Source organism: Staurois parvus, unplaced genomic scaffold (assembly GCF_062004578.1).
Source record: "Staurois parvus isolate SC_StPar_1 unplaced genomic scaffold, SC_StPar_1.0 ptg000068l, whole genome shotgun sequence".
Classification (NCBI taxonomy): Eukaryota; Metazoa; Chordata; class Amphibia; order Anura; family Ranidae; genus Staurois; species Staurois parvus.
The window spans coordinates 1,625,258-1,697,346 of NW_028317864.1; the positions used below are offsets into that span (position 1 = coordinate 1,625,258).

A 72,089-nucleotide genomic window follows, 5' to 3' on the forward strand; every position below is an offset into this window, starting at 1 on the left:
CTTGCCCGTTCCAGGCTACTGCGCTTGGTCTTTGCCAATGTGGGCAGCCACTGGCTTCCAAGCAATCACGGGGGGTGCTGTTCTAAAAGGCTCGTAGATTGTTTACTTTCTTTTAGCAATGCATCCACACACTAGCAGCTGGACCCCCCCCCCCCCCCCGCATTCTCATAGTGCAGTGGTCTCCAAACTGTGGCCCTTTGCTTGCCTTTATCCGGCCCTTGAGGCATTATTCCTGCCACTGACACCAACAATAGGTCACTGTTCCTCCCATTGACACCAACAATGGAACATATTTCCTTTCACTGACACCAACAGTCGGGCAAAATTCCTCCCACTGATACCAATGATGGGGCATTATTCCTCCCACTGATACCAATGATGGGGCACTATTCCTCCCACTGATACCAATGATGGGGCATTATTCCTCCCACTGATACCAATGATGGAGCACTATTCCTCCCACTGATACCAATGATGGGGCACTATTCCTCCCACTGATACCAATGATGGGTCACTATTCCTCCCACTGACACCAATGATGGGGCACTATTCCTCCCACTGACACCAATGATGGGGCACTATTCCTCCCACTGATACCAATGATGGGGCACTATTCCTCCCACTAATACCGATGATGGGGCACTATTCCTCCCACTGATACCGATGGGGCACTATTCCTCCCACTGATACCGATGGGGCACTATTCCTCCCACTGATACCGATGATGGGGCACTATTCCTCCCACTGATACCGATGATGGGGCACTATTCCTCCCACTGATACCGATGATGGAGCACTATTCCTCCCACTGATACCGATGATGGAGCACTATTCCTCCCACTGACACCAATGATGGAGCACTATTCCTCCCACTGATACCGATGATGGAGCACTATTCCTCCCACTGACACCGATGATGGGGCATTATTCCTCCCACTGACACCAATGATGGAGCACTATTCCTACCACTGATACCAATGATGGGGCACTATTCTTTTCACTGATACCAATGATGGTGCACTATTCCTACCACTGACACCGATGATGGGGCACTATTCCTACCACTGACACCGATGATGGGGCACTATTCCTCCCACTGACAGCAATGATAGGGCACTATTCCTACCACTGATATCGATGATGGGGCACTATTCCTCCCACTGACACCAATGATGGGGCACTATTCCTCCTACTGACACCAATGATGGGGCACTATTCCTCCCACTGACACCAATGATAGGGCACTATTCATCCAACTAATACCAAATATGGGAAATTGTTTCTGCACCTTGGCCTTTTTCAGGGCTCTCACCACCTCTCAGCCTCGATTCTCACTGATGTGGTCCGGAATTTGCACTGGTTTCTGTGCGACTTCCACACTGCATAACAATCGCACCCAGTTCATGTGAACCGCTGCAGTTGTGTATTTTAAGTTAACACCCCAAAATCGGTTTGCAAAATGCGGTGCGATGTACAGATTCAGATCGCATGGGTGTGAACACCCATACAATCCAGTTCTGGTGCGGACAAAAAAGGGTCCTGCACTATTTTGGTGTGTATGTGGTGCAACTTGAGCCATACAAAGTGTAAAGTGCACCGCACAGAAATCGCATGTGATTTGCATAGAAGTGCAGTTCCTGTGCAAACCACATGTGATATGCCACACTGCATTAGTGTGAACCAGGGCTAAGCAAGCAGCCAGCCAAGTCTTCCATATCCATTCTGTGGCTTCCACTGCCATCTGCCCAGGTTCTATACCTGGTTCTGGCCTGCCACTCTGCCCCTGGTGGGAGCAAATTCTTACGTCGTGACTCTGCAAGATCCTGATACCAAGTCAAACTCGCTGCTTGAATAAAAAAATGGCAGCGCTGCATCCATGCGTTTATTTTATATCTGGCCAGAGTAGTAGTTCCAGCCATTTACAACCTCTACAGGGATCACAGCACTTTCCATAACAATGCCTTCATCTACCCTTCCCTCTGCAAAAATGGAGCCATGTTTGTTTAGGTATCATCCAGGGTCAACATCTACTTCTTTTCTGGAGATGCTGATATAGGAATGACAGAAGAGAACAAGAAGGTGCTTCTAAGAGCAATACATCCACATATTTATTGGAGAAAATGGTTAAAACCACTTACAGGAGGAGATAAGGTTCAGGCATATGAAAACGTCAATGTAGGGCTCCTGTCTCTGGAGCTCACCGTGCCAGCTAGCAGCAGGGGGAGCTCACGTGCAGTTCCAAGATGGCTACCGCTTTCCCTGGCCCGCTGTGGAACACACATCCCGAAATTGACATCAATGGTGGGCGGTGATGCGTTTCAGAGCATGTGCAATCACTCCTTCATCAAGACCAGTTTTGATGAAGGAGCAATTGCACATGTTCCGTAATGTGTCACCGCCAACCACTGACGTCACTGCTGCTTCAGGCTGGCACAATGCGCTCCAGAACTCAGTGGCAGGAGCCCTGCATTGATGTTTTCATATGCCTGAGCCTGATCACCTTCTGTAAATGGTATAACCGTTTTTACCAATAAATATGTGGATGTATTGCACTTAGAAGTGGCTTCTTGTTCTCTTCTGTCCTGCGCAGAGTCTGCTTCTACTCCTGGAAGTGCTGCTCTAGTGCCTATTCCCATTGTCTCCCTCCATTGGTCTCCAAGGCAGATGCTCCCTAAGAACTCCTCTTCTCTTCTGATATAGGAATGACACAATCATGTAAATCCTGATAGAACATCTTGGTTACAGGGGCAGACTGACCATTTGGAAACTCAGGCACTGCCCGAGGTCAGTAGGGGGCCCCATGAGATGCCTCTGGTACCTTTTTCATAGGCTTTTTTGAGTTTGGGCAAGGACACAGGGGCCCCATGATCCCCTATTGCCCGGGGGCCCCATGAGTTGTCAGTCCGCCCCTGCTTGGTTGTGTTCATAAATGTCTTACACAGATCAGCCCATGTTACATCCTCTTCATACTTACACAATCACGTACCTGTATGTCCTGGCTTTCTTTCGGGTCCGTCCGGGCAGACTGACAACTCATGGGGCCCCCGGGCAATAGGGGATCATGGGGCCCCTGTATCTTTGCCCAAACTGAAAAAAGCCTATGAAAAAGGTACCAGGGGCATCTCATGGGGCCCCCTACTGACACCGGGCCCTCGGGCAATGCCCAAGTTTCCAAATGGTCAGCCCACCCCTGAGTCTGATTAGTGGGGGAGAGGAGACTAATAACATGCTTCTCTTGCCTGCAGCAAACTGATGACATCATTTCAGCCTAGGCAGAGTCACTGGACTTTAGTTCAAGGACTTTTTTTTAAATAGAGCTCCATCTTTTTTCTTTAAAAAGCAATCTACTGATATTGTATATTGGGACATATAAAAATTGTCTCCAGGTGGACCTGCAAGCTGTGGCAGATTATAATCAGGACAAAGTGGAGGGCTGCTCAGGGCCCAGACTCCTAGGGGGTGCATAGAGAAGCTGAAAAAAGGATTGCCCATTAGTTGAGTTTATACGAAATGAATTTAGGTTTTGCAAGTCTCAGGTTTCCTTTAAGATCAGCAAATATTCCTGTATAATCCAAGTGCCTTTCTTGTACCTGGAAACATAATTTTTTCTTTTAGTATCTGCTATTATTTGCAATGCAAGACACAAATTCCTGTGTACACTCACCTTCATGAATGATCCAACCCAGCTGCTGGAGAGCTTGTGAATTAAAAACAGCCTGGGGCCAATTGTACAATGAAGTCACTGCCTCCGGTAATGTTACCAAAAGGTCCACTTTGAAGGAAAGATCTAGGCTGCCTGTGCTGACCTCTATGAAGAATTCTGGTTTCCTGGCTCTCAGCAGGATCCTGTAACTACAGTACTTTGTAAATTCTGGATTTGCAGGAGATGTGCAGATTAGAAACACTGACTTCACTGTCTGCATGCTTCTTCCAGGTTAGTGTCTCAAAATATTGAAGACAGAGACCATTTTCAGGGAACCTCATGGGTAGCGTCCCTGTGTTTATAGGTACCAGCTCTACCTTAAATTAGAACTAGGGCCAAACTTTTAATTTTTTTTATTTAGGATAGATTAAGGGAGGGTTATAACCAAGATTCAGTGTCCCAATGGGGAGATTCTCACTTCCTGTCCCATAACCATCAAGTAAGAGGAAATCCCTCCAAAGTAAGGGAAAATCCCTGGTTGTCACCAGAACTAGTGTCCCCATTGAAGGATACCACTCCATTCTTGTTCTTGTGGCCATGGCCACTCAAAATTAGGGATTTTCTTTCACTTTCCACGTGAATGGTCACCAGGATAAACAGAGAGGGTGATTCTCCCTAATGGGGGTACAAACAATAGAATTTTGACAGGGATTCTAATCCCTCTCTACTCTAAGAAAAAGTTTTGCCTTCAGTTATACTTTAAAGCTGCCCTTGTGGACCCCTTCCTCTAAAATGCTAGGTGCCTGGCTTGTGTGCTGATCCACTGCTTGTCACCAACCTGAATCAAGTATGGAAATCAGGAATTCCTTCTTTACTGAACGCATACTTACTCTGGTAGTAGAAAAACAAAAACAAAAAATGTAAGCTGTCCCATCTGATATGTAGCAATCAAGTAATATATATGGTATAACAGCCAATACAGAATTATGAATAAGTTCCCCATGAAGTCTGTAAAATCTCCAGTGAAAAGAATGTAGAGAATTTATTCCACTTTATTTCTAAAAGAAAAAAATAGATTTTCTCCTTAAAGAAAACCTAAGGGTTGCCCATGCGGGGCAAGGTAAGAGGTTTCATTTAAAGCCGGCCCCCGCGGTATCTAATATTTGCCTTTCTCTCCATTTCCACTGGGTGTAAGGTGAAGCCCTGTGTGTGCTCCAAGTAGATTCCAATCGGAGCTTGCACAGAGATGTTAATGTTTCTACCCCCATGTGACAACTCTGAGCCAATCACCAGGGAGGGAGGGCAGTGAAGCACATAACTGCACTATACCTAGAAGTAGTGGGATTTGTCTTCTGTCCTGGTGGCTGAATGGAATAGTGGGAGGATGAAGGAACGGGAACCAAATAAAGGGAAATGGGCTATGTAAGAGAACCTGTCATTAGAGAAATAAAAAAGCTTCCACTGCTGATTTTAGTTGCTTACAATACAGACTTTTGCTTACTTGAAACAAGAAAACAGACAGCAATATTTTTCTGGGTCAAAGATTTCAAGCAGTGAAGCCAGGGGGTCAGCATGACAACCAGGAAACTAGTATTTTCAGAAGCAGTTAACAATGGCAGTCTGCATATTTCTTCTTAGGAAAGGTTGACTTTTTCAAGTTTGTCAGCTAGTTTTCACTTAGTAAAACCATTATTCTTAATGTGCATGTTTTGCCATCTTTTTTTTTTTTTTTTTTTTTTTTTTTTTATAGAAGAGGGGGAATCTTACAGAGTGAAGGGAGCTCCCTTCTTATGCACTTGTCACTGAACTAGTGTCAGAGCTACCCACATCTCTTGTTTTGGTGGCAGCTTTCAAGTTTTGCAATTCCCATCACTTTTCTCATTGAACATGGTCACTGGGATGGATAGAGAGGATGGATCACCCCAGTGGGGACATAAGACAACAATAAAAACCTGACAGAGGGTCAGTTCTTCCCCTCCCCATCCAAAACTTTAAAGCTGAACTCCAGGATAAGCTATCATTTCCGAGTCACATGTATTCTTCCTTGAATCTTAGTGTGCTTTGTGTATTTCTTCTAAATCTGTGCAGTAATCCAGTGTGAAACTTTGTTCAGGAGCTTCCCGTTGTAAAGACCGGTTACTGGTATTTTCTCTCCTTGTTCAAGGTGACTGGTCTTGTCTCCGCCTCCTCCTGTAGTTTTCTGCAGGCACCTTGTAGTTGGTGGGCTTGCTGGGCCCCTCCTACATCTCTGCTGTCTGCACAGGTTATGTAAGGCACAGTGTTGATGTCACTGCTACTTTTACAGGGTAACGTCAGGGTTTGCAATGCATTTGGTGCACATAAAGTAGAATTCTATCCTTTGTGGCTATTGTAGAATTATAATTATATATAGAATTATAAATGAAAGTTTTGGGCCCGCCGTTGAACTTAAAAAAATAAGGTAGACTTTAAAAGAAAGAAATCCTGCAATTGTTTGGTCTTTTGACTATTTTTTCAAGTTTTATGTCTCTTATGCTATTTAGATGCCATTTTAAATATTTCATGTCAGGGCTACGAAAATTGGTGTGAAAAAACTGGAAAGTACAAAGTCAGGGTTTTCCTTCTAAATCGGCCTTTGGACACCCAAGATATCTGTGCAACAGAGTCTACATAGAACCAAACCAGAACCATATTAGTAAAACATCCAATCACTTTATTGCAAAGTAAAAGTGACACAAAAATGTTTGCATTGTCCACAGGTAAAAAAAGGCACATTCATTTCCATCACTTCTCTAATACTGTGATCTGAGCGACCAATAAGCACATATAAAAAATGAAGAGAAACCTAACAAATACAAAAAACAACTCAAAACCTTTAAATACTTAAAAAAGATAAACTAGCAGTATACCCCAAATTGGTATTTCAGGTTTACGTGGATGTGAGCTGGTTGATTCATCTACTTTTTGAAGGTTTCAGGGACTTTTCACCTGAACTCCCAGCTCCCTGGATGGCTTGGTGAAGAGGATCGAGCTGGAAAATCCAGAAAAGGGAAACCACCTCTGGAGTTCCAGAGGTATAGAAGCCATTGGGCGACCAGAACCACTGGCATCCATCTATAACTGAAATAACAGAACCTGGTGAGCTGACCCTATTAATACTGGAATCTCCAACCAGCCTCCAGCATAAAAGGGGACAAAAAGTAATTTTAAATCTTGGGAAATAACACTGTAGATAATACTGTAAGCGGGCTATTTGTAAAGGGTCAGCTAACGGTGTACTGTTTTCCCAGGGCCCCAGTTACTTCGATCCTTTATAAATGGATTATTATGGATATCTATATACTGTAACACTGACAATTTACACCAGGGGTGGGCAACTACAGCCCTCCAGCTATTGTGGAACTACGTGTCCCATGAGGCATTGCAAGACTGGCAGTTACAAGCATGACTCCCAGAGACACAAGCATGATGGGAAGACTGACAGTTACTCACAGAGGCATGATGGGACTTGTAGTTTGGCAACAGCTGGACAACCGAAGTTGCCCACCCCTGATTTACACAGTGCTTTCCGTACTGTACATTTTACATCCCTGCCCTCGAGGAGCTTACAATCTAAGGCCCTACCTCACATGCATACATACACATACTAGGGCCAATTTTGACAGGAGCCAAATAATCTACCAGGATATCTTTAGGGTACGGGAAAGCAAAGCAGCACAAGGAGAACATACAGACTCCATGCAGCTAGTGTCCTGTTTGGAATTCAAACCAAGGACCCCAGTGTGGCAAGGTAGAATTGCTAACCCTTAAGCCATTGTGCTGCTAAAACAGGTGAATACGCTCCCATGTTGAGCATACAGGGCAATGGAGTATGAATTACAGACCACTGCTACTTTACATATAGCCTCCTATGTGTATGGAGGGGAAGAGATTCAGGAGGATAATAAGCACCTACAGAAAGGCTTCTGGGAGTCGCATCAAAGGTCTGGCTGGATAAGATGGCTTTAAAGGGTTGTCACCTTCCAATGATAATCAGTCTTGACAGAAATGTACCAGTACAGCTTTTAATGATGCCGTACCTTTGGGGTAATGCTAATACATAACTTTGATACTATAAAGACACTAATGCAAAGCACAGAAAAAAAGCCAGATAGCCAAAACAATAGGAGTAATGATGGTCATAGATATGGCGTAATCATTATGTGCATGGGCACCTAGATATACAGCCGGCTGAAAAATATCAGGAGGACCAGTGATCAGACAAGGGAAGTTCCGCTTTAACGACTGGTTCCTGCTCCCCATTAAGGGTTGGCACCTTTGGGGAGCGGGTACCCCCCTGTTGTCCTCCCCCCCCCCCCCCCCCCCCATATGACAGGTCCCAGAAGACTACGGGACCATTAAGAAGGTGCAGCGCTACTCGCGCATGCACAGTGGGCACCTGGCTTTGAGGCCACAAGTTGTCACAGTCGGGTGCTCACACACTGAAGATGCCGGCACCAGGAACACAGGACGGCCAGTGAAACGGGCTGCGGGGAGGACACCGCAGGATCGAAGGACAAGTCAGTGGCTGTGTTTTGAAAGTCAGCAGCTACAGTTTTTGTAGCTGCTGACTTTTATTTTTTTACAGATATCACTGGAACTCCACTTCAAGTTTACAAGTTTATAAACCAATGTTTCATACCCTTTTTATTGCTTGAGTAAAATAATTTATCATGGGGTTCATTGCTGAACTCCATTTTCAAAGAATTCTAGGCTTTCTGATAAGAAAGCCCAGCATTGCCTTTATGCTTCCTGGCAGAGAATGTTAACTCACTAATTCAAGTGAACTTATAGCCAGACTGTGGACATTCAAGTATTCAACAAATAGTATCTGACATGTAAAATAAGCCCTCTGTAGCTGCAGGCAACATTCAGCAACCCATCTTCAAAGATTACGGCACTGATACTGAAGTGTTTGGAGTGATTACAGTAGTCCAGCTCCCCCTGTTTGCCCTCCCAGAGTCCTGTGTTTACATTACCATGTAAAGTCATGTTAAAAATGGAAGTATTTCAGCGTTTTTGCATTAGCGCTTAGCTGTGTTTTTGCCACGTTTGCATTTTTTTTTTTTAACCAAAAAAGGCAATACAGCGTTTTTACAGCTAAGAAACTCCTCTAGAAACCCACTAGTTCTGGGGGGTTTTTCCAGCCAAAAAGAGCCCCTACCAAAAAATGCTGATTAAAGCCTATGTGTGCATTGAAAACATAGGATAACATGGTGGAGAGTTTACTGGCTGTAGAAAAAAAACGCCAAAATCCAAAAACAGCTGCTATAAAAACGCCCCGTGTGCATGAGCATAGAGATTAGAAGCCTGGACAGCTAGTTGAGCACCACTGAGAGGGGGAAGCAGGAGAGCTAAGCTGGTAAGCCACTACTATAAGCAAGGGTGGGATGCTCAGCAGAGTCAATGCAGAAAGAAAGTGCGGTGGGGTGGGTGAGCTTTGTAGTCACTTCTGAGAGGGGGGGAGCAAGGGGTGCTGAGCTGCTGAAACTACTGGGAAGGGAAGTAGGGAGCAGATCTGCTGAGTCAATGCTGGGAGGGGGATCAGGGGGGCTGAGCTGCAGAATTACTGCTAGGATGGGAAGCAGGGGGGCACTGATCTGCTGAGTCACTGCTGGGAGGAGGAGCAGGGGGGGGCTGAGCTGCAGAATCACTGCTAGGATGGGAAGCAGGGGGGCACTGATCTGCTGAGTCACTGCTGGGAGGAGGAGCGGGGGGGGCTGAGCTGCAGAATCACTGCTAGGACAGGAAGCAGGGGAGCACTGATCTCCTGAGTCACTGCTGGGAGGTGGATCAGGGGGGCTGAGCTGCAGAATCACTGCTAGGACGGGAAGCAGGGGGGCACTGATCTGCTGGGAGGAGGAGCAGGGGGGGCTGAGCTGCAGAATCACTGCTAGGATGGGAAGCAGGGGGACACTGATCTTCTGAGTAACTGCTGGGAGGGGGATTGGGGGGGCTGAGCTGCAGAATCACTGCTAGGGCGGGAAGCAGGGGGACACTGATCTGCTGAGTCACTGCTGGGAGGAGGAGCAGGGGGCTGAGCTGCAGAATCACTGCTAGGACGAGAAGCAGAGGGGAACTGATTTCCTGAGTCACAGCTGAGAGAGGGATCAGGGGGGCTGAGCTGCAGAATCACTGCTAGGACGGGAAGCGGGGGGCACTGATCTTCTGAGTAACTGCTGGGAGGGGGAGCAGGGTTGCTGAGCTGCCTTAAATATGGCCTTTAGTGCTTCTTCTGTGAAGTTTAAGGATGTATTGTTTCACACTGCCTGCAGCTACAGGTGTCAGTTATGACTTGTTTTAAAGCAAATTTACTGCTTGTTAAGAAGAAAGTGAACTAATGACCAGGCTATACACTTTCGAAGATACTGCCATGTATGCTAATAGAGAATGGGGGATTTTTCCCCTCCTCTGGGCCATTCAGGTCTACTTTTAACACATTATATCTGTAAGGGAATTTTTATGTAACATTTCATTTTACCTAAAATGTACCAAATTAAAAAAAAGTAAATTAAAAAGGTGTATTTTTAGAATTCAGTAAAATAAAGGTAATACATAAAAAAACCCTACAGATTCCCTTTCAGGTACTTAAACTTGATGTTCATAAGCAATCAGCTGTGCAAACTGTTGGCGCTATATAAATCCTGTATAATAATAATAATCAGGGTGTCCATCAAACAAATCTGCTGCATATACATTAATGTTTCGCTTGCCTGACAATGTTTCTGCCTACAGAGGAGGAGAAAATTGGACTGTCCCGACATTGCTCATGGTCAGACAAGATTTTCAGATTTGTCCCATAGAATGTCCTGCCTGAACATGGCCAGCCGGGGGGGGGGGGAGGGGTATCTGCTAGATCCACAAACATGAAATATTGACCTGTTTCGCGTCTACAAAAAAGTAGCATTTCACTGGAAAAAATCCAAAAACTTTGCTGGAGTTGTTTGCCTGCCTACATGGCATTCAGGATTAGCCCAGACCTGCTGCTGGGTAATAAGGATTGTAATGAGTAAATCTAAGTTCTAAGAACTGACTTTCTAAAAAAAAAAAGTGTAAAAGAAAAGCTGATGAAAAGATGAATAATGATGAGCTGCTATAAAGGAGATCTCCACCCAGGGAATCTAATCATAACAGCCGTTATGTGACCGAAGTGAGAGAGAATGACCAGGTTGTGACATTGTGTTGAGATGTTCCACCAAGCTGAGCCACCAAGCTCATTCTGTAGTTGGCGGCCATGTGAGGACAATGACCCATGCCAGTCACCAGGAAGGGGGGAGGGGGCCTGGCAGGGAAAACCAGGCACAGAGCTTCAATACAGTAAAACAAGGATGTAAGCTCCTTCATACTCTTTGCCAAGACCTTGGTTGGGGGGAAGTACTCTAAGACCAAGTGTTGCATTGTCCTGTATTGAATAAATATGTGACAGATGTATAGTACCTGAATGGATTTCCTTCTGTATATAAATGGAAGTAATATAAAAATATATATATACACAATTGCACATTGACACATGCACACCCATGTCAATTTAAAGGGAGAGGAAACTGAAAACCGTCATTGTACAAAATAGACTCTAATTTCATAAACTGCTAAGTATGTAATCAGAAGCTTATTAGAATTGAATTAAAGTGTTACTAAACCCTGGACCCTGCATTTGCTATATCTGGTCTCCCCGGACCCTGCATTCGCTATATCTGGTCTCCCTGGACCCTGCATTCGCTATATCTGGTCTCCCCGGACCATGCATTCGCTATATCTGGTCTCCCCGGACCCTGCATTCGCTATATCTGGTCTCCCTGGACCCTGCATTCGCTATATCTGGTCTCCCTGGACCCTGCATTCGCTATATCTGGTCTCCCTGGACCCTGCATTCGCTATATCTGGTCTCCCTGGACCCTGCATTCGCTATATCTGGTCTCCCTGGACCCTGCATTCGCTATATCTGGTCTCCCTGGACCCTGCATTCGCTATATCTGGTCTCCCCGGACCCTGCATTCGCTATATCTGGTCTCCCCGGACCCTGCGTTCGCTATATCTGGTCTCCCCGGACCCTGCATTCGCTATATCCGGTCTCCCTGGACCCTGCATTCACTATATCCGCTCTCCCCGGACCCTGCATTCACTATATCCGGTCTCCCTGGACCCTGCATTCACTATATCTGGTCTCCCCGGTCCCTGCATTCGCTATATCTAGTCTCCCCGGTCCCTGCATTCGCTATATCTAGTCTCCCCGGTCCCTGCATTCGCTATATCTGGTCTCCCCGGACCCTGCATTCGCTATATCTGGTCTCCCCGGACCCTGCATTCACTATATCTGGTCTCCCCGGACCCTGCATTCACTATATCTGGTCTCTCCGGACCCTGTATTCACTATATCTGGTCTCCACAGACCCTGCATTCACTATATCTGGTCTCCCCAGACCCTGCTTGCACTATATCTGGTCTCCCACAGTACAGAGCATGGAAATGCAATTATTTTTAGTAAATATTAACTGCTAAATCTCTTTTCTCATCAGCAGTATATAGCAGTCTTGTTACTTCTATCAGTGTCCAGCTGAGCACTGGTTAAAGCTTGTAGGAGGAATTTTCATTCTCCTATGACTGTCCTATGAGGCTGCATTACCCCTGACCCTCTGTCTGGACAGTGCTGATTGGCCCTGTGTTGATTACATGCACTCTCCCAAAGGAAGAAAAAACTCTTTAGCGATACACACTAAACTGAGCATGTACAGAGTGACTCCAAAGACTCTGTGTTATCAGGAGATTGGTCAGGACAATGGAAGAAGGGGAGGATCAGAGAAGGCAGGATCAAACAGCCTTTTTCCACAATGCAGAGGATTAACTCCTTGGGTTTCACAGTGAGTATAACAAGCATGCTTTACTGCATATACAGACTGATTGTACTGTTGTGGGTTTAGTAACACTTTAAAAGAGAACCTGTAAGAACAACAAAAGCTGGGTCCGACTCATAGGCTGAGTAACTATTAAAACAAAATGTCTGTAAGAATACAACCTGGCCCATACTGGACAGATGATGTCACCAGCAACATAAACACTGGAATTCACCCTACATTATCCAATGCCGTCCCCTCTTACTAGTGACTTCCATAATGATGATGAAGATTCAATTTCAGACATTTTGCTGCTAGTGATTGTTCACCAGTAACAGGATTGAAGTCTGATGACCCTTATTGAAGCCCAACTCCAGCCAAAACCTTCTAGTTCACATGGGACTTGACATTAAAAAAAGAGCCTTCAGGAGTATTTAGAACACATTAGTGGCGCTTCCATTGACTGGAAAGAAGGCGTTGTGCAAACTGCAATGGCTGCAAGCAAGATCAAAATCAGCACAAAATGGCAGAAATACACTGCATGTCCTTTATTATTCGCTATTTATGGCTCACCAAAGATGGATTTTTTTTCTTCGGTCAGCCTGCAGTCTAAATGGAAAAAATGCAAACTGATTCCTCCACCCAGACAATCCAAGGGGATGAAGGAATCCTGTCTGCTGAGAAATTGTATCTGGACAGGATGGACTATCTGTTGTCAGAATATGCTGATCGGCAGCTGCAGCCACTGCTCAAAAAAAAATTTCCAACAAGCCTGTTCATCAGAAGTTGATCGTTAGATAAACTCCTGTTGAGTGGGAGCGACCACACATTGATCGAAATTCAGCCAGTCCCTGCTGAACCAGCCGAATTTCATTCTGTCTATGGCCAGCTTAGAACAAAACAAACACCTTTTCCTTACTCCCATGCAAACGAGTGTGAAAAGGTATACTGATGTCCCTGTTAGGGAGATTTCTCCTCACTTCCTGTCTATTTGACTAATGTCAGAAACAACAGGAAGTGAAAGAAAATCATATTGTCCAATGATGGGTACAAGCTCAAAAAATAGGATGAACACCCGTTTTTCAGTAATGAAGACTACAATAAAACACATTTCTAGCATAGTGAAGAAGGTTTAGAAGCTCTATCAGGATTGTGTTTGTTTTCTGGATTCCATGAGGGAGATTTCTCCTCACTTCCTGTCTATATGACTGTCAGACATAACAGGAAGTGAAAGAAAATCGTATTGTCCAATGATGGGGACGAGCACAGAAAATAGGATGAACACCCTTTTTTCAGCAATGAAGACCACAATAAAACACATTTCTAGCATAGTGAAGAAGATTTAGACGCTCTATCAGGATCGTGTTGTCTGGGTCCCATGGGGGAGATTTATCCTCACTTCCTGTCCAGTTAATGGGCATGAGAAATAAAAGAAACAAATCGTCAGTAGGGATCCGCACAGTATTTAAAGCTTATCTCAAGGTTCTCCCCCTCTACCCCAAATCTCCCTCAGCCCCTGCACAGGAACAAAAATGATTGAATGGCCCGATTTGTGCAGCTGCCAGGAGTGAGGTTCTGCTGGGTGGGGACAGGAATTGTCAATCATTCTCGTTTCATTGTTGTCGTTTTTCAGCCACACTAACTATGTAACTATTAGTGAACTCAGTGTGGAGTTATTCACCCTGAGGTCATCACAGAGGACAAGGGGGCACTCATGTCTGGAGGAAAAGAGATTTAATCTCCAAACACGGAAAGGTTTCTTCACAGTGAGAGCTGTGAATCTGTGGAATAGACTCCCTCAAGAGTTGGTTCTGGCCAGCTCAGTGGATTGCTTCAAAAAATGCCTGGATTGTTTCTTAGATACACAGAATATAACTGGATACTAACATTTATAGGTAAAGTTGATCCAGGGAATATACAATTGCCTCTCGGGGGATCAGGAAGAAATTTTTTCCCCTGCAGGAGAAAATTGGATCATGCTTTGCTGTTTTTTTTGCCTTCCTCTGGATCAACTGTGGGTATGGGATTTAAATTTTTTTTTTTTTGGCTGAACTAGGTGGACTTTTGTCTTTTTTTCAGCCAGACTAACTATGTAACTATTCTCACTCTGCATTTCCACTTAATCAGACAGTGCTGCTTGATAATGTCAGGGCTTTTTGAGCTGAAAGTATTAGGCCCCTTTCACACTGCCGCGCATTTCCAGGGTGACAAAAGTTCATGAACACTATTCCCTATTAAATCCTATGTAACTGTTCATACTGCAGGTGTGCTGTGCTTTGAAAAGTCCTACATGCTGCATCTTTGGCGCAGTTTTTCAAAAGCGCACCAAAAAGGCACTGCTCATTGTAAGTCCATTGGAGTGCATCAGTGTGAAAGGAACCTTAAGGTGCACAAAAGTGCATCAGTAAAAAAGGGCCCTTCGTGGGCATTGAGGAGACTGGTCACCCTGTACACAGAGTGCAGGCAAGGATGACTGGTCTGCTCCACAGGAAGTGCTGACATTCCATTGTGTGCAATTGGACTTTGAAAAAAGACTGAGGATGATGGAGGAGCATAAAGTGCCTTGAAAAAGTATTCATAGCCCTTGAAGTTTTTGACATGTTACAACCAAAAACGTAAATGTAATTTATTGGGATTTTATGTGATAGATCAACACAAAGTGGCACATATTTGTGAAGTGCAAGGAAAATGATAAATGGTTTTCAACATTTTCTACAAATAAATATGTGAAAAGTGTGGTGTGCATTTGTATTCAGCCCCCCCAAGTCAATAGTTTGTATGACCACCTTTTGCTGCAATTACAGCTGCAAGTCTTTTTGGGGAGGTCTCTACCGGCTTTGCACATCTAGAGAAGGACATTTTTTCCCATTCTTCTTTGCAGAATAGCTCAAGCTCTGTCAGATTGGATGGGGAATGTCTGTGAACAGCAATTTTCAAGTCTTGCCACAGATTCTCAATGGGATTTAGGTCTGGACTTTGACTGGGCCATTCTAACACATGAATATGCTTTGATTTAAACCATTCCATTGTACCTCTGGCTGAATGTTTAGGATCGTTGTCCTGCTGGAAGGTAAACCTCCACCCAAGTCTCAAGTCTTTTGCAGACTCGAACAGGTTTTTTTCTAAGATTGCCCTGTATTTGGCTCCATCCGTCTTCCCATCGACCACCTTCCCTGTCCCTGCTGAAGAAAAGCATCCCCACAACATGATGCTGCCACCATCTTTCACGGTGGGGATGGTGATTTGTGTTAGTTTTCTGCCACACACAGCGTTTTTGCTTTTAGGCCAAAAAAGTTACATTTTGGTCTCATCTGACCAGAGCACCTTCTTCCACATGTTTGCTGTGTCCCCCACATGGTTTCTCGCAAACTGCAAACGGGACTCCTTATGGCTTTCTTCCAACAATTCTCCTTGCGACTCTTCCATAAAGGCCAGATTTGTGGAGTGCACGACTAATAGTTGTCCTGTGGACAGATTCTCCCACCTGAGCTGTGAATCTCTGCAGCTCCTCCAGAGTTACCATGGGCCTCTTGGCTGCTTCTCTGATTAATGTTCTCCTTGCCCGGTCTGTCAGTTTAGGTGGACTGCCATGTCTTGGTAGGTTTGCAGTTGTGCCATACTCTTTCCATTTTTGGATGATAGATTGAACAGTGCTCTGTGAGATGTTCAAAGCTTGGGATATTTTTTATAACCTAACCCTGCTTTAAACTTCTCCACAACTTTATCCCTGACCTGCTGGTGTGTTCCTTGGCCTTCACAATTCTTTTTGTTCACTAATGTTCCCTAACAAACCTCTGGGGGCTTCACAGAACATCTGTATTTATACTGAGATTAAATTACACACAGGAGGACTCTATTTACTAATTAGGTGATTTCTGAAGGCAATTGGTTCCACTAGATTTTACTTAGGGGTATCAGAGTAAAGGGGGCTGAATACATATGCATGCCACACTTTTCAGATATTTATTTGAACAAAATGTGAAAACCATTTTTTTATTTTTCCTTCCACTTCACAATTATGTGCCACTTTGTGTTGGTCTATCACATAAAATCCCAATAAAATACATTTACGTTTTTAGTTGTAACATAACAAAATGTGGAACATTTCAAGGGTTAGGAATACTCTTTCAAGGCACTGTACCTGCAAACTAAAGGCACTACTTTAAAGTGGAATTAAACTTAAAAAAGAGAAAAAAAAACCCTATTGATTTCCTCTGTCATAAACCCTTCTCCCTGCCTGTCAGTGTTTGTATACACCGAGCCATGCATGCACAGCTCAGCATATAGTTAGAGCCTATTCACACTTGTGCGACTTGTCATTCAACTTTGTGGTCCAAAGTCGCATGACAAGTCACTCCCCACATTTCCCAATGGGTACCATTCATATATGTGCGACTTCAAAGTAGTTCATGCACTACTTTGGTACGACTTTCATGCAACTTGAGTGCCAAAGGCTGCAATGAAAACCCTCAAGCGTTGTATGAAAATTGCACCTGTATGTTTCACATGCAACAGTCGTATTCAAGTTGCACCCATCCAAAAGTTGCACCAAAGTTGCACCCCAAAGTCATGCAAGTGTGAACAGAGCCTTATGGCACTGCTCTGTCCCATGATGATATGACTCCTATTCACATGCATGGGAGTGATATCATCAAGAGCTGGCAACCACGCACCCAAAAAAGTCAGAACCTGGAAGGAAGACTGGGAGATGGCAACAACCATGACCAATGGGATCATTATCCAGGTAAGCCTACCATATAGTGCGAAAAAGCTGTGCATACCAGCACATTGTGGCTGAAAGATCCTGGGCCCCAAATGTTTATATATTTCTATTTTTTTTTAAATTCTTCCCCAAGATGAGTTTTAAAACTTGGGAAAGACTCAAGGCCCAATTCACTCGGATGACTCCGGCATACAGCGAAATCCTGCAGCAGAAATCACAGGAATATGCAAACAGCTGCAGTCATGCACCCTGTACAAATCAATGACAGGCTGATTGTGGCTGCAGCCTTTCATATGTAGTTGCACATCGGAGACAGATGATGGCCTCTGGATGCAGACGGATTGTGTCCAAGGATGATCATCTGTCATTAATAGCAGGCATTTACAGTGGCTACTGGACAGCACAGTGGCTAAATGGCTAGCACTTCCACCTGGCAGTACTAGGGTCGTTGGTTCAAATCCCAACCACAGCACCACCTGCCTGGAATTTGCATGTTCTCCCTGTGCCTGCGTGGGTTTCCTCCGGGTACTCCAGTTTCCTCCTACACTCCTAAGACATGCTGGTAGGTTAATTGGCTCCTTTCTAAATTGGCCCTAGTATGTGTATGTATGAATGTGAGTTAGGGACCTTAGATTGTACACCCCTTGAGAGTTAGGGACTGATGTGAATGTACAATATATATGTAAAGCACTGCGTAAATTGACAGTGCTATATGCTGGAAGTACCTGTAATAATAATAATTACTCTATGTGCGTTTACATGCATACAGCCGTGTCTGCTGTCGGCCTGTCATTCTTTTGTACAGGCTGCATGGCAGAAGCTGTTCACAGATGCCTGTAATTCCTGTTTTTTGCTGCAGGTTTCGGCTATGTCCCCCTAATCACCCGTATGAATGGGGTCTAACCTGCTCTGCTCTATTTAGAATTTAAAAAATCGTTTTAGCCGGAGTTGGGCTGCAGAGATTGCAATGCAAATTCTAATACTGATCAATGCAAATTCTAATACTGACAATTTCTGATTGGCTCATCCATTGTGCATTTTGAACTGTAACTTTTTATAAGTCAATTTATTTGCTGCTTGGCCTTTCTGAATGAGCCGGGGTGTGGACTAAAGAGAGAGAATCCTTTGCTGGGAGCCCGAGCTCTGCTACAGTACTAAATGTTGGCCAACCAGGCTGAAATACTGCATCCACAATACTTAATACTGTCAGATAAAATGATTGGCCCTTCCACCAAACCTGCGGTCACGTCGGTGTGCTTCCAACTAGTCCACCTGATCCTCATCCAGGCATTGTCAGACAGCGAACCTCACAAAGCGCTCCAGAACACCATGAATGTAGGTGGACATGATACAGAATGGCTCATTCCTTGAAGTGTCAGGATTGTCAGATTTTTCAGGTTCTTTCTGGCCAACTGTGCAATCCCACCAGAAAGTTGTCAAGGTCCTATGTACGTGGGGTACAATGGCTGTACACAATGGGGGGGGGCTGTCAAGTAGCCCATGAGTGGTGCATAAAATGGATGTGTTTCTTGAGGGCCCAGCGGGAGAAGACGGCTTTCTCTGTGATGAAACGGTGCGCTCCTCGCGTGGCCCTTTCGTGCATCAAGTACGTGGTACATTCATCCAGCCTGCCCTTCTCATAGTAGTGGTAAGGCACCGGAGGGTGGGAGCGATCCCTGCAAGAACACCACAATCATTACCTTTCTTAACATGCAGCTAAAACCAAAAACCAATATATCATATATTGCAGCTAACAAATCTTTAGATGTGGTGGCTGCATTCGTTTTAGTTGTGTTACTAAACCCACAACAGCAGGTTCTCCCTGTGCCTGTGTGGGTTTCCTCCAGGTACTCTGGTTTCCTCCCACACGCCAAAGACATGCTGGTAGGTTAATTGGCTCCTGTCTAAATTGGCCCTAGTATGTGTATGTATGAATGTGAGTTAGGGACCTTAGATTGTACACCCCTTGAGGGTTAGGGACTGATGTGAATCTACAAATATATATGTAAAAGCGCTGCGTAAATTGATGGCGCTATACAAGTATCTGAAATAAGATCGTAAAATCAGTCTGTGAAGCATGCTTGTTATACTCACTGTAAAACCTAAGGGGTAAATCCTCCACATTGTGTAAATAGGCAGTTTGATCCTGACTTCTCTCATCCTCCCCTACTTTCAGTGTCCCCCTCTAATCTCCTGATAAGACATATCGTGTGGAGTCACTCTAGCAATACACACCAAATTGAGCGTGTGCAGAGAGGTTTTTTTTTTTTCTTGGGAGAGTACATGTGATCAGTACAGGGCCAGTCAGCACTGTCCAGACAGAGGTAAAGGGTTCTGCATCCTCTTGAGCAAACTGAAAACTGCTCCTACAAGTTTTAACATGTGTTCTGCTGGACACTGATAGAAGCTCTAACTGCTGATGAGAAAAGGTATTTAGCAGTTTATATTTACTAAAATAATTGCATTTCCATGTTGTGTGAACTGTGGGAGACCAGATATAGTGAATGCAGGGTCCGGGGAGACCAGATATAGTGAATGCAGGGTCCAGGGAGACCAGATCTAGTGAATGCAGGGTCCGGGGAGACCAGATATAGTGAATGCGGGGTCCGGGGAGACCAGATATAGTGAATGCGGGGTCTGGGGAGACCAGATATAGTGAATGTAGGGTCCGGGGAGACCAGATAGTGAATGCAGGGTCTGGGGAGACCAGATATAGTGAATGCAGAGTCCGGGGTTTAGTAACACTTTCAGGCTCTTTCCTTCCTATTTTCTCCTGGCAGTCCCATCAGTAATACACTTTCAGTCCTAGGGTGACAACACTCACTCACTGTACTATACAGTGGGGCAAAAAAGTATTTAGTCAGCCACCAATTGTGCAAATTCTCCCACTTAAAAAGATGAGAGAGGCCTGTAATTGGCATCATAGGTAGACCTCAACTATGAGAGACAAAATGAGAAATAAAATCCAGACAATCACATTGGCTGATTTGGAAAGAATTTATTTGCAAATTATGGTGGAAAATAAGTATTTGGTCACCTACAAACAAGCAAGATTTCTGGCTCTCACAGACCTGTACCTTCTTCTTTAAGAGGCTCCTCTGTCCTGCACTCATTACCTGTATCAATGGCACCTGTTTGAACTTGTTATCAGTATAAAAGACACCTGTCCACAACCTCAAACAGTCACACTCCAAACTCCACTATGGTGAAGACCAAAGAGCTGTCGAAGGACACCAGAAACAAAATTGTAGACCTGCACCAGGCTGGGAAGACTGAATCTACAATATGCAAGCAGCTTGGTGTGAACAAATCAACTGTGGGAGCAATAATTAGAAAATGGAAGACATACAAGACCACTGATAATCTCCCTCGATCTGGGGCTCCACGCAAGATCTCACCCCGTGGGGTCAAAATGATCACAAGAACGGTGCGCAAAAATCCCAGGACCACACGGGGGGACCTAGTGAATGACCTGCAGAGAGCTGGGACCAACGTAACAAAGGCTACCATCAGTAACACACTATGCCGCCAGGGACTCAGATCCTGCAGTGCCAGACGTGTCCCCCTGCTTAAGCCAGTACATGTCCGGGCCCATCTGAAGTTTGCTAGAGAGCATTTGGATGACCCAGAAGAGGATTGGGAGAATGTCATATGGTCAGATGAAACCAAAATAGAACTGTTTGGTAGAAACACAACTCGTCGTGTTTGGAGGAGAGAGAATGCTGAGTTGCATCCAAAGAACACCATACCTACTGTGAAGCATGGGGGTGGCAACATCATGCTTTGGGGCTGTTTCTCTGCAAAGGGACCAGGACGACTGATCCATGTACAGGACAGAATGAATGGGGCCATGTATCGTGAGATTTTGAGTGCAAACCTCCTTCCATCAGCAAGGGCATTGAAGATGAAACGTGGCTGGGTCTTCCAACATGACAATGATCCCAAACATACCGCCCGGGCAACGAAGAAGTGGCTCCGTAAGAAGCATTTCAAGGTCCTGGAGTGGCCTAGCCAGTCTCCAGATCTCAACCCCATAGAAAACCTTTGGAGGGAGTTGAAAGTCCGTGTTGCCCAGCGACAGCCCCAAAACATCACTGCTCTAGAGGAGATCTGCATGGAGGAATGGGCCAACATACCAGCAACAGTGTGTGCCAACCTTATGAAGACTTACAGGAAACGTTTGACCTCTGTCATTGCCAACAAAGGATATATAACAAAGTATTGAGATGAACTTTTCATATTGACCAAATACTTATTTTCCACCATAATTTGCAAATAAATTCTTTCCAAATCAGCCAATGTGATTGTCTGGATTTTTTTTCTCATTTTGTCTCTCGTAGTTGAGGTCTACCTATGATGCCAATTACAGGCCTCTCTCATCTTTTTAAGTGGGAGAACTTGCACGATTGGTGGCTGACTAAATACTTTTTTGCCCCACTGTATGTATAGATTAACAGTTTTGTTACCCCAGGACATGTTAGAACTACAGAACACCTCCCGCTCTCCTTATCTACACAACACACAGTGTATTACATTGCATCTTACCTGTCCTTAGATCAACAGGGTGCTGTGAACATGGGATGCAGTTTGCTGTGGATCAGCATCATGTGCTTCCAGGGTGCAGTCAGCCACCAGCACCATAGCAACCAGTGAAGCTGTAGGGCCAGGATGGACGGTGTCCTGCACACACCTCGGCAATGCATGGCACTGATCCAGGGTGGGCAGCATGCAGGGTCGTCCCCATCATTCCAGGACAAAGTGCACCTCCATCCAGACCTACTCTGCCTCCTGCCCTCTGCCATGCAGCTGGAGTATGGCTGAGCTCTGATAGGAAGAGGGGACTCTGTGATTGAGAACTCTGATGTAAGGGCCGGTTCACACCATAGAAATGCAGTCCGGATGCGTTTCTGTATGCGCATTTTTGATGCATTCCGGTTCATTTTTTCCCCTCTCTTTTTCTTCAAGGACATGTGCTTTCTGTGAGTTTTTGATGCATTCTGGTGCATTTTTGGTGCATTTTACTCTGTTCAGTTTAGTGCACAAAAAATGCAGCATGTTCTACTTTTTTTTTTTTCTGGAACTGGAATGCACTGGAACTCACTGCACTGGTGTGAACTATGCCATTGGAATCCATGTAACCTACTATCAATGCGTTTTTGATGCAGGAAAAAAATGCACTGGGCTGTATGTGGTGTAAACTAGCCCTAACCCCAGGTTCACATCTAAGCATTTTCCGCAGCGTTTTGCAGAAACGCACTACAGTCCAGTTAACATGATTTCCTATGTGACACGTTCACATCTCTGCATTTTCACCCGGTGCGTTTTTTGGAAAGGGTCAGGGACTTTTTTTCAACGCAAAAAGTTGCGTTTTTGGTTCTATAGACTTCAGTAGAAACGCTGAATACGAACAGTATGCAGTGCGTTTTTGATGCGTTTTGCATTTTAAATCTGCCTAGCAACAAGAAAAAAAACTAACGTGTCAAAAACGCATGTGCAAAAAAGCAAAATGCACTTCAGAAATGGATCAAACGCAAACTGCACAGGTGTGAACCTAGCCTTAGGGAGAATTTTATGATGGAGGGATGCTGCTGGTGTGATTGGGGTGGGGGACTCTGATGGGATAGGAAAGTGGGGAGACTCTGATGTGATGGGGGGACCTCTGATGTATAGTGCGGAATTCTATGGTGGAGGGATGCTGTTGATATGATTGGGATGGGGGGGGGGGGCTCTGATGTGATAGGGTAGGGAAGTGGGGAGACTCTGATGTGATGGGGGGGACCTCTGATGTATAGTGCGCATTCTATGGTGGAGGGATGATGCTGTTGATATGATTGGGATGGGGGAGCTCTGATGTGATAGGGTAGGGAAGTGGGGAGACCCTGATGTGATGGGGGGGGGACCTCTGATGTATAGTGCAGTATTCTATGATGGAGGGATGCTGTTGATGTGATTGGGATGGGGGGGCTCTGATGTGATAGGGTAGGGAAGTGGGGAGACTCTGATGTGATGGGGGGGGGGAACCCCTGATGTATAATGCGGCATTCTATGGTGGAGGGATGCTGTTGATATGATTGGGATGGGGGGGCTCTAATGTGATAGGGTAGGGAAGTGGGGAGACTCTGATGTGATGGGGGGGGACCTCTGATGTATAGTGCAGTATTCTATGATGGAGGGATGCTGTTGATATGATTGGGATGGGGGGGGGGGCTCTGATGTGATAGGGTAGGGAAGTGGGGAGACTCTGATGTGATGGGGGGGGGACCTCTGATGTATAGAGCGACCTTCTATGGTGGAGGGATGATATTGATATGATTTGGATGGCAAGTAACGTTTACCTGAGGGGAGACTCAAGGTTTTGAATCATTTTAAAGAGTGCTACAGCTAACAAAAAGGTTGAGAAATGTTGCCTTAGTTGTTGTGGCTGCATTAGTTTTCATTGTTAAGGTTTTCCTTCTCCTTTTTATCCTGATGATCCTGCCAGTAACACAGTTTCTGTCCTAGGGATACAACACTTTATTATTGTACTGTATCTATGGAGGAGCAGCATTGTCACCCCAGGACAGGAAGAGCGTTAGAACTGCAGAACACCTCCCCCTCGCATCTCCAAAACAGGGGGCAGAAGCAGGGTCGGTGCTTCCACTAGGCAAACTAGGAAGCCACCTAGGGTGCACTGTCACCTAGGGACACAGCACAGACCGGAACTCTGTGTGTGGGATGTTGCCATGTCATGAATGATCCTTTAGTTAACCACTTGCCGTCCGCCTACTGTTTTTAAACGGCAGGACGGTGGCACTCCAGGGGCGGGTTGCTGTTCATAAACGGCACCCGCTATTTCTAGTTGTGCGCGCTCCCTGGGAGCGCACAGCTCTGCGATCCGGTGCCCGCTGTGTCCTCCGGACACAGTGAAACACTGATTGTTGGACGGGACCTCTATACGAGGTCCCGATCATGTGATCACTGATTGGCCAATCGGTGATCGCATGCAAAGTAGTAAGCAAGATGTCACTTGTGACATCATTGCTTACTACGTGTGAAATCTGTGAATGATCACAGAGGTCACATGGTACAAGGCTATTCACAACAGCCTTGTACCATGTGACAAGCTCTGACCAATCACAGCTCACACAGTATTTCTCAATGGCTGCAAGAATGCAGACAGAGAGAAAGAGAAATGATTGCTTTTACATCCTATATGGGTGTAAAAGCAATCACTGTAAAAAAAAAAAAAATCTTCATCACCCCCCACAAGTAGTATAGTGTCACCATGGTGAAACTGTACTGCTAGGGTGACAGTATGTAAAAAAACAAAACAAAAAAAAACCCATAAATAATATAAAAAAATAAAATAAAAATGTAAAAAAAATGTTTAAAAATTATAATTTTTGGTTATAAACTAATTTGGCGTATTTTTTTTTTTTTTACTAAAAAGATAACGGAATAAATTTTGGCCAAGATTTATGATGAAATATTATTAATTTGCAAAATTTTATAAGAAAAACACTTTTTTCAAAATTTTTGGACTTTTTCATTTACATAGCAAAAAAAAATAAAAATCCCAGCAGTGAATAAATACCACCAAAATAAAGCTTTAACTGTCTCAAAAAAATGGTAAAAAATTCATATGGGTACAGTGTTGCATGACCGCGCAATTGTCATTCAAAGTGTGATAGCGCTGAAAGCTGAAAATTGCCCTGGACCGGAAGTGGTTAAAGGAGGGGCAGCAGACGGCAGGAAGAAAGGACGGAGGAAGATGCCGGGTGTCTGGGCCCAGTGTAGCAGCTGAGCTGCCGCTCCTTTCAGTGTTCCTCTCAGACTCCGTCCCTTACTGCAAGCTGGCTGGTGGCTGCTGATCACTGTGGAATTCCAGCCCTTCTCTTCCCGTTCATCAGCGGAGACAGAGCTGCGCATGCAGAGGAAGGCAATGTCTGATGTTCCATGTTTGTGTGAGTGTGACCTAGCCGGCCATCCATCACATGTGCAATGTGAGTGATTACATCATCACAATCCCACAGCCTGATCTTCTAGTGCCTGCTGATCTGTGTCAGTGGTGGTGTGTCGGATCTGTCACTGCCAGCCACAGATACACTCCGTCCGGGACACTGATTTTGTCTTTAGTATTGGTGCTGATGACAATCTTAGGGCACTTATTTTTGCAAATTAAAAGAAATTTAGCAGTTCCATGTTTTGCTGATTTAATATTTTCTACTGTTTTTCAAAAGTTTTTTTTTTTTTTTTTGGGAGGGGGGGAAGGCACAGGTAGCTGGTCTTTCCTAGGGCGCAAAATATTCTAGCACCGGCCCTGGGCAGAGGTGTTCTCTAATCCACAGAGATAGCAATCTGAACTGATAACGGTGTACAAAGGCAACAAGCTCAGACCGTTATCAGCTCACTGGATTTCTGGCAGGATCAACAGTTATATTAAACAAGTATCATAAAAATACTTTCAAAGGTATACCTAACAGACTGAAAGGGAGCGAAATGAGAGAAGTTCATTGTATGGGTTTAGACTCTTATTTAGGAAGAATAAATAGAACAGCGGAAGGGGGACGTCAACGTTCAGAGTTTGTCTTCCTGCAAGCAGAGATTATAACCCATTGCGTGGTGTCCCAACAATTAACCCCTTTTGTGAACAGGAGGCTCCCTTTAAAAAGAAAAGAAGCATGGGAGTGGTCATTCTTGATCCCTTCTTCTGAAAATGCTGGTTCCCTGGCTGATCATTCATTCAGTAGCTGAAGTACTTTCTAAGTCACTAACCTGGAACAAGCATACCAACTAGGAGTCCTGACTTCATTGGATCCAGGCAAAACAAGCATCCAGCAAATGAAATTTAGAGAAGGTTTTGTTCTGGGTCAGAGACTCAAAGTATTAAAGCTTCAGCATGACAACCAGCCGATTGCCATTCTCAAAAAGAGAGGCCAACAATGGCAACCTTCTTATTTCTCTCTTAGCAACTTATAATTTCTTCTGTTCCAGGAGCCATAAAATAAATCAGGCCAAACACTAGTAGAATTTTTTTTTGCAATTCTTTGTCTTAACAAAGTTCATTCAATTTTCTAAGCACTGGTGGAGTCCAATCAGCGTTCATTATTGACCAGAAAATTCAAAAGGAGCAGGATAGAAACAAGTTTCTACTAATGTGTGCACTTTTCAGCTGGGAAAGTCCAAAATCGAATGTTAGCCACTTGCCCTCCAGAAGATTTTCCCCCCTTCATGACCAGGCCATTTTTGCTATTCAGCACTGCGCTACTTTAACTGGCAATTGCACGTTCCCACATATAGAGCTTGCTTTTGATCACCACTGGGTTTTTTATTTTTTATTATATAAATGAAAAAAGACTGTACATTTTGGGAAAAAAAACATATTTTTTATTTTGTACTATAAAACATATCCACTTAAAAAAATCTTAAAAAATCAAATGTCTTCATAAGTTTAGACCAAAATGTATTCTGCTGTATGTCTTTGGTAAACAAAAATCCCTATACGCGTACATTAATTGGTTATAGTGTCTGATGGTATATATATTGGAATTTTTATTTTTTATTTGTTAATTTAATTTATTTTTTTTAACACTAGTTATGGCGCAAATCAGCAACTTATAGCGGGCCTGTGATAGTACGGCAGGCAATATGACACTAACTGAAAGTTTGTGGGAACTGACACTGACATCACCAGTGGCGCTTATACAGTGATCAGTGCTAATAATATACACCGACACTGTGCTAATGACACTGGCTGGGAAGGGTTTAACATTTCGGGGCAATCAAAGGGTTAACTGTGTGCCTAACAATGTGTAATGTGTTTACTGTTTTCAGTAAGCATTGTGCCGGTTTTAATTCCCTGCTTTGCAGGGAGACAAAAACCTGCACATAGCCTTTGTCATTGAAGAGCTCTGTGTTTACTGAGTGCTCTCCACTCATTCTCTCCACCGATCAGCAGGTCCTGGCCATAAATCATTGGCCGAGACCCAGTGATTGGCATGTGCTGGAACCAGTGACAGCACTGCCGGGGCAGCGCACGCCGCCCTACCTGGAAGTCTGAAATCACATTTATGTACAGTGCACAGTTCCTCCAGCGGTTAAAAGCAAACAAAATGTTGCAGTGCTTTTGAATGACATTTGTCAAGTCATCAAGTGCACTAAGAATTCTCATACAAATGTTTCTTGGAAAATCTATTAGTGTATGGCCAGCCTAAGGCCTCTTGCATCCTTCTGGCCTTCCCAAAATCGGTTGGCATTGTTCAGAGGATGTCTTCTACAGATGTGTCTCAGGTAGGGTTGCCACCTTATCTCCTTAAAACCCGAACACATATTAATGGCACAGGTTCTGATGCTCATCTATTGTAGATAAGGCACTGAGTGAGTTTAATTACCACCTTAATCAGCCACAGAACCTGTGTCATTAATATGTGTTTGGGTTTAACCACTTCCAGACCGGACACTTTTACCCCCTTCCTGACCAGGGCAATTTTCAGCTTTCAGCGCTATCACACTTTGAATGACAATTGCGCGGTCATGCAACACTGTACCCAAATTAATTTTTTACCATTTTTTTGAGACAGATAAAACTTTATTTTGGTGGTATTTATTCACCGCTGGGATTTTTATTTTTTTTGCTATGTAAATGAAAATGTCCAAAAATTTTGAAAAAAAAGTGTTTTTTTTTATAAAATTTTGCAAATTAATAATATTTCATCATAAATCTTTGCCAAAATTGATTCTGTTATCTTTTTAGTAAAAAACTAAATCCAAATTAGTTTATAACCAAAAATTATAATTTTTAAACTTTTTTTTACATTTTTATTTTATTTTTTTATATTAATTTTTTTTTTTTTTTACATACTGTCACCCTAGCAGTACAGTGTCACCATGGTGACACTGTACTACTTGTGGGGGGTGATGATTTTTTTTTTTTTTACACTGATTGCTTTTACACCCATATAGGGTGTAAAAGCAATCATTTCTCTTTCTCTCTGTCTCCATTCTTGCACTCATTGAGAAGTACTGAGTGAGCTGTGATTGGTCACAGCTTGTCACATGGTACAAGGCTGTTGTGAATAGCCTTGAACCATGTGACCTCTGTGATCAATCACAGATTTCACATGTAGTAAGCAATAATGTCACAAGTGACATCTTGCTTACTACTTTGCATGTGATCACTGATTGGCCAATCAGTGATCACATGATCGGGACCTCGTACAGAGGTCCCGTCCGACGATCGGTGTTTCACTGTGTCCGGAGGACACAGCGGGCACCGGATCGCGGTGCTGTGCCCTGAGGGAGCGCGCACAAGCAGGGTGCGGGGAGGCCGTTTATAAACGGCCACCCAAACCTGCACTGCCACCGTCTGGCCGTTTATATGCAAGGGCCGGTGGAGAAGTGGTTAAAGGAATGAGGTGTGAGCCCTAGTCTCAAGAATGCATTGTTGCAATTGTTCTCCCCAGCCTGCACAGTAGGGTTGCCAGCCCATCTCTTTAAATCCAAACACACACTTTGTTGATAATTAAGGTGTTAATTAGCATCCCTCTGTGCCTTCTCTCTGTGTAATTACTAACAGCACCTGTGGCAAGCCTATTGCAAAGGCTTCCTTTCCCCCATTGTTATAGTGAGCCCATGACTTCCAGAAGCTGTTGTTTTAGTTCTAGGAAATGATGGCTTAAGCAAACAAAAGGCTTTTGTGGGCTTTGATCACAACTCTCAGAGGACAGGAAAAAGCAAAGCAAATGGTAGAAGGATACCTCTGCCAAATAGCTTCATTCATCTATAGCTTTTTAAAAGTCCTGCTATTTTTTAACGCTTTTTCTGGTTATACATGGATCGAAATTCAGTTGGTTCAGCAGGGACCGGCCAAATTTCAATCCATGTATGGGCACTGTGGTTGGACAGAAGTCAATCTACCGATTGACTTCTGTTCAACTGACCTGTAAGGTTTTTTTTTTTTTTTATCGATCACCACTGTTGGCTATAGTCTCCAGCGTTGATCAGCGTATTCTGACGGCAGGGAAGTCTCCTTACTTTCAGAATACAATGGCACAGAGGAAGGATTCCCCCATCCGCGTTGAGTGTGTGAGAGAGCAACCAGGTTAGTTTTTTTTCGTTCAGCCTGATGACTGAATGAAAAAACTGACTCGTCTATTGGTTGCTTAAGACCAGCTACGATCATGTAAAAGTAGACCATCCATTGCCCCTACTCAAGTCATGTTTTGGACACCCACCATGGTATGAGGCTATTCCATAAGCAAACACTTGGCCCCAGCCTAACAGTTGTCAGCAGAAAGCAACACAAAGCTCAGTGAGTGTGTGCTGCTTAAATTAGCCATAGATTCAGTAGAGACTGGCCACATTTCAATCCATCTATGGCCGTCCCATTCCAGAGAATTCAATCCAATGATCAACTTCTCTCGAGCTGGCCTTTTGGAATATTTTCCTTTGATCAGCGCTGCAGCCAATTGGCTTCAATGTTGATCAGTGCATTCTCACAGCAGACATTTCCCCACTGTCAGAATACAATAACACAGCGGGAAGGATTCCTGCATCCACCTTGTGTGGTTGGGGAAATCCCAACCACACAGCCTGCTAGCTCATCAAAAATCACTGTTTGGGTTCCATGGTTGGCAGGGTTAAGCACCCTCTTCTGCACCTGCTAAGCCTACAAGTTGGTCATAGATGGTTTGAATCTCGGCCGGTTCAGCAGGGTTGGGCCAAGATTTCAACCATCTATGGCCACGCTGATTGTACCCAATTCGATTGTTGTACAGCTTTGGTACAACCAGCATGTCGGATTTTTACATGCAATTATAGCCACAAGCAATAATCATTGTGTTCTCCATGCTCCCCCCATCCAGAACATAATAGCTCTGCAGGAGGGATTCCCCCATCAACACTGACTGGCAATATCTATGGCTTGCCCAAGTCATTGAAATGCTAATACTAGACAGCAAACACTACTTAGGCAGGCCATAGACGGGCCGTTTAATCAGTCGAATTTTCGTCCGATAAACAAAAAATTGGTTGACCCCGTTGCCAATGCTGCCACCCATGTCCGTTTTTCGCGGATTTTCCAGCGTGACCAATAAAAATAAATGAGGAGATCCGCGAAAAACGGCTGATGGGCTGGCCCCACTAACGGCGTGATTATCGGCTGATTTTTCATGCGGACGAAAATTTGGCCGATTTTTTTTTTTGTGCGGACGAAAATTCGTCCGATAAACGACCCGTCTATGGCTTGCAATAGGTCAGAACATCCACCCATCTATGTAATGCATTGGAGCCAGATTCCATAGACCTTCTCACATGGGTATGGCTGTTGAACTCTGATAAGGCTTTTATTGCGTTTGAGTTCAGGGGCTTTGGCAAAATAACGCCAAGAGATCTTGATTCACGTTCATGAGTAGCAGTGTGCATGAGGCCTTAAAGGCCTAATTTTAATGGGAGTAGCCTTCAGCAAAAGTGTAACATGCTTCAGTCTGTTATTTTTCACCCCATCCATACCTGCAATAGTTCTCGCTGACCATCCCATAGACAGAGACCTCCTCGCATAGCTCCATGGCCAGAATCATTGTGAACCAGCCAGTGCTCAGAAAGGTACCGGACATCGCTCTGCGGAAATATGAAGAAAGAGGTTACGTTTCCATTCACTGAGCTGGACATCAAAGGGGTTGGCAAGATTCAAGTTCTGCTTACGTTGCTGGAAAGTTTTAAACAAAACCTGTCACTAGAGAATTACATCAGCTGCCATTTCCGATCTTTTCTACTAGCCATAAACAACTGTAACTATTTAAAAAGCTAGCTTGGCAGGCATAGACTGTGCTGGACTGCATCCCATGTGAAGTAGAACTGCCCCCTCCCCCACCCCCACTTTCCTGTGAATCCTAGTCTATATGAGCATGTGCAGCTACTTCATGGAGACAGCAGAGTACATACAGTTGTGTTCAAAATAATAGCAGTGTGTTGAAAAAAGTAAATAAAGCTCAAAATTCTTCTAATAGCTTTTATTTCCATACACACAAATGCATTGGGAACACTACACATTCTATTCCAAATCAAAACATGAAGAAAAATATATCAAATTTGTGTTGTTCCTCTAAAGAAATTGAAGAAAAGTGAATATTAGACTGTTCAAAAAAAATAGCAGTGTTTGTATTCTTTACAAACTCAAACATTCACTATAAAAAACTGAAAAATGTTTGAAGATTTTGCTTTCCTTTGAATCACTTAATGAATATTTCGTTGTATAAGCACTGTTTCTGAGAACTGCTGTACATCTGTGTTGCATGGAGTCAACCAACTTCTGGCACCTGTGAACAGGTATTCCAGCCCAGGATGATTGGACTACATTCCACAGTTCTTCTCTATTTCTTGGTTTTGCCTCAGAAACTGCATTTTTGATGTCACCCCACAAGTTTTCTATTGGATTAAGATCCGGGGATTGGGCTGGCCACTCCATAACGTCAATCTTGTTGGTCTGGAACCAAGATGTTGCACGTTTACTGGTGTGTTTGGGGTCGTTGTCTTGTTGGAACACCCATTTCAAGGGCATTTCCTCTTCAGCATAAGGCAGCATGACCTCTTCAAGTATTATGATGTATTCAAACTGATCCATGATCCCTGGTATGCGATAAATAGGCCCAACACCGTAGTATGAGAAACATCCCCATATCATGATGCTTGCGCAACCATGCTTCACTGTCTTCACAGTGTACTGTGGCTTGAATTCAGTGTTTGGGGGTCGTCTGACAAACTGTCTCCGGCCACTAGACCCAAAAAGAACAATCTTACTTTCATCAGTCCACAAAATGTTGCGCCATTTCTCTTTAGGCCAGTCAATGTGCTCTTTGGCAAATTGTAACCTCTGCAGCACATGTCTTTTTTTCAACAGTGGGACTTTGCGGGGGCTTCTTGCAGATAGCTTGGCTTCACATAGGCGTCTTCTAATTGTAACAGTACTCACAGGTAACTTTAGACCTTCTTTGATCTTCCTGGAGCTGATTGTTGGCTGAGTCCTTGCCATTTTAGCTATTCTTCTATCTATTTGAATGGTAGTTTTTCGCTTTCTTCCACGTCTTTCAGGTTTTGGTTGCCATTTTAAAGCATTTGCGATCATTTTAGTTGAGCAGCCTATCATTTTGTGCACTTCTTTATATGTTTTCCCCTCTCCAATCAACTTTTTAATCAAGGTACGCTGTTCTTCTGAACAATGTCTGTAACGACCCATTTTCCTCAGAATTTCAGAGAGAAATGCACTGTAACCAGCAAGTACAACATTTGCTGCCTTCCTTCCTTAAATAAGGGCAATAATTGCCACCTGTTTTTCAATGAATGAATGACCTCACTAATAGAACTCCACACTGCTATTATTTTGAACATGCCCCTTTCAATTAGTGATTCAATTACACAGAATCAGCAGCATGCATGTCATGACTGTTGGGTCTGTTGGATTTCTATTACTCTACTACACCTGATAGTAAATTATTTTCCATGTAGAAATATCATTTCTACCAAAAACAGTGATTGATCAGGTTAGTGATGTCTGACTGCTATTATTTTGAACACAAACTGTATATAGAAAAAAGCTTTCAGAAGTTATTTTCTGCATTATGTAAGGACTCCAGGCCTGCCTATACATGGAATCAAAAGACAAAAGAAATCAATTCAATCAATGAATACACATTGGATGAAATGGATTCATGAAGATGTAGGGAATGTGTACACTTGCCTGTTCTTGCCAGTCTCATTCTGAAATATCTGGTCACAGTGCATCATCATATTTTGTGTCAATATGTAGATATTTACTCCGGGATATCTGCCTTTTGCCTGCAATAAGGCCCGATAGGTGATCCCTTGGTCAATGTCCATCTGCCTAGGAGGACCCCAGATGACATACACCGTCTCATGGGCTTGCTGGAAGAAGTAGGTCTGGTTACGAAGAAGGAGTGGAACGCTGGTATGGGACACAACTCTAAGTGTGCTACGGCTGCCCACGTCTGATTCATACCCAACAGTGGGAGCCGTGTTCATTCGCAGGACACACTCAGCCTGGTCTATCTGTGGCCCCAGGCCAGAGCCGAGCATCTGGCCAGAACTGGACACCACCGCGCATGTCTTGCATATGTTCCGGACCAGTGGCTGTGAGGGATAAAACACATGCTTCAATAACATAACATAAACCAATGCCTCCTCTGTAGTGCTGGCTCCTGTCCCATGAAGAGTGATACCAACCATACTCCACCTCTTATCCTGGCTAGCAGCCTCCAGAGTGGTGCCAGCAGCAGGAAAGAAGAGATCTTCAGGTCAGTGTGAAGCAATACTCTAGGTATAATAGTATAGGGCTGCTTTCACACTGATGTGCTGCAGTCTACCCACACCACGGGTGCAGTGCAGTGTACCTGCAGTTTCCTGCGGATTTGCTGCGCTTAGCCAGCGTCTTTGGTGCACTTTCTCAAAGCGCATCTAAACTTCTGAATGCAGGAGTTTTGGTGCGCTTTCAGAAAGTGCACCACACCTGATATAATAGAAGTCTATAGCAAAGCTAACCCAGGAAAGTCGCAGATGCACTGTGCTGTACCCCTGGTGCAGGTAAACTACAGCACATCAGGTGAAAGCAGCCTAAGGCTGGCCATACACTATACAATTTTCTGCCCAATTTCCTGTATATTTACCTTCAACTGTGTAGTGCGAGGGCCTGCCTAATTAGATACAACTGAATGTGTTGTTAGGTTTGACCTCCTATTATATGGTTTTTGGTAAATCTAAAGCAAAAATCTCAAGAAATTTGTATAATGTATGGCCAGCCTTATGCGGGGCTCAGAACAGTAAGGGTTCATTTACATTTGTAGTTTGGGGGGTGGCAAAACCTCATAGTTTTTACCACCCCCGCCCCAACCACACCCCCTTTAGCTGCAGTGGACAGGGGTGTACACGCGGAGTTATACACCCTGTCATTGTTGGTGGGTGAAACACCTGGCAAGCATGACCCACTCAAGTGAATGAGGCCGCTCTGCAAGTGTCCTGCTACCTTGTGCAGTACAGCAAACAAGGGGTCAAAGCAGGCAGCATTGTGTTGCCTATTTGACACCTGCTTCAAACCCTTGGATCCCGCAGAAGCATGCAGTTGTGGGGTGCTGGCAGAGTGGCCCCATTTACTTGAATGGGCCATGATTGGTAGGTGGTAGCGCCCACCAAAAACAACAGAGGCGCTTAATTCCTGCTGCAGCATGGGCAGTTTTGGCTGCTGCCTCAGAAGCTAAAGAGGGTAGGGATTTGAAAACCATGACTCAACTGCAGGGTTTTACCACCCCAAACTTTAAGTGTGAATGCAATGAAGGGTTCATTCACAAGTGCAGCAGGCGTTGCTGCTCCTCTGAAAAGCGGTCCAAGTGTTTGGCAGGTGTTACTCGGCAATATGTTGTCTCTTCACCACTTGATCTAAACCCACGATCACTGCGCAATGCACGTGACTGTGATGGAGGCAACACTGTACCCGGTGATCTTTGATTTCTCCCATGTTGTTCAGGTAGATCTCCACTTCTGTAAGGTTACCTACCCCTGCTTTAATGAGTAATTCCACTTTTGTTGAGAAAAAAAAAACATTCCCCTCTGTTAAAATCCTTGTACAGAGATCACTCAGACTTTGTTGCAGACTCCTACCTTTTGGTATTCTGAGGCAGTAGCTGATTGTTTGTCTGTGTCCATATGAAAAGTGAATCTGTATGGGAGTGACTTCATAATTACCTATCAGTTGCTGCACTTGCAGGACTCTAATGGGGAAAGTGGCAGGGTCTGCATCCCTTTAGATGTGATTTCCTTTGGGAGAATCCCACCAAAAATGATATTTTAGTTGCAGGGAATGCCCCAAATCTGACTTGTATGTTAGTGCAGACTTCTGGGAAATTCAATGATCCAATCACACGCAGGAAATGGCATATCTGGGGTGCGCTCCATACATCATCTGTGTACAGAACACGTCCAGGTTGCCATATTACATTGCATTGTACAGCAACTTAAAGTGCTGCAGATTGAAAAGGAAAGGTCATTTGTAATAATATTCTGTTACAATATGACTTGTGTTGCAATTGTATATGTTATATTATTATTTCTTTTATTTGCCATTTTTCTTTTCCCATGAAAGTGGAGTTCGCATTTACCCACATGGGAGAAAAGCAAGTCACTGAGTTGGCTGTGCTGTTTGACAGGGCCTTTTAAATCTCAAGAGAAGGGTGGTCAGAAATCCAGATTCTCTGGCAGATGAAGCAGTCCTTATAGATCAGGGGTAGGCAACCTTTCAGAGGTTGAAATCTACCTGGACAACACGGAGTAAAGCAAAAATCCCCTGGGGGGGGGTTACTATGCGGTGCCCATAACCCCCCCCAAAAAAAAAACCCTCCCCCTCAGTGGTGTCCTTTGCCCCCCTTTACATCACCCCCTACTGCAGTGTCCTATAACCCCCAAATGCAGTGTCCTTTGCCCCTTCACATCACCCCCCCCCCCCCGTAGTGTCCCCTGCCCTCCTCCCCCCACAGTGGTGTCTTGTACCCCCCAAAAGCAGTGTCCTCTGCCCCGCCCCCCAAAGCAGTGTCCTCTGCCCCCACAATGCGTCATCTGCCTCCCCATCCCCCAAAGTAGTGCCCCCTGTCCTTTTCTTATCAGAATCCCCCCCACTTTAGTTTCCTCTGCCCCCCCTCACACTGTCTCCTCTGCCCCCCCCCCCCCGCAATGTCTCCTCTGCCCCCCTCCCACATTATCTCTTCTGCTCCCCTGCCACATTGTCTCCTCTGCCCCCCCTCCCATTGTGTCTCCTCTGCCCCCCCTCCCGTTGTGTCTCCTCTGCCCCCCCTCCCGTTGTGTCTCCTCTGCCCCCCCTCCCGTTGTGTCTCCTCTGCCCCCCCTCCCACTGTGTCTCCTGTGCCCCCCTCCTGCATTGTCTCCTGTGCCCCCCCTTGCGCATTGTCTCCTGTGCCCCCCCGCATTGTCTTCTGTGGCCCCCCCGCATTGTCTCCTGTGGCCCCCCCTCCCACTGTGTCTCCTGTGTCCCCCCTCCCACATTGTCTCCTGGTTCCCCCCCCCACTGTGTCTCCTGTGTCCCCCCCCCCCTCCCACTGTGTCTTCTGTGTCCTACCTCCCGAATTGTCTCCTGTGTCCCCCCTCCCGCACGGTCTCCTGTGTCCCCCCTCCCGCATTGGCTCCTGTGTCCCCCCCCCCCCCCCCACTGTGTCTCCTGTGTCCCCGCTCCCGCATTGGCTCCTCGCCCCCCCCCCCAGTGTCTCCCGTGTTCCCTTCACATCACACACACAGGTAGCACTTTCTACCTGCCAGCACATGTAGAGCAGAGCGGAGAATAGAAGACAGCACAGTGCTAGGTTGAAGGCGGGAACAGGGCTACCGGAGGTCATATTAGCAAGCTGGTGATTGGTTGCTAGCACCACCTAGCAACGAATCACTGAGCAGCTTCTGCCCCCACCCTGTCATCCATCCGGCACTATGCTGCCTCCTGCTTTCCACTCTGTTGTTATGAGAGCGGCAGAGGCTGGGGAAAGGCAGAGCCGTGACCTGTCAGGTCCCCGCAGTCTTGACGTGGTTGTAAACCTCAGAAATGAAATATGAACAAAGCATATCCCTCTATAGTGAGGACTTGTCTCAATCCAGAGCAAGTGCCATTTCTGTCTGCTACTTAGTTCTTCTGCTATCCACATAAATCACTTCTGAAAAGTTTTCTTGACACCAAGAGAAAAATGGTGACAGGGGAGAGACTTCCTGTTCCTGCTGATTGACAGACTTGGCTCTGTTTCTGTGTGAAAGAGGGGGGGGGTCCCTGCCTCCGCCTCCAATCAGCTCTCAGAGCTCTTGTACAGTGTGACTTCACGGGCATAGCAATAGGGGTCGCAGGGGTCACATGGCGACCCTACTCATGCACCAGGAGGGCCTGGGCAGCAAGAGGAACAATCAGCTGTATTTTCCAGCAGCAGCTGAAATCCCTCTTCTCCTTCAACTGATCGGATTTAGCAAATGCAGTCCCTCCATCCTGTTTGGGCCCCCTGTGTGCTCTCCTGGCCCCTGCAGCACTCCAGATAACACAGAGCCAAAGAGTTCTTGAAAGCATTTAACTCCATACATGCCAGGTAACAACAGAGGCAGAGTACAGGATTTCATGTGAGGGATTTGGAAGTGCAGCATCGTGACAGCTGAGAAGGGACACAGACATCATCATCACTATTAACAGTGCTTATCCTGGGGGGGGGGCAGGATTTCATGGCCATTCTGCATAAGCAGGAGCTGAGCAGCTGCACAGACTTAACCCCATAGCTGTTGGGGAAGGAGCTGAGCGGGTGGCTAACAACCTCTCAATACCTCTGCCATGTACAACTTAAAGCACCCACTGATTACCTTACAAGGGGCAGGAAAGAGGGTTGGGGGGGGGTCTGTCAGAGGAGGGAGGTGTCAGTAGTTGGGGGGGGGGGGGGTCTGTCAGAGGAGGGAGGTGTCAGTAGTTGGGGGGATCTGTCAGAGGAGGGAGGTGTTGGTATTTGTGGGGAGGGTCTGTCAGAGGAGGGAGGTGTCGGTAGTTGGGTGGGTCTGTCAGAGGAGGGAGATGTTGGTAGTTGGGGGTGTCTGTCAGAGGAGGGAGGTGTCAGTAATTGGGGGGGGGGGGTCTGTCAGAGGAGGGAGGTGTCAGTAGTTGGGGTTGTCTGTCAGAGGAGGGAGGTGTCAGTAGTTGGGGGGTGTCTGTCAGAGGAGGGAGGTGTCAGTAGTTGGGGGTGTCTGTCAGAGGAGGGAGATGTTGGTAGTTGGGGGTGTCTGTCAGAGGAGGGAGATGTTGGTAGTTGGGGGTGTCTGTCAGAGGAGGGAGGTGTCAGTAATTGGGGGGGGATCTGTCAGAGGAGGGAGGCGTCGTAAGTTGGGGGGAGGGTCTGTCAGAGGAGGGAGGTGTCGGTAGTTTGGGGGGGATCTGTCAGAGGAGAGAGGTGTCGGTAGTTGGGTGGGTCTGTCAGAGGAGGGAGGTGTTGGTAGTTGGGGGGAGGGTCTGTCAGAGGAGGGAGATGTCGGTAGTTGGGGGGAGGGTCTGTCAGAGGAGGGAGATGTCGGTAGTTGGGGGGAGGGTCTGTCAGAGGAGAGAGGTGTCGGTAGTTTGGGGGGATCTATCAGAGGAGGGAGGTGTCAGTAGTTGGGGGTGTCTGTCAAAGGAGGGAGGTGTCAGTAGTTGGGGGTGTCTGTCAGAGGAGGGAGGTGTCAGTAATTGGGGGGGGGGGGGTCTGTCAGAGGAGGGAGGTGTCAGTAGTTGGGGTTGTCTGTCAGAGGAGGGAGGTGTCAGTAGTTGGGGGGTGTCTGTCAGAGGAGGGAGGTGTCAGTAGTTGGGGGTGTCTGTCAGAGGAGGGAGATGTTGGTAGTTGGGAGTGTCTGTCAGAGGAGGGAGGTGTCAGTAATTGGGGGGGGGGGGGTCTGTCAGAGGAGGGAGGTGTCAGTAGTTGGGGGTGTCTGTCAGAGGAGGGAGGTGTCAGTAGTTGGGGGTGTCTGTCAGAGGAGGGAGGTGTCAGTAGTTGGGGGTGTCTGTCAGAGGAGGGAGGTGTCAGTAGTTGGGGGTGTCTGTCAGAGGAGGGAGATGTTGGTAGTTGGGGGTGTCTGTCAGAGGAGGGAGGTGTCAGTAATTGGGGGGGGGGGGTCTGTCAGAGGAGGGAGGTGTCAGTAGTTGGGGGGGATCTGTCAGAGGAGGGAGGCGTCGGTAGTTGGGGGGAGGGTCTGTCAGAGGAGGGAGGTGTCAGTAGTTGGGGGGAGGGTCTGTCAGAGGAGGGAGATGTTGGTAGTTGGGGGGAGGGTCTGTCAGAGGAGAGAGGTGTCGGTAGTTTAGGGGGATCTGTCAGAAGAGGGAGGTGTCGGTAGTTGGGGGTGTCTGTCAGAGGAGGGAGGTGTCGGTAGTTGGGGGTGTCTGTCAGAGGAGGGATATGTCGGTAGTTGGGGGTGTCTGTCAGGAGGGAGGTGGCGGTAGTTGGGGGTGTCTGTCAGAGGAGGGAGGTGTCAGTAGTTGGGGGTGTCTGTCAGAGGAGGGAGGTGTCAGTAGTTGAGGGGGAGGGTCTGTCAGAGGAGGGAGGTGTCGGTAGTTTGGGGGGGTCTGTCAGTAATGCAGGCTTATTCCACACCCCCTCTATATCTCCCCTGATTATAATGCAGCTCAAGAAATTCTGTCCCCCATGATACCCCTACCCCGTACAGGCAGATCCCCCACCCCCCTAGAGTGACACCCCTCATTCTCAACTACTGACCCCCACCTGCAGCGTACAGATCCCCCCACCCTCCAGCTACCGACCCCTGCCCACCACTGACAGACCCCACATTGACTGAGAATTGATAGGTGTAAAATAACCAGCAATCTTCAAGTAGCGCTTACTGGTTACATAGTAAAGGTGCCCAGCCATTGAGGGGTTAATTGTGATCCTCCCACTCTGCTCCTTCCCTGGCAGATTGTGGGGTTAAATCTGTGTCCGTCTGCGACAATCCACTGCTCTACTGACTGACACTGTCTACTGTCCTACTGACACCATCCACTGCTTTACTGACACCGTCCACTGTCCTGCTGACACCATCCACTGCTTTCCTGACACCATCCACTGTCCTGCTAACACCATCCACTACTTTAATGACATCGTCCACTGTCCTGCTGACACCATCCACTGCTTTCCTGACACCATCCACTGTCCTGCTAACACCATCCACTACTTTAATGACATCGTCCACTGTCCTGCTGACAACATCAACTGCCTCACTGACACAAACCTCTGCCTCACTGACACTGTCCACATACTGTCCTTTGCTCACTGACACTGTCTATTTTTAAGGTAAACTAAATTTATATTTTACAGTGAATTTTGTTTTATTTTCTAAATTATCCTTAGTATTAAAAGTATAACTAAAGGCAAACCTTTTTGGATGGAGTGGAGAGGGATCAGACCCCCTGTCAGGTTTTTATTGCTGTCTGTGTCCCTGTTATGGAGATTCACCCTCTCTTTTTGTACTGTTTACCATTATTATTGAAAGTGAAAGTAAAAGAAAATCCCACATTTTGGGTTGTCCCCATAACAGTAATAAAGGGGAAAGGGAAATCTTCCAATGGGGACACTGGTTCTGGTGACCTGGGGGTCCCCAAGGAATTTCCTTAATTTGCAGAGATTTCCTCTCACTTCCTCGTTTTGGATATGGGACAGAAAATGAAGGAAAATCTCCCTAATGGGACACAGATGACAAAAAAAGTGACAGGAGTTATAACCCTCCCTTATTCTATCCAAAGAAAGGGTGCTAAACCCCAGAGATCTTTGATCTCCTTTGTGTTATTCAGGTAGATCTCCACATCTCATAGGTTGCCTACCCCTGTTTTACACTGTGCTGCTGGGGAAATTGGGGCGATTGCTGCATCACGCTGCATAAGTAATTTGGTAAACTCAGAGGGCCTGGGGCAAGAGCAGTGGAAGTGGAGGGTGGTAGTTGGGGGCCCCAAGTCAACTTTTGCTTTGGAGTCCACAAGCTGCAAGATCCTGTGTAAATTCTGCACTTTGAATGGATGTAGGGGACAGACAGCTATAGATAAACCGGTACAACTTATGTAGGATTTGTTTCCTCTCTGTGTATCACCTGAGGCTAGTCACTTCACAGGGTATACTGTGTGTGAGGGTTTAGAACCACCTTAAATCACATCTGAGGTTCTTAGCGCTCATGGATAAAATTCCTGGTAACAGCAATCATGGATCATCACACTCCCTGCGGGGTTTGAAATATGTCTCATATTATGGAGGATGCAACAGAAAACATGGAAACATCCCTCCCTGTTCTATGAGCAGCAAGGTGGGTAGGAACTGTGTCAACAAGTACGATGTGAAGGTCATGTTGTGGATTCATCAAGATATACAAGAAGACTCCACCTATATATTAAATATCACTTTTGAGTAAACTGGCCCTTTGAGTCTTTGGGGGTCTGGAGTGGTGGGATCTCCGGCTGAATTCCCGAATCTCCGTATTCCACACAAGTTGGTGCAGAGATCTTGATGCAACAATCTGAATGTTGTCAAGGAACAATATTTTCAGAGCATAAAGTTACAGGCTGGGAGGGAGAAATCAGAGATACTACTTTCAGGCATGTCCACCAAATGTGCCTCCTTTAACCACTTGCCTGCCGGGCACTTATACCCCCTTCTTTACCAGCCAATTTTTAGCTTTCACTTTGACTGACAATTGCGCGGTCATACAACACTGTACCCATATGACATTTTTATCATTTTTTTCTCACAAATAGAGCTTTCGTTTGGTGGTATTTAATTGCCGCTGGACACTTTACTTTTTGCAAAAAATTTGAAAAAAAAAAAAAAAGTTTCTTTGTTTCTAATATAAAATTTTTCAAACAGGTAATTTTTCTCCTGCACTGATGTGCGTTGATGAGGCAGCACTGATGGGCACTAATAGGCGGCACTGATAGGCAGCACTAATGAGGTGTCACGAATAGGCAGCACTGATAGGTGGCACTGACTGGCATCACTGCTGGGCACTGACTGGCACAACCACTGGGCACTGACTGGTGGCACTGACTGGCAGCACTGCTGGGCGGCACTGGTGGGCACTGGTGGGTGGCACTGGTGGGCACATGTGGGTGGGCACAGGTGGATGCACTGCTGGGCACAGGTAGGTGGCACTTCTGAGCACAGGTGGGCGCACTGCTGGGCACAGGTGGGCGGAACTGGTGGGTGGCACTGCTGGGCACCGATCATCAGGGCACTGATCATCACTGATAGGCAGCACTAATGAGGTGTCACGAATAGGCAGCACTGATAGGTGGCACTGACTGGCATCACTGCTGGGCACTGACTGGCACAACCACTGGGCACTGACTGGTGGCACTGACTGGCAGCACTGCTGGGCTGCACTGATGGGCACTGGTGGGCACAGGTGGGTGGCACTGGTGGTCACATGTGGGTGGGCACAGGTGGATGCACTGCTGGGCACAGGTAGGTGGCACTTCTGAGCACAGGTGGGCGCACTGCTGGGCACAGGTGGGCGGAACTGGTGGGTGGCACTGCTGGGCACCGATCATCAGGGCACTGATCATCAGTGCCGATCCCGGCTCTGACAACTGCCGGTTCTCGGCAGTACTTTCCTCACGCTCTGACAATGTGAGGAAAGTGCAGCCGAGAACCGGCAATTGCATTTCCCGGTGATCAGCGTGTCATTGGACACGGCTGATCACGTGGTAAAAGGCCGCTGTGATTGGCCTTTTACCACATCACGTGATCAGCTGTGTCCGTAGGACACAGCGATCACGGAGATTGCCGGGTGTGCACCCCCCGGGGCGCGCAGAAGAGCGCGTTCTGGGAGGACGTCATATGGCGCCCTCCCAGAACTGGCCGGCCGCAGTGTAGCCATCATTCGGCTATCTGCGGTCGGCAAGTGGTTAATACAAACCAGCAGTATAAGGGCCTGTGTTGATGGGTTTTTCCTTGCTTTTAGGCTCCATGACATGAGCAGTTGCTAAACTCGACTTTAGAAGCTTTTAACATTTTTTTGCCAAAACTCCTAAACTCAACTCCATAAAAGCCTGTGTGTCCATGTACACATTTGCTTTTAGAAGAGTTTAAGAGCTGCCGTGTTTAGATGAGGTTAAACCTTCTTTTTTCCTGAGCATGAAAGAATCAAGTTCAGGATAGGAACGCTTTGACCAGCAACTGTGGGAAAAAGCGGCAACTGCGTTTTTGCCGTGATTTGTGTTTCCCAGCAGCCGGCGGTCCGAGTAGGCTCATGTACATGAAGCTTTAGATAGGTTAGGATAGCTTGTTCGCTTCCATACAAGTCTTTAGGAATGCAAAACCTACATGAAGGAGTTCAACTGCAGGTCAAGTGGACCTGTCGGTGAATTGTAAATGATCTCAAAGGGTTTCAAACTGATGGCATTGAGCCAAACCCAAGGTGCTTTAACACAGACCCTGAGGCTGTAAAGACAAGACTTTCATAGTGAAATGAGACTACATCATTTTTTCCTCACCTCCCCATCTGGGAGTCGGCTGTATCCCCAGAGCTGCAAGGTATGAGGTAGATAGGATGGCCGGCTGTCCTCCTGCTCCTTGATGTTAGCTCTCATCCAGCACAGCCAAAGGATGGCGCAGAGCAGCAGACTTGCAGCACAGACCCGAGCCTATGGGAAGGATGACATGACAGATAGAAGTAGACTTTGAGAACAAGGACATGCAAACATGAGGGTCTCCTCCTCCAACCTCCTGCATCAGCTGTCTCCCTGTATCCACCACTGAATAGGACACTTGTACCTACAGGAAGTTTTTGTTTTTGTTTTCTGACTTCTCTACTGCTCTTAACGACTTCCAGTCCGGGCCATTTCTGACATTCCTCTCCTACATGTAAAAAACATCTTTGGAACCCCCAAACATGATATATTTTTAAGCAGAGGACCTAGAGAATAAAATGGTGGGTTTTAAAAAATGTTTTGTCACACAGTATGTGCGCAGTGTTTTCTCAAACGTAATTTAAAAAATACTCTTGAATGGATTTTAGTGCATACAAACACAATATAATACTCAATTTTTTGTAAAATATAAAAGATGATGTTGTGCCGAGTAAATAGATACCTAACATCTCACGCTGTAAACGTGAAACGACGCAAAACTATGGTACTTAAACATCTCCATAGGTGGTGCTTTAAAAGTCTTTACATGTTACCGGTTTAGGGTTACATAGGAGGTCTAGTGCTACAATTATTGCTCTCACTCTGATGTTCGCAGTGATACCTCACATGTGGTGTGATCACCATTTACATATGCGTGCGGAACTGATGCGTAAGCACGATGGGATGGGAGTGTGTTAAAAAATGTTATTGAATTTTTTTTTTCATTCTTAATTTCTTTTTTCCTTTTGTAAACACCTCTTGTGATAACAACAAACAGTGACAGGTCCCAGTACTGAGACATCTGGGCTCTATTAGACCCTAGATGTCTCCTCTGCCCTTGAAAGCTTTGGATCAAACTTGAATCTGTTTGATCCTGAGCTTTCTTAAGCCGCCAGTGGCTGGTAAACAACAGACAGAAACTGGATGTGACAAAATCCTAGTTGCTTCAGGTTTCTGACATCACACAGTAGGAGGAGTAACATCTGTTCCTCCCACTGTGTCTCAGGAAAATAATGCCGAAGGACGCATCCCTACCGAGCTCCTCAATCGCATGGGAGAGCACGGTAAAGGTGGCAGCAGAAGGGGGGGACCCCCATCCGCCGCCTGTAAAAGTAGTCCGGTGGGTCTAGCCCAGCAATGGGCAAACTACTTTTAATCCGGCCCGCGGAGCTAGGCTCCCGCTAGGCTCCTCTCACAGTCCGCCCTGAAGACCGGTGTAGCATGAAAATCTGTCTCCTATGAGGATCTGTCCCCCTCGACGTATCTGCGCATGTGCCGGAGATCGCCGATCGGCTGCTAATGCCTGAAACTGGCACATGCGCAGATACGTCGAGGGGGACAGATCCTCATAGGAGACAGATTTTCATGCTACACCGGAACGGCGCGGGAACACGGCGAGAGGAATGCGCGGAGCAAAGGTAAGTGAATTGACACAGGGGAGACTTGGGGACTTAATATGGGGGATGAATTAATATGGGGAATGAATTACTATAGGGGGGATGAATTACTATAGGGGGGATGAATTACTATATGGGGGATGAATTACTATGGGGGATGAATTACTATATTGGGGATGAATTACTATATTGGGGATGAATTACTATATGGAGGATGAATTACTATATGGGGGATGAATTACTATATGGGGGATGAATTACTATGGGGGATGAATTACTATATGGGGGATGAATTACTATAGGGGGATGAATTACTATGGGGGATGAATTACTATATGGGGGATGAATTACTATATGGGGGATGAATTACTATAGGGGGATGAATTACTATGGGGGATGAATTACTATATGGGGGATGAATTACTATGGGGGATGAATTACTATAGGGGGATGAATTACTATGGGGGATGAATTACTATGGGGGATGAATTACTATATGGGGGATGAATTACTATGGGGGATGAATTACTATATGGGGGATGAATTACTATATGGGGGATGAATTACTATATGGGGGATGAATTACTATATGGGGGATGAATTACTATATGGGGGATGAATTACTATAGGGGGATGAATTACTATAGGGGGATGAATTACTATGGGGGATGAATTACTATGGGGGATGAATTACTATATGGGGGATGAATTACTATGGGGGATGAATTACTATGGGGGATGAATTACTATATGGGGGATGAATTACTATATGGGGGATGAATTACTATGGGGGATGAATTACTATATGGGGGATTAATTACTATACTTACTATGGATGACACATACACATCATTCATCTACTCTTGGTCCGGCCCCTGGGTCCAATATATGAACCCATTGCGGCCCTCAAGTCAAAAAGTTTGCCCACCCCTGGTCTAGCCACTCAGATTATTTTTAGTTTGTGCAGATTCACTGGTCCTAAAAAATGATATCACTCTTCTTATCCAAGGACCTTCAAATATAGTATGTCCTATGGACGGGCAGTGGTTAAGAAACCCTTCACTAAGGGTTGAGAGTATTAAGGCATTCAGCTCAAATATATCCTTCAGTACAAGCATTGGAGCATCCAACCTGCACTAGGAGGCCCTTTGCGGCATTTGTGTTGGACCTGAACTCAAGAAGATTTGCTATGTTATAAGGAACATCTAGAGAAGCCTTTCTCAGCCATTTTAACATGGAGGAACCCTTGAAATAACTTTTTGTCTTCAGGGAAACCTCGCTAATTACTATTAAATTTACAGCTCACAGTACATTCCTACGATGGTCAGTGGGAAGAATGCTTCTTACATTTGTGGTCAGTGGGAAGAATGCCTCTTACATTTGTGGTCAGTGGGAAGAATGCCTCTTACATTTGTGGTCAGGGGGAAGAATGCCTCTTACATTTGTGGTCAGGGGGAAGAATGCCTCTTACATTTGTGGTCAGGGGGAAGAATCCCTGCTTAAAGATAGCTAAAATGATCATGGGTGTCAGTGGATACTCATCTGAGAAGCAGAAATCTATTAATGCTCAAGGAAAACCTAACAACCTCTGGAAGAACCCAAGAGTTCCATGGAACCTTGGTTGAGAAACCCTACTCCAGAATGTTAACTGTGCCTAAGCAGTACCCTGAAAAGGTCCTTTCCCTGGGTTGTGTTCTCTAGTCAAACTATGTACAGTATATCTCAGGTCTAGGTGGACAGAAATAAAAATTGTCAAACGGCTCCCATATATGTATTTCTTCTGTGTATTTAACGATTTGCCTGGAATTTGGTTGTTATCAATACGGGAAAACAGGATAGTTAAGTAACAGCCACTCAGCAGCTGTGTTTTATAGACTGCTCTAAAAGGAGTGGAGATCAGATTGATCTCTATAGCTTCATCCACTGTGGTGGCCACATAAACACTTCATGTATGAACACACTTACTAAGATCTTCATGTTTCATGTTACAGAGATTCCCAGGGCCTGAAAAAGTAGAAATAAACACACATGAACAGGGCTCTTTACACTGCTCCTCATGCATTTAGAATTAGCTTTTGAGTCATTTTCATACATTGTAATAAAAATAAAAAGCAAAATTAAAACAAAACAACCCCTGCCCCAAATAAATATTAATGATGCTCCCCTTGGTGGTGTTTTTGCCATCATTCCCGTCTCTGTTTTCTATTTTAGTGCATTTTTATTTTAGCTTTGCATTTGTTTTAAGAATCATTCCTGTTTAGTGTGGAGGTCTTATGACTGGTGGGTCACAGATTCAACACTTTCACAATCGGCCTTAAATGAAGCGGCCTCCTCTTTGAATGATGCCACATCCTGCCCTGAACCCCCCAGCTCTATTTGTTTTCTTTGTATGCCTCACCACTTCATTATGTATGCTTTGCTGTATAGTCCCTATTCCACAGCATCTCATTTTGTGTGCTGTTCTACAGTCCCTATTTCACACTGCCGCATTGTGTACACTATGCTGTATATTCACCCATTCCATACCGCCTCATTGTGTACACTATGCTGTATATTCACCCATTCCACACCGCCTCATTCTGTACACTATGCTATATATTCACCCATTCCACACCGCCTCATTCTGTACACTATGCTGTATATTCACCCATTCCACACCGCCTCATTCTGTACACTATGCTATATATTCACCCATTCCACACCGCCTCATTCTGTACACTATGCTATATATTCACCCATTCCACACCGCCTCATTCTGTACACTATGCTGTATATTCACCCATTCCACATCCCCTCATTCTGTACACTATGCTGTATATTCACCCATTCCACACCCCCTCATTGTGTACACTATGCTGTATATTCACCCATTCCACACCGCCTCATTCGTAACACTATGCTATATATTCACCCATTCCACACCGCCTCATTCTGTACACTATGCTATATATTCACCCATTCCACACCGCCTCATTCTGTACACTATGCTGTATATTCACCCATTCCACACCGCCTCATTGTGTACACTATGCTGTATATTCACCCATTCCACACCGCCTCATTCTGTACACTATGCTATATATTCACCCATTCCACACCGCCTCATTCTGTACACTATGCTATATATTCACCCATTCCACACCGCCTCATTCTGTACACTATGCTGTATATTCACCCATTCCACATCCCCTCATTCTGTACACTATGCTGTATATTCACCCATTCCACACCCCCTCATTGTGTACACTATGCTGTATATTCACCCATTCCACACCGCCTCATTCTGTACACTATGCTATATATTCACCCATTCCACACCGCCTCATTCTGTACACTATGCTGTATATTCACCCATTCCACATCCCCTCATTCTGTACACTATGCTGTATATTCACCCATTCCACACCCCCTCATTGTGTACACTATGCTGTATATTCACCCATTCCACACCGCCTCATTCTGTACACTATGCTGTATACTCACCCATTCCACACCGCCTCATTCTGTACACTATGCTGTATACTCACCCATTCCACACCGCCTCATTCTGTACACTATGCTGTATATTCACCCATTCCACACCGCCTCATTTTGTACACTATGCTGTATATTCACCCATTCCACACCGCCTCATTCTGTACACTATGCTGTATATTCACCCATTCCACATCCCCTCATTCTGTACACTATGCTGTATATTCACCCATTCCACACCGCCTCATTGTGTACACTATGCTGTATATTCACCCATTCCACACCGCCTCATTCTGTACACTATGCTGTATATTCACCCATTCCACACCGCCTCATTCTGTACACTATGCTGTATATTCACCCATTCCACACCGCCTCATTCTGTACACTATGCTGTATATTCACCCATTCCACACCGCCTCATTCTGTACACTATGCTGTATATTCACCCATTCCACACCGCCTCATTGTGTACACTATGCTGTATATTCACCCATTCCATACCGCCTCATTGTGTACACTATGCTGTATATTCACCCATTCCACACCGCCTCATTCTGTACACAGTGCTGTATATTCAGCCATTCCACACCCCCTCATTGTGTACACTATGCTGTATACTCACCCATTCCACACCGCCTCATTCTGTACACTATGCTGTATATTCACCCATTGCACACCGCCTCATTCTGTACACAATGCTGTATATTCAGTCATTCCACACCATTGCCCCCCAGCACTCAGTATTGGTCTCGGGCACCTCTCCAGCACATTGAAATCCCAGCATTCAGATCAGGGCACCTCTCTGGCACATGGCTCTCAGTGCCCAGCTCCTAAATCGGAGTACCCCTGGCGTAGACTGTGCTGATTGGGCTGGGAGGAATCCTGGACTTGGATGGGGAAACACCGGTCCTGCCTCCCTCTACACATCATACAGTCAGAGACCATCTGTACTGCCAGGGGCTCTTCGATGTGCAGCAACTTAGCTGTACTTACATTGTGCTAATGCGGGGGCCTCCAAACTTTCTAAACAAAGGCCTTCAGACTTTCGGGGGGCTGGACTGTGGCCAGCAGGGGTGGATATTTTACTGGCATCAGTGGGAATAAACCTCGCCCCATTCAGTATTGGGGGGGGGTATTAGTGCCCCATCACTGGCAAGAATACTGCCCCATTATTGGTGTCAGTAGGAGAAATGGTGACCAATTTTGTTGGTATCAGTTGGCAGAATAGTGTGTCTTATCAGTGGGAGGGCCCAAGGGCCAGATAAAGGCAAGCAAAGGGCTACATCCGGCCCCAGGGCCACAGTTTGGAGACCACTGTGCTAATGCTGCATCTGTTCTAAAGGGACAATCCCCATTTCATACCAAAATCTCTCTTTTTATTTTGGACCACTCTGTTGGTTGTAAACTATAAAGAGAACTGATGTGGGATTGTGACTTCTCAGGAATAGGAGGATGCAGTGGAAGGTTTTTTTTATTTATAATGACTTCTCAAAAACATATTCGTAAGCCTTATTATACAATAAGCCCGGGTTCACATATATGCGGTGTGATACATCTCGTGATTCGCACAGAACCGCACACCGCATTCCTGTCAAATCACATGGGATTTGTGTGCGGTGCGATTGGAGCCATGGGCAGCACAGTGGCTAAATGGTTAGCACTTTCGCCTGGCAGTACTAGGGCCGTTGGTTCGAATCCCAGCCACGGCACCTCCTGCCTGGAGTTTGCATGTTCTCCTTGTGCCTGCGTGAGTTTCCTCCAGGTACTCCGGTTTCCTTCTACACTCCATGCTGGTAGGTGAATTAGCTCCTGTCTAAATTGTCCCTAGTATGTGTATGTATGAATGCGAGTTAGGGACTTTAGATTGTACGACCCTTGAGGGTTAGGGACTGATGTGAATGTACTATATATATGTAAAGTGCTGCGTAAACTGACAGCGCTATATAAGTACCTGAAATAAATAAATAAATACATTTTTGTATGGCTCTAATCGCACTGCACCCGCACCAAAAAGGTGCAGGACCCTTTTTTTGGTCCGCACTAGATTCGGATCGCATGTGTATTCACACCTATGCGATCCGATTCTGTACATCGCACCGTGTTTTGCAGACCGATTTCGGGGTGTTGTTAACATACACACCCGCAGCGGTTCACATGAACGGGGTGTGATTCTGATGCGGTGCGGAATTTGCACACACTGTGAACCCAGGCTCAATCAAAACAAAAACTATAAATATACCTAACAATTTAATTGCCAAGTACAGCATTTACATTTACAATACACTCATATGTACATGGCGCCTGCTCAGCCCATGGCCCTTAAAAAGATAAACAATAAATGATTTTTAAATTTCTGTATATTTTCTCATTATATAATTACTCTATAAAAATAGAGATCCTTTTGTGCTTTCCCTCAACGCTTAAAAAGAAAAAAGTTGCTAACGTGCAATATGATAAATCACGAAAAAAAAAATAATGGTGAAATTAGTGCAGCAAGCTAAAATAGCACACTAAAAATATATATATATATCATCTAAAGTACATCAAAATAAACAGAGTAAAAAGATACAATAGCAACCATGATGTCTGTAGGTTGCCTAATTGCCGATCTCCTCCACTCTTCCTACCACTCCATCCCCCACAGCTATTTCCTCCTGTACCACTATCCCCTCCCTCCTAGATTGTAAGCTCCAAGGAGCAGGGCCCTTGAACCCCTCATGTATTGAATTGTATTGTTATTGTACTGTCTCGTGTACTGTCTTCCATTATAATGTACAATGCTGAGCGAACTGTTGGCGCTATATAAATCCTGTATAATAATAGGTGAATCTGCAACAAACTATGATCTAATAATTATATACTCCACCTATAATTGAAGCCAGTCCCAACATCTATAGTGCATAAATAACAGTATCGGTAATCATCTTTGATATAATGTGTAGAAAAATCCAATATCACTCCCAAATTACATAAGGGTGTAAAATGCAACACAAACATTTAGGATGTAATGAATAATTCAATCTTCATAAACTTGTGTAACCTAACCCAATATACTCCAACTCCTCAATGTATCCGTTCACGAATGTATTCATCTATGGAAAGTGCAATGTGCTCCACTCTTCTGATCTGTCAAACTACCACCACAAAATGTTAATATTTGTGTGTTGTCTCTCCATACAACCTTTTTACATATAGTGCCAATTCTTAAATCTGGTGCCCGAAGAGGGACTGACTCTCACCTTTGCTGAAGGACCTCAAGGAACGTATATGAGTGGGATCCTCTTCCTCGGAATTCGACAAGTGCCTGGATGAAAACCTTTTAAGGTCTTGGCTTCAGCATAGTGCTCAAAGAAAAATGGACAAAAACAGAGGCGTAGTATGAACCAGTAATGGAGATTTCTTAAAACCAGGTCAGACACACTTAGAAGTCTAGTGCACAAAGGAAGACAGCATGAGATACTGAACACCCTGGTGAGACTTGGTCCAGCTGACTACTCCCACCTCCTCCCAGCTATTGACATCACTTCCAGTGAAAACCATCTTTGTGTTACGCTACACACAACCTCTCCAGAGACAAAGAGATCACTTAACAGATCCTGCTCTAGTTTACAACTGTTCCTTAAATTAAAATGATATGCATGGACGTCTGTCCTCCTTTTAATGCTATGCAAGGGCTTCTGCCCTTATTTATAATGGTGTGCATGGACTTCTGCCCTCATTTAAAATGGTGTACATAGACTTCTGCCCTCATTTAGAATGGTGTACATAAACTTCTGCCCTCATTTAGAATGGTGTATATAGACTTCTGCCCTCATTTAGAATGGTGTACATAGACTTCTGCCCTCATTTAGAATGGTGGTTATAGACTTCTGCCCTTATTTACAATGGTGTGTATTGACTTCCGCCCTTACTTCAGACATCTCTCCATACATGCGAAAGTAGATTTAACCCTTCATGGAAAAGTCAAATAAAATTTAGCAATAAGTACAACTAGCACTAATACATACTGTGTATGTATGTGTGTGTGTATATATATTTGTGTGTGTCCATGTTCTATGTTCTACAATATAATGAAACTCCACTGCATATAAAATACAGCAACAGAAACAAAAGCAACATACATTTAAAAATCACTAATAAATGAATAATAAATTCCAATGTTAAAATATAAAAAATATCCTTCCATGCTATCAAAATATCATCTGTATACCTCTGAAACAGTACAGGTTTAGCTAAAAAAGTGTCCTGCTCCCATATGACCATAAAAATGTTTGCAATAGTTGGGGCAAACTTAGTGCCCATCATGACTGCAGTATTCTGATAGTAAAATATCCACTATACATGGAAAGACAAACAAACATAACCTCTGTACTGTATATGGTGAATGGTGTCATCTGGGATACACTGCCCCTTTATACAGTTGTGACCAAAATTATTCAACCCCCACTGAAATTGAGTGTTTTGGCCAGTTTGACATTGCTTTTGATCATTCAGTCATCTTGCTTACATTTACATTAAAGAGGCACTTGTAGGTCAGACAAATATAACATAACAGTTATAATGAAATAACCACAAATGTCTTTTCTGTGCTCACAGCATTATCAGTTTTATTCAACCCCCAAGTGACATTCAATCTTAGTACTTAGTATAGCATCCTTTTACAGTTATAACAGCTTTTAAACGTGAAGCATAGCTTGACACAAGTGTCTTGCAGCGATCTACGGGTATCTTCGCCCATTCTTCATGGGCAAAGGCCTCCAGTTCAGTCACATTCTTAGGCTTGCGCACTGCAACTGCTTTCTTTAAGTCCCACCAGAGGTTCTCAATCGGATTTAAGTCTGGTGACTGCGATGGCCACTCCAAAATGTTCCAGCCTTTCCTCTGCAACCATGCTCTAGTGGACTTGGAGGTATGCTTGGGATCATTGTCCTGTTGAAAGGTCCAACGTCTCCCAAGCCTCAGGTGTGTGACGGACTGCATCACGTTTCCATCCAATATCTCCTGGTACTGAAGAGAATTCATGGTACCTTGCACACGCTGAAGCTTCCCTGTACCTGCAGAAGCAAAACAGCCCCAAAGCATGATTGACCCTCCACCATGCTTCACAGTAGGCAAGGTGTTCTTTTCATCATAGGCCTTGTTCTTCCTCCTCCAAACATAGCGTTGATCCATGGGCCCAAACAGTTCTAATTTTGTTTCATCAGTCCACAGAACACTATCCCACAACTTTTGTGGTTTGTCCACATGGCTTTTGGCATACTGCAGTCGACTCTTCTTATTCTTTGGAGACAGCAAGGGGGTACGCCTGGGAGTTCTGGCACGGAGGCCTTCATTACGCAGTGTGCGTCTTATTGTCTGGGCTGAAACTTCTGTACCCACATCTGACAAATCTTTTCTCAGTTCCTCAGCAGTCACACGGGGACTTCTCTCCACTCTACGCTTCAGGTAGCGCACAGCAGTCGAAGTCAGCATCTTCTTTCTGCCACGACCAGGTAGCGTTTCAACAGTGCCCTTTGCCTTGAATTTGCGAATGATGCTTCCTAAGGTGTCTCTTGGTATGTTTAACATCTTTGCAATCTTCTTATAGCCATTGCCCTTCCTGTGAAGAGAAATCACCTCTTCTCTTGTCTTCCTGGACCATTCTCTTGCCTTCACCATGTTTGTAACCACACCAGTAAATGTCTAGAAGGAGCTGAGTATCACAGTCATTTTAAAGCTGCCTAATTGGTGCTTATTATGCTTGATTGCTGCTCGGTGACATCCACAGGTGTTTTCAATACCTGATGGAAAGCACCTGTATGAACCTCTGTTCTTCAGAGTGGTAGTCTTTAAGGGGTTGAATAATTGTGGCAATGAAGAAACCACATAAGAACCATTTACTACTGTATTACATAAACAATTGATGTCATTTTAGTTGCATTTGGGTAGTTACAACGTCCTTGTAGGATTTGATTCTGAATACAATTCCAAATGTACACTATAGTCCCTAAACCCCTTTACAGCATTGGGGGTTGAATAATTTTGGTCACAACTGTATATAGTTACATAGTTAGTCTGGCTGAAAAAAGACAAAAGTCCATCCAGTTCAACCATTAAAAAAAAAAAAAAAAGGTACAATCCTATACCCACAGTTAACCCAGAGGAAGGCAAAAAAAACCAAGCAAAGCATGATCCAATTTGCTCCTGCAATCTAAGAAATAATCCAGGCCTTTTTTAAAGCAATCCACTGAGCTGGCCAGAACCAATGCTTGAGGGAGTCTATGTGGTGCCGCGCCCTCTATGTGAACAGGTGTCTAAGTGTTGGTAGCAGTATTGATCAAACAATAAAAAATATATATCAAATTGCAATAATAAATATGGGATTTTCAAATATATCAACGGATATTCAGCTAATAGAAGTAAGTCCAGCCAAGTTTAAAGTCTCTTCATGAGATTAACATACTCAAAGTAAAAATACTCACACTTTGCAATCAGTCTGTAAAAGTAAGTGTTAGAAGAGCAAAGGGTTACCCTGATGTAACACTCTGTAGGGAGCTGGATGGGTTAATCATCTCTTCACTCTTGAATATGTTACTGTGAGTAAGTATGGGATGTAGATCCTTCCTTCTTTGGGCTTTCCTTTCCTGGATGTACTGCTGTGAGCGAGTATGAGATATGGATCCTCCTTTGCTTATGCTGTATATTCCATCTCCGCATATATACCGGGAATAAAGAGAAACGGATAGTGCCTTATCCTCGATAAAACCATAAATCTTTATTTGTGCCTTAGTATGCACTCACATTGTTTAAAACTTAGTAGCGGTTCTATGGAAGATACCAGTGAAATAGCAGTGTGACCAGCCTGAGCGGCGTGTGGATACACACTGCCTATACTCGCCGTTCGAAGGAGTCGGGTACGTGGTGACGTCGGTGCCCCTCCCCAACGCGTTGCGCCACAGGGTCACGTGGCTTCGTCCGGGGGATGTGATGACATCACTTTTTAGCAATCTATATAGTTTTCACATTATATATATATATATATATATAGTTTTTATTCTATATATATATATATAATATATTTCCAGTGGCTCACAGGCAATTTCACTTTTCTTGAGGAAGTCTATTCCACATTTTCACAGCTCTTACAGTGAAGAAACCTTTCCGTATTTGGAGATTAAATTTCTTTTCCTCCGGACGTAAAGAGTGCCCCTTGTCCTCTGTGATGACCTCCGGGTGAATAGCTGTACACCGAGTTCACTATATGAACCACTGATGTATTTATACATGTTGATCATATCCCCCCTTAATCTCCTCTTCTCAAGAGAGAATAAATTCAGTTCCTCTAATCTTTCCTCATAGCTGATCTCCTCCATGCCTCGTATCAGTTTGGTTGCCCTTCTCTGTACTTTCTCCAGTTCCCCAATGTTCTTTTTGTGAATTGGTGCCCAAAACTGAACTGCATATTCCAGATGAGGTCTTACTAATGATTTGTACCGGGGTAATATGATATCTCTCTCTCTGGAGTCTATACCTCTTTTAATACAAAAGAGGATTTTGCTATATTAGCTGTCATCCATGAGGCCTGTCATTCAGAGGGAGTGAAGGGACGGGACGAGGCAGCATTTTTTTTTTTCTTTCGGCGGGCATTGGGCATCGTGATTGATGTGGATCTACATTGCTGTATCACATGATTGATGATGGATGTACATTTTGGGACTTTTTTTTTTTTTTTTAATTAAGGCGACATACACATTTGCCCATACAATGTAAAGACACCATATACTTCTGGGGTCACGGATGTCCTAGAGTTGAGCACAGCTGGCCATAGACATGAATGGGTGAAGGCAGCTGTAAGCAGCCTTTTGCATAAAGTAGCACACGTGCACAGGTGTAATGCACTAAGCCCACCCAATGGTCAAGAACTGGGTTTGTGTCTTTTTTTTTTTTTTTGTTACTACTTATTTTTTTTGTGAAGGAGTAGGGGTACTACTTATCCCTTACTAAGTTACATGGGGGAGGAATGGCATCTGTGGGCCCCCTTATTGCACAAGGGGGCTTCCAGATTCTGATAAGAACTCTGCCCACAGACCCCTACAACAACTGGGCAAGGGTTGTGGGGAAGAGGTCCTCTCCTCATCAGCGTTGGGACAAAGTGCTATGTCAGAGCGGTCCTGGGGATGGGGCACAAGAGGACAAGGGTTCTGGGGGGGAGCAGGACCTATGTTTTGGGAATGGACAAGCGGGTTTGGGGGGCTCCAAGAGTTGGGAGAATCTTGTTCAAAGTCTTGCTGAATGTTGTTAAATTCTTGCCAATATTTGGTCTATTAGGCAAACTACTGTCAAGAAAAGACCTAGGATTTGGGGCACTGCCAAGCTGCATGTCCTGTTATATTATTGGTTGAACTGGATGGATTTGTGTCTTCTTTCAACCAGACTATATATCGATTTTCAGGGACAGCACACACTGACAGAGTATATTTGACTGTGTAATTGATGTTTTTCTTTCACAATTGGATTGGCTTACATACAGTACAGTAGCATTCATTCTGATTCATTTCAATTTAAAAAGTTTACAGCAGCAACATATGCTTTTTTATCAAACAGTAAAAGACTTACAGCAGTGGCTAGAAATTGGCCAGTAGTGCACACACAGCAACTGTCCCTTTGTCACTGATGCAAAACTTTCCTACCACTAGCCGATTTCTATCATGCTCTCATTAATACTAAGGAGACCATCAATGATACAGCAGTGTGACATTGGCCAACAGGACATTTTTACCCCAACATCTCATATTTCTGATATGTGTCTGTGCTACCATGTACTTGTGTTAAAAAGTATTTTGCATTACTTTCTTGGTGTGAAATCCCTGGTGACCCTGGCAGTCCACCTGCTTTTCTATTTCAAACTGACCACGCTAGACATGAGAGAACATCCACTCCAGTGTGGTCAGTTTTCTGGCTGTTCTGGGAGCACAGCCTACCTGTCCTCTGATGGCCAAACTTGTGCTGACATGCCCTCGCTGCACAACTCTTCACTGGGATGATCAGCGTACTGGTGTTTCTCTGCCTCTTGCTGACATACGCCCCTGCAGTCTCCACCTCAGCTCTCTAAACCCCTTATGCAGCAGAGAACAAAGGTTATGTTACCCTTTTTTTTTTTATATTTTTTTTTACATACACATAAATGGCTTTTTAATTTCTATTTTAAATTGGAGGGGTTGTTTTATAAGGTGAGCGTTCACATATACTTTAACCTCCCTGGCGGTCTGATTATGTCAATATTTTTGAATGTCAAAGTGGTACATTGTTTTTCATGGAAATTTTAATGTCTGATGACAAATTTCCCCACGAATCACTATCGCTCAGTTCTGCAAGTGATTCTAATTTACTATCGCTGTTCTCTAGCTGGTCTAAAACTGCTTTTGACCTAAAGGGACGCTTTTTGGATGCCATGGACGTTCTCAAGTTTCCAGGCAGAAAGAATAGTAAAAGTGCAGGCAGGGCACAGGACAAAGCACTAGGGACAAAATTTAGGTGAAATGGTTTGACACAGTAATGTATCCCTAACAGATTACAATGTATTGTGTGTGTCATATTTTTACTTTCTTGAATCTCCCGCCGGTTCTGCCCCCCCCCTGCGTTGCGACACTCACAGGGAAGGGAACCCAAAAGACGGATGCCGGCATCGGCCGGAGGACACAGTGGGAGGACATCGGCCGGAGGACACAGTGGGAGGACATCGGGGGATTGCAGGGACAAGGTAAGTTACACTTACACTCTCACACTACAGTGTAACCCCGAGTGTGGCTCGGGGTTACCACTTTTGGTACTGAAAATTAACCCCTAGCCACACGTCAGGGAGGTTAATGGGGGAAAATTGGAGAGAAAGAGTACAGGAAGGGGTTTTTTCACTAAAAGTATTAAGAGATGGCAATTAGTATAGTAGTGGCACAAACTTAATAGAGACAAACTGCATAGGCTGGAGTTTTACTACAGCAATTAAGATACTGCAGAGCATACAGCAGGATAGAACCTGTATTAGAGTGTTTTACTAGGCGCAGGAAGAATTTTTAGCAATGTAAAACTGGCCAGCAGCAGGACAGATTTAATTAGGGATAGTAGGTCTAACTGGTATATGCAAAACGTTTCTATTGCTATGGGGTGTGTGATGAATGTGACTGATATAATGTGAGGTGATTTATGTGCACACTGTTCTGGTGCTTTTTATTTTTTCTTTCAAATGATGAAGTGGTGTGCTGCTCACAAGTAAACTCTAAGAACAGATGGCCATAAAAAATTAATAATCTGTTTTAGGCATCCCAAACTTAAAAAAAAGGCTATCAACATAAAATAAAAAAGGCAAACAAAAAGAAATGAAAACCCACAAAATACCACGCTTGAAACACATTTATGCAGCAAAAAATGTATTCTAAAATAAAGGCATTTTCATCTTAAAATACAAACCAATATACCCCTAAAAAAAAAAGTTTTTTTTTACCTTAATGCATTACCTGCTTTGAGGTAAAAAAGCCTTCCACTTGCTGTTCCCCCCAAATACTTATCGGAGTCCTCTCTAAATCCATTTCCGTGTCCGTCTGCAGCACCGTTGGTGTCACGTACCTGATGGGAGACTGAAATGACGAGGTCAGCCTCACTTGTGTCACTAGCCCTGACCCCACTGGAGTTTGAACAGAGGGAGTCTAGGACCCAGGGGAACAAGAGCGCCAGTAGTTGTTGTTTGCAGCTCTTGCAGATGATGACCTTGGAAGACCGATGATCTTCTGATCCAGGCACAGTAGTAACCAGCAGAGCAGGTCTTGTAGATTGGGAGGCGTGCACCAGAGAAGGCAGGTAGTGAGGGTAAGAGACAGGATTAGTGTCATAGGAATAGCCAGGGTCATCAACAGTCGGGCAGCATGGTACAGAATCAGAAGGAAAGCCAAGGTCAGGAGCAGAGCCGAAGTCAGGAATCCGTATCAGTCAGGCTACGTTCACACTAGCCTTGTGTGCAGGCGGCAGAGAGGCGTTTGGGAAGCGTTTTTACCGCTTCCCACACGCCTCTGCCAACTCTGCACATTACAGCACATGGTGCTGTTCTAACAGGAGCGTTTGCGTCGCGTTGCGTCGCGGCAAAACGGATGCCTCTGGTCGAGTCAGGAGGCTTTGAAGCCTCCTATTCTCGTCTATGGTGCCGCTCCGCAAACGCCCAGCCGGCGTTTGCGGTGCGGTTGCGGGACGTTTGCGGAGCAGTAACACCACTCAAATGCATTATAGGCGTTTGTGGGGCGTTATTAACGCTCGGCAAATGCCTAGCAACCGCCGCTAAACCGCGCATGCGGCGTTTGCGGAGCGTTTGCCGAGCGTTAAAAACGCTCCGCAAACACCGGACCAACGCTTGCCAAACGCTATAGGGGCGTTTGGCAAGCATTGGCAAAACAGCCAAGTGTGAACGAGCCCTTAGAGAGAACAATCAGAGTCAGGTGAGGAACAAGCCGGGTCAGCAAAAAAGGAACCACACAGGAACAAGCAGGACACGGAGGAGCTGAAGACCAGTCAGCACCTAACATGGGCAGAGACACTCTTTAAATAGCCCGCCTGGCACCAATCTTCACCGTGCGTGTGCGCGATCGCGCACCTCTATTCGCAATTCTTCTTGCCGGAAATTCCTTAGTTGGTCTGTTCCTGCTCTCACAGGACAGTTTAAGAGCAGCGGGAGTCATTGGCTCATACCGCTGTCAATCAACTCAATTGAGGAAGAAACAAGGGGCAGGGCTGAGCCATGCTGTGTGTGTCTATGAACTCACACAATCCAGCTTGGGAGTTTGTTCACATACATTGCAATACATGTTTAAGCTGGCCAGTTGCATCAAAGTAATCCCTCTCTGGCCAGTCTCTACTCTACTCTACAAAATGCAGATAGAAAAAAGATCCCAATAGCTTATATATACTTTTACAGTGGGTATAGAAGAGTATCACCCCCCCCCCTTTAAAATAATCACACTTTGTTGCTTTGCAGCCTGAAAGTAACACACAGTTTTTTGTTTTATTCAGTTGTATTTACTCAGTGCAACTTAATGACACCCAAGTGAAAAATATAACATCAGCATGTCATTTTTAAAAAAATAAATGAAAAACAGAATCACTGTGTTGAAAAAAGGGTCACCCACCTCCAAAAAAATGAATTGTAAACTCATTCAGGTGTAGCTAATCACCTTTTCAATGGCACACAAAGCCATTTGACTTTCAACTGTGATCAGCTGTGGTCATTTTGATTAGCTCAGCATGAAAAGAGCTTTCCTGGAGCATTTCAGTTACTGGTAGTGCAATTGAAGGAAACACTCAACTATGGGTGGCAACTGTAAAAAAAGATCTCCGGGATAAAGTTGTAGATACAGGTACAAGTCAGGAGATGGATACAAAAAAATTTAAAAGGCTTTATCAATGCCTAGAAGCACAGTGAAGTCTGTTATTAAGAAATTGAAGGTATTTGGTACAGTGAAGACTGAGATTGAGCTCTGCAGTCAGTTTTGCAGCAGTTGTGTTCTCATTCAGGGACTCAATCCTGCTCAATATCCTTCTGTCCCTTTCGGTCAGTTGACCATGTGAGCCGCACTTATACTTATCAGACAATGTTTTCCTGTAAACTGTATATGCCGTCATAACCTTTGATACTGTACCTCACCACACGGCAAATAAATTGGCAACTTCTGTCACAGAGGCACCAGCTAAGCAGCACCAACAAATTGCCCTCTTTGAAGCTCAGTAAGCTCTGAAATGACTCCATATTACTAGCAGTGAATGACGAAAGTGAGGCTTTCCACCTGTTAGCTAGCTGTCTCATCACACAGTGGGACCAAAAGAATGTTACATTACATCCACTTTCAAGATGAAACGTTGTCACACCTGCAAATCATGGAGTGTTTCCATATTTTTGTCTATCCCCTGTAACTACTGCATTGCATATGCTATGTGGTATGTTACATAGTCATGATCAAGGTTTGTATTGTTTCAGCTGCTGTTTAGTTTAAAAAATGTTAGTTTTTGTTTAAGGCAGGCTCAATGTGTTAGCTCTCTGTTTATATTGTTTTTTTTTTAATGAGCCATAAATTGGCCATCGCTTATTGCAAAGTAATTTTTGTAGGTTTAGGGACTACATACAATTTATGTTGTAAGTAGGCTATAACATACTGTAAGTAGGGTTCGACTACACTTACCCATGCTGCTTTAAGCAATGCCCACATTCTGAGTACACCCCTTTTGATTTCATTCAATATGTCAATGAAGTATTTCTAAAATTTTGACAAAACTTAGTTTTATAGCACATTTGTTTAGCTCATTACATTAAATTAAGGTTAACCACTTTAACTCCACCCTATAGCAGGATTACTGCTGCAGAACGGACTCTCTGCGCAAAATCACGTATATATACCTGATTCGCACTCCCGCTGTGATCGTGGGCCAGGGTGCCGTGATTCGGTGCCCGACTGATCAATCAGCAGATTCAGGCCAACGATGTTCGGCCTGGATCTGCTGATCAACCCCTGGCCTATCACACATCATCCTGTACCTGTGTTTACATTTACACATGTACAGGAAATGACGCAATCTTCTCTCCCTGGGCACATTCAGTCCCAGAGAGAGAAGAAAGCAGATCCACATGAGTAAAAACAACACACACACACACACACACACACACACACACACACACACACACACACACACACACACACACACACACACACACACACACACACACACACACACACACACACACACACACACACACACACACACACACACACACACACACACACACACACACACACACACACACACACACACACACACACACACACACACCCCTGACCGCCCCCCAGTTAACCCTTTCACTGCCCTGTCACCAGTGTCATTAGTACTGATCACAGTATTAGTGTCACCAGCGACTTCAGATTTAACAATTTTATTGCCAGGAACACGCTCACATACACAGTAAACCTCCATTGCTAGTATAGTGCCTGAACGGATTAATATCTTTGATCAGATCAGCACTATACCAGCGTTCATATTAGTATAGTGTCCCCAGAAATGCAGCTGTAGCAGGATCAGCCCCGCCACCTGCCAGCACCTGCATTTAACCCCTACACCTAACCCCCCACCCCTTCTCCCCCAGCAAGTGCAGTGTTAGTAGATCACTATCACTTGATACATTGCACACAAAACCGCAGTGTTTGCAGAATTAGGCCTGATCTCTGCTAGCACTTGCAGGTAATTTTTTTTTTAATGGTTCAAGCAGTCCCTGACAGCCAGGTGCTCTTTTTCCTGTAAGTCGCACTAGGTACCTATAAATGTAGTGGCCAAAATGTCCAACGAAAGGAACTCTAGTGAAGAGGCCTACAGGATTCTGACCATATCAGGTGAGAGCGAAGGGGAAGCCTCACTGATCTGTTTATTCTGACAGCAACAGGGTCTTGCTCTCAGAATATAAGTGTGTGCAGCACTGTTGGATGAGATTTTTCATCCACAGTAAAAAAAACAAAACACATACAGTATATGCCCAAGCATGGGGGCATACGGTGGCCAGTGGGTGGATGGTTCCTATGCTTCAGCATATTTTTTTTTTTTTTTTTTAGAGATTTCTTCATACACATTGATTGATGTGAATAGAGGAATCTATTAGATTCTTTTTTTTTTGTTCAGCCCATGGGCTGAATTAAAAAAAAAAAAAAAGAACATTTCTTGTGTGCTCACCATTAGAAGTGGGTGGATGCAGGGAGGTATATACTAATGGTGCGCATACCACACACTTTTTCTGGCAGAGACTTCTCTTTTTTTTCATTCAGCCCACAGGCTGTGTAAAAAAAAAAACATAGCATATACACCCAACAAGGACCAACGACGTACTGGTACATCACTGGACTTTGAGCAGTTATACCAGCATGATGCCTGCAGCTTCAGGTATCATCCTGGTATTGTTTTTTTTTCAGTCGGCGATTGGTTTTCATGTAAAAGCAAGCCTAGTGGCTTATTAGCTGCAAGATTTTACAAGTGGCGGGAGAAGATGACTGCCTTCCATGGCTTTCTCAGGCAGTCCCATGCCATTGGGAGTTCCTGAGAATACAGTTGGTGTTTCTGCCAGCTGACCATAGAGCTGATTGGAGACCAGAATGGTGCCAATCATCTCTATAATCTAAGAAGTCGGAAGCTATGAGCATTTCATCACTTCAGTTTCGCAGGATATCAACAGCGCCATTTTCAAATTGGGAGAGCATCTGATCACACCAATCTTGGTGAGATCAGATGATGTAAGGGCAGAAGAGATATCTAGAGTCTAACAGACCCCAGATTTCTCAGAAAAGAATACCTGTCAACAGGGGCGGACTGACAACTCATGGGGCCCCCGGGCAATAGGGGATCATGGGGCCCCTGTGTCCTTGTCCAAACTGAAAAAAACCTATGAAAAAGGTACCAGGGGCATCTCATGGGGCCCCCTACTGACCCCGGGCCCTCGGGCACTGCCCGAGTTTCCAAATGGTCAGTCCGCCCCTGCCTGTCAATGCCTATTGCAGTCACATGGGATATTTACATTCACTGTGATAACAAAAGTGATAATGAAAAAAAAAATGAAACGGACAGTGTAAAAATAATTTAAAAAATCAAAATCACTAAAAAAAAGCACCCTCGCCCCCCCGCGTGCGCTTAACTATCCGTGTTGGTATGTAAACTGCAGTTGCACAATACATGTGAGGTATTGCCGCAAACATCAGATCAAGGGCAGTATTTCTAGCACTAGAACTCCTCAGTATATCTAAAATTGTAGCTTCTAAATGCTTTAAAACCATTGTCTATGGATATTGATAATGTATAAATGTTTGCAGTGTGTCTCCATTGCATGGGGCGTGTGCAATGAGCATGTCATGTTTGCTTTTGAAAAATCGCTGCATGAGTACTATGTGACATAAAAAATTGCAACACCCACCATTTTATTCACTAGGGTTTCTGCATTAAAAATATATATAATGTTTGGGGGTACAAAGTAATTTGCTAGCAAAAACTGATTCATGCGAACAAAAAGTGTCAGAAAAGGCTTGATCTTCAGGTGGTTAGAAGAGTGAGTGATGTGTGGCATAAACTTCTAATGCTGGACATAAAATCCCCCCCCCCCATTGACCCCTTTTTTTAAAGACACCCCAAACTATTTGCTGAGAGGCATGTTGAATCAATAGAAGAATTAATTTTTTTATTACAGGTTTTTGGAAAATGACCAAATAAATTTTTTTCTTTACACAAAGTTGTTACTTAAATGATGTATTGCTTACACATGCCATAGGTATATGTGGAATTACTCCCCAAAATACATTCTACTACTTTTCCTGAGTATGGGGATACCATATGTGAGAGACTTTTTGGCAGTCTAGCAACGTACAGGACCCCAAAATCCAATAAGCACCTTCAGGCTTTTAAAGGGCTTTATTTCCTCATTACACTTCCTGACTACCTATCACAGTTTCAGAGGCCCTGAAATATCAGAATAGTACGAACCCCCCAAACAACCCCTTTTTGGACAGTAGACACCCAAGGAATTTGATAAGAAGCATGAGTATTTTGCAGATCTCATTTGTTGCCACAAGTTTTTGGAAAATGAAGAAAGAAAACAAAAACTTATTTTTTCTTTTCTTTTTTCTTTGCTGTAAGCAAGCATTTAACTGAATTAAATCGATTCATTCAGATTTTTTTGTTGTGATTAGCTGTGATTCGCCATGGCAAATCACATGACACAGATGGGCTGTGATTGGCCCAGCCTGTGCATGTGATTACTGTGACCATCAGCTAGACACACTTGTATACAATGAATGCCATGAAAGGAAGCCATCCATTGTATACAACTGTCATGTGACCTGCTGTGATTGGTCACAGCAGGTCACATGGTACTAGCAATGGGTCTGATACACAGATCTGTCATCGTCCGTGTCTGAGGTACACAGCCGGTGACAGATCTCGCCATAGTGCGGCACTGCAGGAACGCGCATTGCGCGATCCGGGAAGGATGTCATATGACGCCCTCCCTTAGGGACGATAGGTTCGCCTGGCTGTCATTTGACGATAGGCCGGGCGGCAAGTGGTAAATTAATATTTAGACTCACCTGTAATTGAATTCTTGTTGTTTAGGATTTTGTTGTCTAAAATTTAGTTTGCTCCTAAGACCTTTAATGTATTCATTTTTGCAACATGGCCTTGAATTAATTTGTTAGGAAAAATACTTTTTTTGTGTTCAAATTAGCAAGTCTTGTTTGCCATCAATAGCCCGCATTTGTGGAAGTATTTTGTATTATAATGTCCCATAGAAAATGTTGATTCTGAAAGGAAAGTAAAGGTTTTCTGACAAATCTGTTGGGGTGTACTCATTTATGCTGAGCACTGTATTGTAGGCCCCATCATCCAGGGGTGTATCTACAATGTATGGTAAATAGCACCTTTAACCACTTCAATACCGGGCACGTTTATCCCTTTCCTGCCCAGGGCAATTTTCAGCTTTCAGTGTTGTCGCACCTTGATTGACAATTGTGCGGTCATGCAACACTCTACCCATTAAAAAGAGCTTTCTTTTGGTGGTATTTAATCACCAGAGAGTTTTACATTTTTTGCTAAATAAACAAAAAAAAACCTGAAACTTTTGAAAAAAACCCCCATATTTTTCTTTGTTTCTGTTATACAATTTTGCAAATAACATTTCTTCATAAATTTAGGTCAAAATGTATTCTGCTACATTTATTTTGTGAAAATACCCCAAATTAGTGTATATTATTTAGTCTGTAGGAAAGTTATAGAATCCACAAACCTTGGTATACAGTGGGGCAAAAAAGTATTTAGTCAGCCACCAATTGTGCAAGTTCTCCCACTTAAAAAGATGAGAGAGGCCTGTAATTGGCATCATAGGTAGACCTCAACTATGAGAGACAAAATGAGAAAAAAAATCCAGACAATCACATTGGCTGATTTGGAAAGAATTTATTTGCAAATTATGGTGGAAAATAAGTATTTGGTCAATGTCAAAAGTTCATCTCAATACTTTGTTATATATCCTTTGTTGGCAATGACAGAGGTCAAACGTTTCCTGTAAGTCTTCAAAAGGTTGGCACACACTGTTGCTGGTATGTTGGCCCATTCCTCCATGCAGATCTCCTCCAGAGCAGTGATGTTTTGGGGCTGTCGCTGGGCAACACGGACTTTCAACTCCCTCCAAAGGTTTTCTATGGGGTTGAGATCTGGAGACTAGCTAGGCCACTCCAGGACCTTGAAATGCTTTTTACGAACCCACTCCTTCATTGCCCGGGCGGTATGCTTGGGATCATTGTCATGTTGGAGGACCCAGCCATGTTTCATCTTCAATTCCCTTGCTGATGGAAGGAGGTTTGCACTCAAAATCTCACTATACATGGCCCCATTCATTCTGTGCTGTACATGGATCAGTCGTCCTGGTCCCTTTGCGGAGAAACAGCCCCAAAGCATGATGTTGCCACCCCCATGCTTCACAGTAGGCATGGTGTTCTTTGGATGCAACTCAGCATTCTCTCTCCTCCAAACACGACGAGTTGTGTTTCTACCAAACTGTTCTATTTTGGTTTCATCTGACCATATGACATTCTCCCAATCCTCTTCTGGGTCATCCAAATGCTCTCTAGCAAACTTCAGATGGGCCCGGACATGTACTGGCTTAAGCAGGGGGACACGTCTGGCTCTGCAGGATCTGAGTCCATGGCGGCGTAGCCTTTGTTACGTTGGTCCCAGCTCTCTGCAGGTCATTTTCTAGGTCCCCCCGTGTGGTCCTGGGATTTTTGTTCACCGTTCTTGTGATCATTTTGACCCCACGGGGTGAGATCTTGCGTGGAGCCCCAGATCGAGGGAGATTATCAGTGGTCTTGTATGTCTTCCATTTTCTAATTATTGCTCCCACAGTTGATTTGTTCACACCAACCTGCTTGCCTATTGCAGACTCAGTCTTCCCAGCCTGGTGCAGGTCTACAATTTTGTTTCTGGTGTCCTTTGACAGCTCTTTGGTCTTCACTATAGTGGAGTTTGGAGTGTGACTGAGGTTGTGGACAGGTGTCTTTTATACTGATAACAAGTTCAAACAGGTGCCATTGATACAGGTAATGAGTGCAGGACAGAGGAGCCTCTTAAAGAAGAAGGTACAGGTCTGTGAGAGCCAGAAATCTTGCTTTTTTGTAGGTAACCAAATACTTATTTTCCACCATAATTTGCAAATAAATTCTTTCCAAATCAGCCAATGTGATTGTCTGGATTTATTTTTCTCATTTTGTCTCTCATAGTTGAGGTCTACCTATGATGCCAATTACAGGCCTCTCTCGTCTTTTTAAGTGGGAGAACTTGCACAATTGGTGGCTGACTAAATACTTTTTTGCCCCACTGTATATATCTGACAATCTTGGGGCCCAAGAATACCACGATAGTACAAATACCCCCCAAATTACCCATTTTTGGAACATAGACAGTCCAAGGTATTTAGTAAGAGTTATGGTGAGTTTTTGAGGTTGTATTTTTTTTTTTTTTACAATTTTTTGGAAAATGTAGAAATTATTTTTTATTTACATATTGTCACCAGTCCAGTACAGTGTTATTATATTATATAACTGGTGTGGCGGTGATCATTGACACTGACTGGTGACAGTATGTAAGAAAAAAAATAAAAATAATTATTTTCTTTTTCAAATTTTTCTATTTTATTATTACATTATTTTTTACTATTTTTTTTCAACACAGTGTGACCAAAGCAATACAGTGTTACCATAGTAACATTGAACTACTCTGGGCAAGTGATCAGGATTTTTTTTTTTTTACACATTATGATTGCTATTACCAATGTATTTAATTGATATTTGCAATCATTGTTACTGAATGAAACTGATTCATTCAATCTTTTGTTGTGATTAGCTGTGATTGGGCAAAGCTCATCACATGATACAGATGGACTGTGATTGGCCCTGTCTGTACCATGTGACTGCTTTGACCAATCACAGCTAACAACACAATTGTATACAATGGATGGCATGACAGGAAGCCATCCATTGTATACAATTGATGTGATCTACTGTGATTGGTCACAGCGGTCACATAACACTGGCAACGGGCGGTGTAGTGATATGTCATCGGCTGTGTACTGTGGACACAGCTGGTGACAGATCACGCCACTGTGCGGCTCCTTTTGACAGTAAGTCATATGACGCCCAGTCACAAGGAGGAGTGTCTCGCCCGGCCATCAATCTGCTATATGCTGGGCGGGAAGGTGTTAATGAGTACTGAAATTACACCCCGTCTAAACATCTGACACCCCAGTACAGCACAGTGTATAGAATGAGGCAGTTCTGAATAGGAAATGTACAGCATTGTAAAAGGAACGAGACTGTTCAGAACAGGGAAAAAAAAAATAAGCATGGTATACAGAATGGGGCAATGTGAAATAGGAAGTGAACAGCATGATATGTGGAATAAGGAACATACAGTATGGTATACTGAATGAGGAGGTGTAGAACAGTGAATATGGAAGTATGGTATATGGAATTAGGTGGTGTAGAACAGCAATGCACAAGCAAGGTATACAGAAAGAGAGGCATTGTGAAGTAGGGAACAAACAGCATGACCGGTTTATAGAATGAGGCAGTGTTGAACAGGGAATGTACAGCATGGCATATGGAATGAAGCAGTGTGGAATAGGGGATGTACAGCATGGCATATGGAATTAAGTGGTGTGGAATAGGGAATGTACAGAATGGCATATGGAATGAAGCGGTATGGAATAGGGAATGTACAGCATGGCATATGGAATGAAGCGGTGTGAAATAGGGAATGTACAGCATGACATATGGAATGAAGCGGTGTGGAATAGGGGATGTACAGCAGGGCATATGGAATGAAGCGGTGTGGAGTAGGGAATGTACAGCATGGCATATGGAATTAAGTGGTGTGGAATAGGGAATGTACAGAATGGCATATGGAATGAATCGGTGTGGAATAGGGAATGTACAGCATGGCATATGGAATGAAGCGGTATGGAATAGGGAATGCATAGCATAGCATATTGAATGAAGCGGTGTGGAATAGGGACTGCACAGCATGGTATACAGAATGAGGTCATGTCGAATAGGAACATACAGCATGGAATATGCAATGAAGCCATGTGGAATAGGAAATGTACAGCATGGCATATGAAACGAAGCGGTGTGGAATGGGGAATGTACAACATGGAATATAGAATGAAACGGTGGGGAATGGGGAATGTACAACATGGTATACAGAATGAGGTCTTGTGGAATAGGGAATGTACAGCATGACATATGGAATGAGGCCGTGTGGCACAGGGAATGCACAAAATGACCTATGGAATGAAGCGGTGTAGAATAGGGAATGTTCAGCATGGCATATGCAATGAAGAGGTGTGGAATAGAAAATGTACAGCATGGCACAAGATGCCATAAATGACAGGACAGCGATGTTCCATTGACGTGTTTATTACCAAATCATCTCACTATTCTTCCCTGTTTTTCATGGCTTTGGCCTGCAGAGTGAAGGATGACGGGTAGCAGTAACTGTAGAGAGGAGCAATATGTGGCAGTAGCACTATTGGTCACCACAACTGAGACCACCTGTGAGCTGCAGCTTGGGAGCTTCCATTTTTTACCCTGATGCTGCCCAAATGTACTGGGAAGGTAAAACTTAAGTTGTTTTTGGATTTTTCTTTTTATTCCATAATGTTTAAGTTTTAATAATGAGTTACAACCTAAAGGTTAATAGACATTGCAAAAAAACAAGTATATCAAAACATCCTTCAGGACATACATGAACTACGAGAGCACATAAGAAAATTGCCCCTGAGTGTATTTCATTCATTGCTGGTGATGGGACAAGTGAAGTGTTGGTCATTCATGGATAATTATGATTGTTGGATCGTAAAACCTGAGTTTAGTCAAACCTAAAAAAAATTAAAAAATCTCCACAGAGACAGTATTTACGATCAATGTGATGTGTCCCTTGTGCTGATGGCTGTTACTTTAGTTGAAATCCAAAGTCCTATGTACCCCCCACCCTAATAGTTATGATCTCCTCATGTTTTGGGGGTTTATAGAGCTGAGGGACCTGTCACAGGCACTCATAAAGTGTGCGAGTATGTCTGCCCTTTCTGCCCCCCTTCTCTATTCATAGCTGTACTATAGCCTTTATGAATAAAGACCACTCTCTGACTGGAGAAAGGGTGGATAAATGAAGGGTCTGCCTCCTCCATTCATAGAGAAATCTTCATTCATGGGAGTTTTAGTAAGCTTTTATATCAGGGTTTATTAACTGGTGACAAAAAATAAAAAATGTAAACTTCACAAATTGTATAAAAAGAAAATTAACCACACTTAAAAAAGCAGTATACACTAAAGAGGATATCCTCTCCAGAGAACAAGTCAAATCATTTGTGTTGCACTATTACATACGTACCAAATAGCAATTAAATTAAGAATAATCTAAGTATAATACATAACCCAGCAATCTCAGTAATACATTAGCATTAAAGTGCACTAGATATGAAACCCAAAGTCCAGTGTAAAAAACAAGAAATGTAGAATCCAAGAAAGTGAATTATATAACAGTCTCCTTGAAACTCTGTGATCTTCTCAACTTCACCGGTGACACCCAACACCACTAGATGAGCAAGTTGCAGGCTTACCAGATTTGCTGACCCCCTTACACAGAATGGTCAGTAAGCACTTTGGTTATTTAGCCAGAAACCGAAACCTCCACGTCAATCCAGCCACTGCTAGTTCAAACCAGCGCTCCTCAATGAACGACAAAAACAGTTGCATAGGAACAGAAAATACACCTCTCAACGAGTAGATGAATAAAACACCATTTAATAGCTAAGAATGGCACTTGCAAGTATAAATGTCTTAAAAACATTCAATATAATGATCAAACGTCTTCAAAGTTCACAGCTTCTGGTAAGGTAGCACGCGATGATGTCACAGGGAAGGTTCCGCCCGACATGTTTAGTCATAACTGACGTCTTCCAGGCCTAGGAGTGACCTCTCTGTTCTGAGTGAGGTTCCTAAAGCTAGGTACACAAAGTCCAAATATTGGTTGGTTCAGCAGGAACTGGCCAACATTTGGACTGTGTATACAGCTGTCCTTCTGACAGAAGCCAGTCTAAGGACCGGCTTTTGTCAAAGGGACATACTGGAAAACCAGCATCCAATGGCTAATGGCTGAGAGTGCTGATGTGTGTTCTGGCAGGGAAAAGAGGAGTCCCCCTGTCAGAATACAAAGGTACAGCCAGGGAGATCACTGTACTAACATCACTTCATTGTTCACCCTGCAGTCACTAGTTGATTACCGCCAGGCTGATTAATATCAGCCCATGCAATGCTTTTATTTCTTGTTCATAACATCATACAGGGGGATACAAATCAAGAAAAGCAGTTAATCTGTCCTAAGAGCAGAGACTGTTTTTAGTGCTTGTGGGATGCTGTGTTTAGTGCTCATAGCACATTGTAGGAGAGGGGTTTGTAGGCACTGTTTCATACCTTTAGCTTATACTGTGTACACGTTCAAGTTTTCCGAGTTATATAGTCACCTTGTTTCTGCAGAATAAGCACTGCTCTGAAGAGTGACCTGTCTGACCTAGGAGCTGAGACTGTTTAGGGTAGACTCCACTTGAAGATCCCAAGACTTCAAAGGATCCTGCAGATTTCTCGAATTGTACACTAAATGAAAAGCAATTAAAGAGTTAATAGTCCTGTTTTCCATTTTCAGGATATCTAAAATGTGATATGCCTGAATATAATGATGCCAGCCTTGACTTAGTACAGTACACTCAGTGCATCAA

The 72,089-nt window shown here is 44.4% G+C and overlaps 1 protein-coding gene across 1 annotated transcript; it reads right to left on the reverse strand.

The window, feature by feature from the left end:
- Nucleotides 1-13,025: 13,025 nt before the first annotated feature.
- ST6GALNAC4 (ST6 N-acetylgalactosaminide alpha-2,6-sialyltransferase 4) lies at nucleotides 13,026-51,899 on the reverse strand. The gene is made up of 6 exons (XM_089669013.1): nucleotides 51,469-51,899; nucleotides 46,718-46,756; nucleotides 43,221-43,370; nucleotides 32,928-33,337; nucleotides 30,704-30,811; nucleotides 13,026-18,891 (listed from the first exon to the last, which is right to left on the reverse strand). Exons 2-6 carry the CDS (start codon nucleotides 46,727-46,729, stop codon nucleotides 18,705-18,707), a joined length of 867 nt encoding a protein of 288 aa, XP_089525139.1. The 5' UTR covers nucleotides 46,730-46,756; nucleotides 51,469-51,899; the 3' UTR covers nucleotides 13,026-18,704.
- Between the last annotated feature and the right edge of the window lie 20,190 nt (nucleotides 51,900-72,089).

Excerpts from the sequence above, each read along its gene's own strand:
- ST6GALNAC4 (XM_089669013.1), bottom strand. Across the intron at positions 33,338-43,220 it reads GCCGACTCCCAGATGGGGAG|CCACTGGTCCGGAACATATG; the intron begins GTGAGGAAAAAA and ends TATCCCTCACAG. Across the intron at positions 30,812-32,927 it reads AATGAGACTGGCAAGAACAG|AGCGATGTCCGGTACCTTTC; the intron begins GCAAGTGTACAC and ends ATATTTCCGCAG.